The sequence below is a fragment of the Phyllostomus hastatus genome, unplaced genomic scaffold (genome assembly GCF_019186645.2).
Source record: "Phyllostomus hastatus isolate PE091 unplaced genomic scaffold, TTU_PhHast_1.1 phas_contig_150, whole genome shotgun sequence".
Classification (NCBI taxonomy): Eukaryota; Metazoa; Chordata; class Mammalia; order Chiroptera; family Phyllostomidae; genus Phyllostomus; species Phyllostomus hastatus.
The window spans coordinates 19,911,155-19,980,668 of NW_025333611.1; the positions used below are offsets into that span (position 1 = coordinate 19,911,155).

At 56.0% G+C, this 69,514-nt stretch overlaps 1 protein-coding gene across 6 annotated transcripts; it reads right to left on the reverse strand.

The window, feature by feature from the left end:
* Window positions 1–376: 376 nt before the first annotated feature.
* On the reverse strand, window positions 377–36,521 carry TCOF1 (treacle ribosome biogenesis factor 1). 6 transcript variants are annotated; one of them, XM_045825800.1, is made up of 28 exons: window positions 36,355–36,521; window positions 33,997–34,052; window positions 31,139–31,287; window positions 30,529–30,578; window positions 29,376–29,556; window positions 28,772–28,845; window positions 26,719–26,949; window positions 24,827–25,033; window positions 24,391–24,600; window positions 23,982–24,203; window positions 23,599–23,805; window positions 23,264–23,431; window positions 22,855–23,109; window positions 22,565–22,765; window positions 19,453–19,575; window positions 19,128–19,256; window positions 18,788–18,991; window positions 14,257–14,370; window positions 9,820–9,982; window positions 8,437–8,570; window positions 6,999–7,112; window positions 6,453–6,687; window positions 5,889–5,971; window positions 5,221–5,398; window positions 2,959–3,507; window positions 2,328–2,425; window positions 1,600–1,642; window positions 377–833 (listed from the first exon to the last, which is right to left on the reverse strand). In XM_045825800.1, the coding sequence occupies exons 1-27, from the start codon at window positions 36,460–36,462 to the stop codon at window positions 1,616–1,618; spliced, it is 4,470 nt and encodes a 1,489-aa protein (XP_045681756.1). In that variant the 5' UTR covers window positions 36,463–36,521; the 3' UTR covers window positions 377–833; window positions 1,600–1,615. The 6 variants fall into 6 exon arrangements, with proteins under 6 accessions (XP_045681756.1, XP_045681721.1, XP_045681765.1 ...); XM_045825765.1 differs by having other exon boundaries at window positions 5,889–5,974; XM_045825809.1 differs by lacking the exon at window positions 26,719–26,949.
* Window positions 36,522–69,514: the final 32,993 nt, after the last annotated feature.

The window sequence follows — 69,514 nt, forward strand, 5'->3', positions numbered from 1 at the left end:
GCCAAGCTCGGTCTCCAGGGCCTCCCCAGCTCCGAGCTCCCTGTCCCTGCACACAGCCTCTTGCTGTCTCGGGCAGAAGGCCGGAACACCTTCAAGTAAATGCTCCCCACTGCCCTGGGCCCTGGGAAGTGGGCCTTTGCCTCTGGATATTTGCCTGGCTCACCTCTGGATCCGGCAACCAACCATGACCCTGCTGGAGCGCCCCCTTAGCGATGGTGCCACCTCCTCCAGGAAGACTTCCCCACCCCAATCCAGCACCAGACACTTAACTGAGGCGAACTGTCCCACTCAGCACAGCACCGCAGAGCCTGATATGCAGTCGAGAGCAGACCCGGAGCGACGGCTTGCTCCCCTCCAAGAATAAGTGGACTGCAAAACGTTTGCCCCGGGTGCACTGGAACTTCCACCTTCCCTTTAAGTCTTTTATTTTGTGAGTTCTTACAAAAGCACAAAACAGGGGCAAAACTGACAAGAGGACAAGTCCTCAGCATCAGCCAGGACCAGGGACATGGAAGGAGGAGGACCAGGTTGGGCCTCACCGGGTCTGTAGGGGAAAGAGGTGGAAGGTCCCAAGGCCTCCGGGTGCGTTGGGTCAGAGGTGGGAGGGGCAGGTCACTTACAAAAATATATATATATATATATGTGTATGTATACTGTACACATCTGTACGAAGTGTCCTGTGCCAGGACAGAAGTCAGCGCAGGGTCAGTGAGTGGAGGTCACGGAACCCGGAGCACTCCCTCCTCTTCTTCCTCCTCCTCCTCTTCCTCCTCGGACCAGCCTCTGCAGGGCTCATGGGCTGGGCCAGCACGAACACTGCGGTGGGCGGTCTTCTGCGGAGGAAGGGGAAATTGAAAGTTCAAGTCCAACCTGTGGTGGGCAGAGGGCAGAGGCACTGGGCACCACTAGGTTAAGAAATCCCTGGGGAAAGGAAACACATCTGTCTAGAGGAGAGATTTACCAACTTTTGTCTGCATCAAGGAAAATCAAGTCAAATCAACCTTGGTGTGTGGATGCAGGAGATGGGCATTAGCTAACCACGGCGGACCCTGATGCACTGGCCAAGCCCCGGGAGGCGGGCCAAATGCTTGCCCAGCTTCCTCTGGTCCCGCCACCAGCCCAGGCAGGCGCTGCATGGCCCTACAGTGTGGGGTGCGCCACCCCTCCACCACCTCCTGGAAAGCACGGGTCCACAGAAATGGCTCGTCTTGGGCAAACCATCTGCTTTCCCAGGAGCAAAGGCCCCCAGGTGAACGAGCACAAGGTAAAGGACCTAGACAGCAGCGAGGGAGAGACGGAGCTCAGGCCTCACCCTCATGCACAAAGAGGCGCCGCCCCAGGGCCCCCGCTAAGGCATGCGCAGGGCTGCCCCCAGGGAGTGCCGGCCATCGCCACAGCTGTCCTGCAGCTCCGGCTCCTGGCACGGCCCCACTGACCCGGAGGACAGACCCTCTTTCTCCACCCGCCTTTCCCTTGGGGCCCACCTCCAGGTTCCGCCTGGCTCCCCGGGCCCACGGCAGTGCTGGAACCGCCCGCCCGCCCGCCCGCCCTCACCAGCGGTCGCACAGTTAGCGAGGGTCCCTGGGCCTGGAAGCCTACCTGCCCCTGGTGCCCCTCAGAGAGTCTGCTGTGCCGTCTTCCTCTGTGAGGAGAGAAGTGTGAGGGGCTCTAGTACCCAAAGCGTCTCCCACCCATGCTGCCCCACCAGGAGGACATGGGAGGTTCCCTCCTGAGGAGTCAGGGACCCCCAGAACAGACGCTGGGTGTACAGAGATCCCCGAGGGCAGGGACAGTGCCTCGAGTGCCCTCCAGGAAGGAGCCAGGGGCCACGCAGTGGGGATGTTCAGCTTTTCGGAGCACAGCCGAGGCCCTGTGGCCAGGGACAGCTTTGTCTCTGCAGGTGCTGAGTGCCCCACTCCCCGCTGCGCCCCTCTACAGGCGAGCAGCTGCGACCACCCGTGAGGCAGACAACCGCAAGCTTCCTGTAGCGGGGTCCCTGCTGGCGGGGCACACACGCCCCAGGGAGCGCTCGCTTCCTCTCACCTGGAAGCCGCCCCAGCCTCCCTGTGTCCCGGGGGTCTCCCCCTCCCCTGTCCCGGGCACATCCTTCCACCCCACAGACAAGGCAGGGCCACTGCCGAGACCTCTCCACGCGCAGACCTTGTCCCTCTGCGAGGGGGCTCGTCTCCAGCGTCCTGACTCACCGCCCTTGCCCCCAGCTCTGGCTCCCGTCCTCCTGACATGTGCAGGGCGGGGCTGGTCACAGTCCCCGTGGGACTGGGTGGGGCCCCTTTCCCGGCCGGAGACCCCTCAGGAACGCACTTTACCTTTTTCTTCTTTTTCTTTGGTGACTGTGAGTCAGGGTCTTTGGTTGAGGCCTTTTTGGCTTTCTTCTTCTTTTCCTTTTTCTCCTTGTCCTTCTTTTCTGAGGGAACAAAGTAAACTTCCTGAACAACAGGTGTTCAGCCTAAGCGCTGGGGTCAATGTCGGGAGACACGCAGGGCGGGTCTCCAGGGATCCTAGAAGTCACTCCCCCCAGTGCTGGGTCCCCAGGTCTCCCCACACCGCGGGGCGGGGGGGGAGGGGCATAAAAACAGGCCCACGGACCTGGGACCACCCGCCCTGGCCTCATAACTTCTGCCCCATCCATGGGCCACCTGGAGTACCACTATTTTTCTCACACGGGGTAAAGGAGGCCCCGCTGCTCGAGGTCTAGCACAGAGGCAAGTGAGGGGCAGCTTTCCGCGGGGCAGGGGGCAGGCCACGCCCTGTAGCCCTGGGGTCTCCCTGGCAGTGTGGGCCCAGGGGCTCGGGGTCCAGCTCCTGCTTTGCTAACAGCAGCCCGCCAGGACGCCCCTTCAGTGCCGAGCAAGGGCCCGCCCTGCCCCTGGGGTGACGGACAGCCCCCAGAGCAGGGCCGGGGAAGTGCGCTGGGCTGGGCTGCAGTTGGCCACTTACTCTTGTCAGACTTCTTTTTCTCCTTCTTGTTCTTTGGGTTGGCTTGGTCTCCACCCTCAACCTTCACCATCTCCGGCTCCCCTTCTGCCTTGTCCTTGGCCCTTGGGGAGCCAAGAGCCTCCTTTTCCTTCTGCTCCTTACTGTCACCATTTGCTGTGTGTCTCTTAGATTTCCCCTTGGTAGTCCTGGGGGCCTTTTCTGAGCAAACGGCGCCCTCCCTGCCCTCCCTGGCCACCAGCAGCTTCTTCTTCTTGCTCTTGGGGGCCCTGGCAGCTGCCTGGTCCCCCGACAGCTTCCGCTTGCGGCTCTTCTTGCCACTCTCCTTGGTGGCATCTGTTGCCTTCTTCCTCTCCTGCTCCAGCAGCTCTGCCAGGACCTTCGCCACCGAGGACTGGACCTGGGCCTCGCTCAGGGGCAGGGGCTCACTCAGGAGGCGCCGGGTGATGTCGTTTTGCAGGGCCAGCACTGAGGCTTGGAGGCTCCCGGCTCCCTTCCCGGGCTTCTGGGGCTTCCGGGGCTTTCGGGGCGTGGCGCCAGGCTCTCTTCTGCCTACGGAGAGAGGACTGTGATGTGGGTAGGGGAGCCGGGAGCCGGACCTCTCGTGGTACAAGAGCCAAGGGGACCCAGGGACAGGACTGGCCCCCTTGGATAACGGTCACTTTCCCCCCTAACCCCCGCCCCAGGTCACCTAGCCCATGCCTTTCCACCACCTTTCAACTTAAGTTCTCTGCTCTGTCTCCTCACACTAAAACCCCCAGTCCGGGCTGGGACGGAACATGCCTCTGGAGTGTTACGGGAAGGGCCTGGAATCCATCCGCACGACGGAAGGCCAGACAGGAAGCAGAGGGGTCGCCTGGTCAGGGGCCTAGCGCCAGGAAGCAGGAGGCCCAGGCTCTAGCTCTGCCCACCACCGACTTGCTCTGGGACCCTGCTCCTCCCACGGTCTGTTTCCCTGTGTGTAAAAATGAGGCGTCAGACGAACAGTGAGGCCTCTGTTCTACACTGCAGTCACAGAAACGTGACAGCCACGTGGCATTCAACTCCCGTCCATCCGCACGCAGCGGGCCCGGCCCTCGCGGCCAGGAGTCCGGCGGCTTGGGGCTGCTGGGTGCAGTGCGCACACGTGGCCGCTGACTAAGCAGGTTCGCCGCCTGCCAGAGTGGCTTCTGGCACAGCCCTTGTTTAGAACGCTCCACGCCTCTGCTCTCTTTTGATAACTGTGCTGACTACACGTGTGAAAACACCCTCCGCAGCCACCTCTGAAATGTCGGCTCGTCGTCGCCGCCTCTCACAGAGAGGACGCCGGGGACACGGGTGAGCGAAGACTCCTCTGCCGACCCGGCACCGGGCAAGCCGCAGCCAAGAGCTCAAGCACCGTGGGACCGCGGCACTGTCCCACACCCCCCGACTTCCCTGAGCCTGGCAGGCCCCGCTCCCTGCGGGCCCTGGGGCACAGCCCTCCCCCACGCTGGGCTGGCCCACAGGGCACCCTGAGTGGAGGGTGCCCGGACAGACAGAGCTCCACTGCACTCCTTCGGTGCTTCCCGGCAAGGGCCGGAGTCAGGCGGTGGGGAAACCGAGACAGGCACGTTGGCCCTGACGACCTCTTTCCCCACAGCCCGAGTCTCTGCTTCCTGTTTACAGACACCCACAACACCAAGGCTGGGGAGCCCCCAGATTGGTCCCGGGTACGCCCACCTAAGAGGCCCACCCCTGGACTCTGGCAGAGTCGAGGTGGCGGATGCCCCAGGCATTCCAGCCTGCCCCCAAGATAGCACGTGACTACTTCGTGTGTGTGCCACGCCCGGACACAGAGGGGACGCAGCACCCCTGCCCAGTGCGGTCATGACACAGAGGCTGCCAGTGGCCAGGGGCTTGTATGAGGCTTTACAGAAGGTCAGCCCATCGCCCGGGGCCTCCACCACGTGCTAGAGACTTCTCCGACGTGGCTCCTGCCCCTTGTCTGCGCTCCCTGACTCCCCAGGCCCCACGCCATGAGCCCACGTGTTAGGGAGAAAGGTCAACAGGGTCAGCCAGAGAGCCAAGGCCTGTACTCTGCAAATCACCGTGCACTTCCACTACGGCGGGGGTCTCCCTACCGGGTGCACCAGCAGCCCCCGGGCTCCTGGGCACCCCCAGACCAGAGGACCCAGGCCTCACTTGGAGAAGCCCTAGTGACAGACACAACCACGTTGGTGGGACTGTTTCTGAGGGAGGGAAATGAGGAGGCTGCTGCCTTGTCCCCCGTGTCCCCCAACTTACCTGTTTTAGGGGACACGACTGCTGCTTGCTGCGGCCCTACTTCCCGCTTGCCGTCCGGGGCATCACTGGAGGCCGGAGGAGAGGAAACTGAGGGATTGCGGTCTGGCTTGGGAGTGGCCTTCGCAGCCTGGGAATCGGCTGGGCTCGGCCCAGGGGTCGCATAGCCTGAGAGGAGAGACTGAAGAAGCCCACTGTGAAAGAGGCCGGGACCCCACCCCACCGGCCCAAGTGCAGCCCGCTGTGGAGCAACCGGCCCTGCGACCCCTGAGCGCGGGGCGGGCCCCCTCAGCCCGGGTCGTGGGGACACCGCTCTTGGTGTGCGCCTCCGGTGCTATTGTAACGAGCACAGACTTCAGACGGGCACATCTAACACGGAAATGTTCTTATTACTAATGCAAATGGAAAATCACTGGCGCCTGCCATGTGCAGAGGATAACCTTAAAAGAAATCCCATCTGTTGAGGGCTGTTTTTATCTGGGAATCACCTCCCGTCAGGGTGTAGACTCCTGGAGTCAGCCACTCATGGCTTTATGGTGCAACGGGGCCTCGAGGCGGGAGACAGCCCGGCTCCACACAGATCGGACCCTGCTCAGGGTCCCTGGGAGAAGGGCCCAGACCTCTCACCTGGGGCCCCCGAGGTTGCCAGCCACCCCCACCCCTGCAGTTACCTGGGAGGGTGCCACCACCTCCTCCTCGCTGGACTCTGCTGTGGTCTCCTCCACCAAGGTCTCGTTCCTGGGGGGTGCCGGACCTGCTGGGGGAGCACAGGTATCCTGTTGGGAGTCCCGGGTGCTCCCTGCCGGCTGGGTCAGGCAGAGCCCTCGGGGCGGCCGGGCCCTCTCCATGTGCCCCACCCTCCCGTCCACGGTCACAGCGATCCAGGCGAGAACCGGAACGCTGCGGTCCTCCATTCGGATCGCCGAAGCCCACTTCCCCTTCTCTGCTTTTCTGGGAGAGGGGTGGGCTGGCCCTGCACTTTGGCGGGGTCAGGCACAGAAGCCTGGCTGCGGAGTTGGGAGTGGTCGAACAGAAGCACCCGAGGGTCTCTGACCAAGCCTGGACCACCTTCCTCAAGAGGCTGTACAGGTGGGGAAACTGAGGCCCAGTGTGGGATGACTAGGCCAAGCGGGCAGAAATACTGGACACACAGAGCAGAGGCCCGAGCCCAGACCTCCACCAGGCTACCGCTCCCCTCTTAGGCCCACCCAGCCCTTTCCCCCTGAGACCCTCACCCGGCCTGTGGGTCAGCAGGGCTGCCCGGGGCCCCTCGGCATCCTCCTCGCTCCCTGAAGAGCTGCTGTCGCTGTCGCTGCCCCCCGAGGTCCCAGAGGCCTTGGCCTTGGGGTGCCCCAAGGGAGGGGCTGTGGCTGGCTGGACCTCGGGAGCCTTGGGTTTTCTTAGTTTGCTGGCCTTCGTGGGGGTGCTCTGGGGACTCGCCGCAGGGCCTGTTCCCAGGGCGCTGTCGACCTAACTCGGTGCAAGGAGACAGTGGGAGGGAAAGTCAGGGAAAACGAGACCCGATGCTCACTGAACACCTCGGTCACGGGCCGGACGCCGGGCGGGCTGCTGCATGCACAGGCCTCACCCCACCCTCCCACGGCTCTCGGGGGCAGCAGCCGCGGCCTGGGGATGCAAGCGCACGCACACGTGCTGAGGCCCAGGGGCAGGTCGGCGCTGATGCTGGAACGCGGGCCCTGCCTGGGCCTCCCTTCCACCCTCTGTGTCTCTGGTCCCTGTCCCCGCAGGGAAGGGCCTGGACCCTGGGCTCCCCAGCTCACCCCACTGGAAGACGCGGCTTTGGCGGCAGGAGGCTGGGCCTCACTGGCTTTCTGCGCAAGGACCTTCAGGGCGGCCTGGGTCAGCGGGAGGTTAGCCAGGTTCCTCTTTGTCACCTGTGGACAGCCAAAGGCGGCCCTGAGACCCCTGGGTTCTCAGGTGTCAGTTCTACCACCCCGGTCAGGTTTCGCCTTACTGGGGTGGGAGGGGACCTGTATCTGCAAGGAGCCGTGGGGCCGGAGTGGGGACTGAGGGGCGGGGGTCACAGGGGCCATGCCACCACCTGGGCAGGAAACGGTGCCAGGCTTTGGGTGACGAGCTCATCACACCATCCTCAGAGGCTCCAAACACACGCCCGGCGCCCATCACTCAGCCGGAGCCTCCGCTGGGGACGGTGGCTGCAGCAGCCCCTCAACAGTCTCCCCCGTGCCACTCCTGCTTCCCACGCCCCCCAGCAGTTAGGGAGAGAGGGCTGGGTGTGCCTCCTCGACGTATGGCCCCTGGCCCCCAACTGCCCGGAGCAGCCCCGCAGCCCTCACCCCACACTGCTTTCTGTAGCTCTCCGACCCCTGCACCCCTCTCCAGAGGGTCCCTGCACCTCGGGTTCCCCCGCCTGGAGTACTCCCCCGCCTGCTGGCTGGGCTGCTGCTCCTGCCTCCCCATCGCCTCCTCGGGGAGGCCTGCCCGGCCCGTCGTTCCGCAGTCGCCCGTCCCCATTGTTCGCCAGCTAACGCTGCTTCCTTCCAATCACCCGCCAGTTAGCGAGCACTCGGTTTTTGGCTCCCTTTGTTCGTGGCCACCGCTGAGCCTCACGTGGGAACTCCACGGGAGCGGCGACCTCCCTGTCTTGTCCCTGCCGTGTTCCCAGTGGCTGGCATGGACAGAGGCTCAGCACCATCTGCTGGTCGAGTGGATGCAGTGCCCACAGCCCCGATACCCACTCAGCTGTGAGGAGCCCTTGTGAACTGGGGGTGCCCCATTCCTGCTCGGCCTCCCCCACACTCCCTTGTCCTCTCTGAGAGATGGGTAAGCAAACTGGCGCGGCCCACAGAGCACGCGACTGGGAGCCATCAGCTCCCCTGGCCCATTTCTGGATGCAGGCAAGGACCAAAGAACCGCGCACTGCCAATGATGAAGGCTGGGAAGTTAAGTCACTACTACGGACAGTGAGTGGTAAGGGACCACTTTTATCCTCAGCATCTCAAGGCAGGGAGGAAGCAAACAGCCCCCACCAAACAAAAGCCCACCGTGTTGCAGTGGTGCTGCCTTGTGCCACGTTCCCAGACGGCCGTCCCGCCCACTCCAAGGTCACCCGGGACCTGGGTCAGTGCAGCCAGAGGGCAGCAGGGCTCCGGCTGCGAGGAACAGCTACCTCTCCAGCAGCACTGGGTGTGGGAACGTAGGGGGACGAGGGCAGGGTGCCCCTCACCTGCCACATACCTGAGTGGCAGGTGCCTTCTGCTTCTTGCCTTTGGTCACCCGACCGGACTCCTCACTGCTGCTGGCCCCCGCACCGGCTCCAAGAGTCATCCTTGGGTAGGCTGTGGGCACGGTCGCCGTGTTGGGTCTAACAGCTGAAATGGAGCGGGACAGGGTGCCCATCAGGACACAGAGCCCCATGGCCTCCCCAGCTGCAGCAACACCCCACCTACCAGCCCTCCTGGGGACCGGTGCGCTGCTCAGGGCTCATGCAGGAGAAGCCTGTGGTGTGTACTCCCCACGACTTCCACCCAGGAGCTGGCGTATCTCCAGATCAGAAGGCCCGGGGAGGTCACTGGCTGCTGGGGCAGCGACCCTGGCTTTGTCCTTATCCCCTCCCCACACTTCAGTTCTCCATGCTGCTCCCCCTTGGCTGGCCTGGCTGCTGAGACTGTCCGCGCAGTTCAAACGGTCTCTCGTGAGGATCGCCGTGGCCGCCTGTGCAGGCTCAAGTACACACTGCTCGCTGTCGCACTACATACAAAAGCCAAAGCACGGCCCGGACAGAACCCTTGGCTTCCTCCGACACGGCCCTGGCAGAAAGCACGGCACACCCACGCGAGGACCACTTTGCAGCCAGCCGGAATCACGAGGTACATGTGTGATGCCACAGCATCAGCAAGTGAAGAGTATGGAGCATGTGTACGGCATGGTCTCACTAAAGACACGTAGCTATAGCTTAGGTTTTTGTAAAGCGATCAGTTGTAAAATGTTAACAGTAATTATTCCAGTGGGATTATAGGCAATGTTTTTTCTTTTGCACTAGTCTGTATTTCTAAATTAGCCTACCAAAACTAGACATTAATATCCCCATTAAAGGATGCCATAAAAATAATAGTAATTCACCGTTTTCCTGCTATTACTGGTAGAATCACAGATTCGCAAATATCAAATCCCAGATGTGGTCCCGTCTCCTGCTGGTGGATGGAATCCTTCCCCGCAGCGTCCAGGGTTTAGGGATCACCTAATCCCCTTTACACGCCACCGGGAACGGGAGGTTTGCCACCACCCCACAGCCCTCTCCATGTTCAGGCAGGCAGGCATGACAAAGCTCATCCTTTGACCTGGTCCCTGCCACGTGGCACCTCTGGTCTGAGTCCTGCCCGTTGGAGCTGGTACAGAGAAGCCCTGGCAAATATTTCTCCTGAGCCAGCCCCTCACTGGATAAACCAGCGCAGTGCCCAGAGACCCCGTCCTAAGCCCCTCCTGACCAGCTTGCTCAGTGACCCTGCCAGCACCCTCGGCATCTGGGGTGCAGGCGGGTAGCCCCTCCCGGCTGAGTGAGCCAGGAGGCTGCAGCAGGGGACTCGGGCCGTGGCGGAGGGCCCACCCCCCCACGCTCACCGGGAGTCAAGCACTGCGTGGCGGGGATCACGTCCTCATCCTCGCTCTCGGAGGAGGAGCTCCTGGCCGTGCTCTCCGAGGCCCGGGCCTTCCTCGGGGCGCCTGCAGCCTGGCCAGCTGGACTACGATTAGGGTCGACAAAAATCAGAGGGGTTTTAATCACCTTGAAAAACAAAAACAAAAAACACCCCCCCAGTGATTAAAGGCTGGGCCAGGGGGAGGGGAAGTGGGGCAGGGAAGGGTTTTACAAGGCAAAGGGTCCCGAAAGCTCGGGGCGGCTGGACAAAGACCGCTCCCAGCTCGCTGCCCAGGGGCCCATCTGACCCTCACCACAAACCCCTGAGGTCTGCAGGCGGGACGGGAAAACCACAGATCCGCTGAGGGAAAGGGAGCTGCCCGAGGCCACACAGCTGACCTCAGAGATGGACGCCTGCTGCACGGTGACACACGTCCCTCCGGGGAGTTGTCGGGCCTCGCTGTCCCACCCCAGGTTCTCACGCAGCCTTTCGAGCTGTGGCCCAGGATGCAGCAACCTGGCCCCGCCCACCCTGTGGCTTCACCAGATCAACTGCCCAGGGAAAGCTGACCGGTTAGCGCCGAGAGGCCCCGGAGCAGTGTGCCCGGTATCTGAACACATGCAGAAAACACAAAGCATTCACGACGAGGGAAACTTGGACACGTCTGATGGGCGGGGGGGTCAACTTTCTAGGTGTGCTGCTGTTGTGCTTTAAAAAGGTGACTGACTGCAAGGAGAGTTCGGGGGAAGGGGCCAGTCCCAAGCCAAGGCTGGGGAGGGCACGTGGGGGTTCTCTGTCGGTCTGTTTGTGGGTGCGCTTTAAGTTTTCCGCTGAGACATTCAAAGGTGGGGAAGCAGCAGCTGCTCCCTGGCATTCTGCAGGCCAGCCTGGGAACCACAGCCTCGGGGAGTGTGACCACTACCCCGCTGCACACATGGCCCCAAGCCAGGGGTGGGCGCCTGCTGTCCGTTCTCTAAGGGTCAGGCCTGGGCCGAGTTCTGCTCCCTCCCCGGCCAGTGGGGAGACCAAGGCAGCAGGAGGGAGCTTTGGGTCACAGTCTGGGACCCAGGTCCCCTCCAGGACCCTAGCCTGCCCCCGTTCCAGAGCCTGACTCCGCACCTCGCCCCCAGGGTGCCGGGGAGAGGAGAAGTGAAAAGGAAAGCAGAGAGGCGCCGCCTGAGGGTGGAGGCTCTGCTGGGCTCAGGCCCTTCCTACCCCTGCCAAACAGCCTCCCCCGCGGCTGCTCGGATCTGCCGCTTCCAGAGCCTTCCTGCCCACGTGATGAAACAGAGAAGGATGGAAAGTGGGAGAAGGCTTACAGCCGAGGGAGGGGGAATCTATATATATTCAAGAAGACAGAGGAACAGATTGTCGGGGACGAGGAGAGGCAACGAACCCACCAAGGCAAACAATAGCGTCTGGGATGTTAAAAGCAGCTCAGCAGCAAAAACTGCCTCCTCTTCATTCCACCGGCCCACGCTGCCCGCCCGGCCTCTGGGCCCCACGGGGTGGGTGGGGGGTGTGCAGCGGCACAAGGGGACCACGGCCGAGACCTGCTTTCGGCCCCACCTCTGCCTGGCCTCACTGTGTGGTCAAGCCCTGGCGCTTTGTGCCTCAGCTTCCCACCCGTTAGTAGCATCGGCCTGCACTCACTCGCCAGAGGAGCTCGATGCTTTAGACACTGCAAAGCACAGTACTCCCCTGGGGGGTGGTGATGAGGGCCCTCCTGCTGGAGTGGTTGAGAGGCTCATGGGAGGGCGAGGCAGCCTGAGCACTGAGCTGTGCCTCTGTGTGGGCAGCCGGGTAGTAAGGAACCGGAGGGAGGCAGAGACTCCCTTCCTGCTGCAGCACCAAACCTGGGGCAGTGCTCACCTCCTCGGGTCGGGCTGAGCCCCTCACAGCTGTGCCCTCACTCCCGTCTGCGGCAGAGTGGGGGTAGGGAGCCGAGGAGCCCCAGCTGCTGACTCTGGGCGGGGGACACAGCCATGAAGGCACCCAGGGTGGCAGAGCTGTGGAGGGCAGCTCTTCTCCAAAAGCCTCTCTTGGAACCATCTGGGGGCTGGCTGATAGGCCTAGGCCAGCCCCACCCCAGGGCACTGAGAAAACCCACTCACTGGGACTCTCACCCCAGGAGGCAAGGGGACTGCGGCTCAGAGAGGGTGGGTGCCCCCCCCCCCCGCCCCCTCCCGCAAGGTGACCTGGGAACTGGTGCCAGAGCCAGGACTGGAAGTCGGCTCTGCAGGGACCAGACAGGAGCTCCTTCCAGGGCCAACCGTGCTGAGCCTCCGACTGAATACCCTAATTTGGTCTCTCAGGCCTTTCTTCTTTTTAAAAGACTTTTCATTTATTTATTTTTAGACAGAAGGGGAGGGAGGGAAAAACAGAGGGATGGGAGAGAGGAACATCTATCGGTTGCCTCTGGCACGCCCCCAGCTGGGGACCTGGCCTGCACCCGGGCACATGCCCTGAATGCTCAGCCCACTGAGCCACATGGGTCGGGCAGGGCCAATGTCTTGAGTTTGGTAGGTATGCCAAGGCCCAACACAGACCCTGGCCTGCGCCCAATGCCAGCACCATGGGCTGAGCCACAGGCCACCCCCCTGAAGTCTCTCTCAAGGCAAGAGGGTGGGTCCCACCCCCTACGGGTGGGGAGACTGAGGCACAGCGAGGAGGCTTGGCAATGAAGCCACAATCTCCTACCCGCCTCCCAGCCGGGGGCTCTGCCCACCACCCTAGCATCGATCGATCTCTTTCCCCCACTGATAGGCTAATAATAAAAACAGAGCAAAATCTGTCCATAGAAAAGTGCTTGATAAAAGCACAATAACGATAATAATCATAATTAGTGAGCTGGGCATTAAGGAGCTACAAACCCCCCAGTTCGGAGGAGGCAGCAAGTTCCCCGGGCTGGGCCTTTTCCCGGAATCCTCTGGGGGGAACGTGCAAACTGCGGGCTTTTTTCCTCCTTTTTAAATAGGGACTCCAGAATCTTCGGGACTAACGTACCAATTAAATGTTGCAGTTTAAGCATGATGTTCACTTTAATTGTGTTAGTCTGCCCCCGCAGAGGAGGGGAAGTGGCCCCCTCCCTCCCAGCTGTTTAGCTCCGGGAGGAGGCACCCTCCGCTGAGGGCCGCGCCCCCGCCCCCTCAGCTCCTTCCCTGCAGAGGTGAGTGCTGACACGGGGCCAGGGAGGGTCGGAGTGCGGTGGCCTGGGTCCCACCCCAGGTCTGTCCACTTGTTACCACCGTGTCACACTGGGGCAGCTCACTTGCCCTCCCTGAGCCTCATTCCTTCCTCATGAAAGTGGGAATGATGGAAGGAGCTATCCTCCTCAAAGGTCTGTTGTGGGGACTAAACAGTAATGCGAGTCTGGGGCTTAGCACCGAGCCTGGCACACAGGAAGTGGTTGGTAATGTGACTTGGTGTGGCTCGTGGTCATTTTTGCAACCTGTGCTGTCTAGGAGAGAAAGGCCGTGAGCAGCCCGCCACTGGGTGTGCAAGCAGCATCTGACCTCGCTGATGCAGAGGTCAGCATGTGGTGTGACCCGGGAGGAGATGGAGAGAGACCCGACTGGTCTGGCAGTTGCAGGACTCCAGCATCCCTGAGGGGCTTGGCAGAAGCTTCCAGGAGCTTGGGGTTAGAGGGCAAAGGGCAGAGCTCTCTGCCCCAAGGCCTGGGTTCCCATGGAAGCCTGGACAGCAGCCCAGCAGACGTGGGTCTGTGAGCTGGGCAGACAGGTGGGCTGGGTCCCTGCCCCGGGGCACACTCTGGGAGGATGACCGAGCAGCAGAGTGTGTGAGGACGGGCACAGGTGCCCGAGCGGCTCTCAGGCCGGGCCCACAGGACGACGACGAGCCCTGCAGAGAGGACTGTGGGTCCCAAACGGGAAGCAGGGACACATGGGGGTGGGGTGGGGGTGCTGAGGACCAGTGTTTGCCCCTTACCCAGCTTCTCACGGGACACTAGGGCTCTGGGAAATCCCTTTACTTCAGAGGGCCCTGATTCCTGATGGCAAACAGGCAACGCCATGCATCCCCCGTAGGCACAGGCTCCTGCTCTCCAGCGGTGCGCTGCGGGCCCGCCCCAGGGCACCGACTCGGGAGGAAGGGCGCCACCCAGCCAGTCAGCAGCTGAGCGTCCTGGGCCTCAGCACAGTTAGGTGTGCCCAGGGTCACGGGGCTGGTGGCAGGAGAGCCCACTCTGACCCTATGCTCACTGGCTCTGAAGCCTGGGTGTTCAGTGGCACTCTGCCGCCCACCCCAAGGGCTTATTGTGACGCCGGATGTGGCAGAACAGAGGGAAGAGCTCTGCTGACTGTGAAGTGCTGTTTAAACGGGAACACTCTGCCCTTGACCCCCACCAGCCGCCAGCCCAGCTCTGAGCCCGTGATGTTGTTAGAGAGAAGGTTTGGCCCACCTGGCTCGCTGGCAGTTCCTCCTCGTCACTGCTCTCTGAGGACCCCCCAGCGTTCTTCTCTGGGGGTGCTGGGGCCAGCGCCTTGCTTCTGGCAGTTCTGGAGTTACTCTCCTTCTGAGGAGACAAGTACAGGGAGGAGGGGGGGCAGTCAGCTGCGGCAGAGCACAACCGAGGGACCGGCAACCACGGCCCGCGAGCTGAGACCCAGGGAAGGCAGCACGGCCCCTCCCTACAGGCACGTGGCTAGCGGTGGGGGGAGGACACGGGAGCAATGAATGGACATGAGGACTGTTGGACCAGTGTGGCCCACAGCCACTGGACACACAGGCCTTCACTTGCTCATCCTCCTGCTAGCACTGACTCTGAACTTGAAAGGGATGTATGGGTAAGACAAAACCTGGGGACTAAGTGCTGTTGGCCGGGCATCTGCACGAGGTGACAGCCGGCTGGGGAGGGGCTGGGGAGAGGTTGCAGGGGCGAGCCAGTGGCCCCAGCACAGCTCTAACGCCCTCAGGTAAAAGCGGGAGCTGGAGCTAGAGCTGGCTAAGGCTGCAGCCCCTGCCTGCTGGGCTGGCGTAAGTGTGGAAGCTGTGGTCAGGGGCCAGAGGGGGAGGGAGAGGGCAGCTCCGCGCTTTCCAAATGCCACTAAGGCCCCAGCATTCAGTACTCAGCCCAGCCGGCAAAGTGAGGCCTAGGTGTCCAGTTCTCGAGAGAAGCTACAAGAGCCTGATTTGTACGTGTCACTTCCCCATTTTAAAATGGGTCAGCTAAAACGCAACCACCATGCTGGTCTTCCCTGCTAAGAGAACTGCAGCGCTGTCCCGGTGGTTCCCACCCCAGGCTTTGGGGAGGGCAGCCCCTTCTCCCAGCCTATCCCGGAAACTGCAGGCCCTTCATCAGTGATAGGTGAGTGTCTTTGGGAGGGAGGAGAGTGAAGGGAACTCGTGCCTTAGATCAAGAAGACAAGGAGAGGGGAGGTGGGCTGGGGGCTTTCCTAGCTCTTCAGGAGACACTGCAGCCCTGCTGTGACAACGAGGCAGGTGAAGCAGAGCGGGAGGAAATCTGGGTCACCAGGGATGCTGCGGTGAAGGAGCCACATGCACAGCAGCCTCACCTGGGACTTGGCACACCAGGAGATAACCGATCCCCTTGCCACCCGAGCTCTTATGAATTAGGTTCGCTTCCACAGATTAGGACACCCTGGCAGATACAGCAACTCATTTAAAACTTTGAAAAGAGGACTTCTGGCCAAGATGGAGGTGTAGGTAGACACACTCTGCCTCCTCACAGAACCAAAAGAAGGACAACAATTGAAAAACAAAAACCCAACCAGAACTGACAGAAAATTGAACTGTATGGAAGCCCGACAACCAAGGAGTTAAAGAAAAAATATCCATCTAGACCGGTAGCAGGGGTGGAGATGGGCAGCAGAGTGGAGAAGACTTTTGGCAAAGGCAGCAGCTGGTGGACCTGGCAGTCCCACATTCGCATGCAGATGAACCGGGAGGAACGACTGGGGAGAGAAACAGACCGAGCAACACAGGGTCCCAGCTCCGGGAAATAAAACCACCGACTGAAAACTCCTGTGGGGGTTGAGGCAGCAGCGGGAGAAACTCCCAGCTTCACAGGCAAGTTCCATGGAGAGACCCACAGGATCCTAGAATGTACACAAACCCACTCACCTGGGAATCAGAACCAGAAGGGCCCACTTTGCTTGTGGGAAGCAGTGGACATGACTGAAATCCAGCAGAGAGTAGAGCAAGTGCCACTGTTCCCTCTCGGACCCTGTCCCCACACACAGCATCACAGCCCAGTGACTGGGTTGCCCCGCCATGGTGAACGAACACCTAAGGCTCTGCCCCTCACTATGCAACAGGTGCACCAAGACCGCCCCCCACTAAAAAAAAATAAATAATGGCCCAAATGAAAGAACAGATCAAAGCTCCAGAAAAAATACAAGTAAGCAACGAAGAGATAACCAACCTATAAGATGCACAGTTCAAAACACTGGTTATCAAGATGCTCCAAGAACTCACTGGGCACTTCAATAGCATAAAATAAACCCAGGCAGCAATGAAGGTCGCATTTTGTGAAATAAAGAAAAATCTACAGGGAATCTACAGTGATGGGAAAGAAACCAGGACTCAAATCAATGGTGTGGACAAGAAGGAAGAAACATCCAACCAGAAAAGAATGAAAAAACAAGAATCCAAAAAAAAAATGAGGAGAGACTTAGGAACCTCTGGGACATCTTTAAATGTTCCAATATCCGAATCATAGGGTACCAGAAGGAGAAGAGGAAGAGCAACAAATTGAAAACTTATTTGAACAAATAATGAAGGAGAACTTCCCCAGTCTAGTCAAGGAAATAGATTTCCAGGAAGTCCAGGAAGCTCTGAGAGTCCCAAAGAAGTTGGACCCAAGGAGGAACACACCAAGGCACATCATAATTACATTAGCTAAGATTAAAAATAAGTAGAGAATCTTAGAAGCAGCAAGAGAAAACGAGATAGTTACCTACAAAGGAGTACCCATAAGACTGCCAGCTGATTTCTCAAAAGAGACCTTACAGGCAAGAAGGGGCTGGAAAGAAGTATTCCAAGTCATGAAAGGCAAGGACGTACATCCAAGATTGCTCTATCCAGCAAAGCTTTCATTTAGAATGGAAGGACAGATAAAGTACTTCTCAGATAAGGTCAAGTTAAAGGAGATCATCATCACCAAGCCCTTATTATATGAAATGTTAAAGGGACTCATCTAAGAAAAAGGAGATAAAAAATATGAACAGTAAAATGACAGCAAACTCACAGTTATTAACAACCACACCTAAAGCAAAAACAAAAGCAAAATAAGCAAACAACTAGAACAGGAACAGAACCACAGAAATGGAGATCACATGGAGGGTTATCAACAGGGGAATGGGAGGAGGAGAGGGGGGAAAAGGTATGAAGAATAGGTAGTATAGATGGTAGATAGAAAATAGACAGGGGGAGGGCAAGAATAGTATGGGAAATGTAGAAGCTCAAGAACTTATGGCCCATGGACATGAACTAAAGGGGGGAATGTGGGTAGGGGGAGTATGCAGGGTGGAGGAGAATAAAGGGGGGAAAATGGGACAACTGTAATAGCATAATCAATAAAATATATTTAAAAAAATAAAATAAAATGTTACAAAAAAAGGAAGCTGCACAAGCCAACCATGGCCGGGGCAACGAGGCCTCCAGAGTGGCACTAGGAATAAGCCCCTGGTAGTACCTGCTGCCCAACAGCTGGCCTTTGCTGACCCCTACTGGCTCCACGCCCCCACGCCCCCACCCCCGCCCCCAGCGCACACTTGAACCCCCCCACCCCGCCCGGCACCTGGAGTGCTGCCTTCACTCTTGGGTCTGGTCGGCTCCAGGTCTCCCTTCCAGCCCTGCGCTATCATCTCCTCTTCCGGCCTCTCAGAGACCTGTTCTCCCAGCCCCATTAGACAGACCCTACCAGAACATTCTCCGAAAATCCAGTCACCTTGTCTCGCCCTACAGACTGTAAGCCCCTTGGGGTCAGGGCCACCATCTTTGGTCCTTTTATCTCTATCAGCAAGACAGGGGGCCCAACAGTTGGCCGACGCACGGGCGCGGAGAGTAGTGCTAGGAGCACTTCACAGCTCTTCGGGGCTTGTTTTGCTCAGAGAGAACTGATCTAACAGGGGGTGGAGCTTGGCCTGGCACAGGGACTTCCAGCTTTCCTTCAGAGATGGAAGATCCAGCTGCACGGAGGGTGCATTTCTATAAGGTCCCAAGTGGCTGGAGTGGACAGAGACTGCCTCTTGGATGGGGAAGGGCTCTCCAGTTTGCCCCGGCTGCCACCACTCCCTTCTGTCTCTCCTGACGCCATGGCTCAAGGCCTGCTGCCACCTGTCCCCTCTACCAGGCCGGTGTCAACCACTCCCATTACACACCCGAGCCCGGTGAGTGCTGGAGTTTGTTACTGTGAACTCCAGCAGGACACGGGCCCCTGCTGCCTTCTGTGGGCAGGCAGGCGGGGGGATCACCCCGGTAAAAGCCAGGCCTTCACTCCCTCTCCCCAAACCCCAGGCTTCACAGGAAGCTGGACGAGCTCTCCTTGGGGAGATGCACAGGCTGACCTGAGGGCCCAGGCCCAGGAAAGGGATGTGACTCTCTCCAGCTCCTCAGGGTCTTGTGGTGCCCGCACCACCATCCAAGCCTCCCCACGACTCTCTGACTGACGTCTTTGCATTCTTGGCCTCATGTGCCTTGGCGGGAGTTCCTGGCCTAGCCTTCCTTGGGGCTGGTGTCCACTCAAACGGTGGAGGCCTTGGTGGATACGGGACGGGAGCACTCAGGACACTTTTCATCGGGGAGGCCTTGGTTTGGGGAAGTTTGACAGCAGGTTTCACCGAGGGGACAGGGGAGCCTTCCTGGAGTCGGAGCCTTACTCTGGTCTCCTCACCCACCGGCCCTGAGCCCAAGTTCTGACCGAGGTGGCAGTGGCTCGGCTCTGCAGCTGCTCCCTCACCAAGTCTCACCTGAGCTGGTGTCCCAGCTGCTGGCGCCTCCCCGTCGCTGTCCGACTCCTCGCTGGTGCTCTCTGAGTCCTCCTCCTTCTTCCCAGCCTGGGCGGCTGTGGGTCCTGTCTTCCCAGGGGGTATCGGGTCAGCCCCTTTCCTGGGGGACCCCTTGGTGGGGGCCGAGGTGGTCCTGACCTGGGTGGTCTTCCCTGGGGGCTTTGCCTGGAGTGACAGAAACAGAATCAGGAAAGGGACCGCAGAGGGACACAGATGGGTGGGGCATGCACGGTTGTGCTGTGGGGGGCTCCAGGCACAGAGGGGAGGTACAGGGCTGCTCTCCGCCCTCCCCAAGCCTCACCTGAGTGGGTGCCACCCCCTCGCTGTCTGTCTCTTCCTCGCTGCTCTCTGAGTCATCTTCCACCGGCCCTGGGGCCTGGCCCCTCCCTGAGACGGCGCTGCTCTGGGGCGTTCTCGCAGGCAGCTTTATCTGGATTTCAAGGAGGAACAGTATTGGGGAAAGAAGTGGACAGCAGAGTTGTTTTCAGGGTAAGCCCCACCCAGTGTGACGGTGGTGAGGCTGCGTCTGCCTGTGCGGGGGGGCCCTTGTCCAGGCTGGGGCCACGGCTCGGCTCTTCCCTCCACCCCAACCCCCGGCACCTCCTGTGGCTTCTGGTCCCACTTGCCTTGGCCGGGGACCCCTGTTTGGCTTGAGCAGCCGCAGTGACCACCTTCCCGGGAGCCGATGCTGCCACTCTGGCGGAAGCTGGGCTGGCTTTGGTCTGAGGGGCCTTCACTGAGGCCTCTGCCTGGAAGGAAAGGGAATTATGGAAGGCGGAAGGTGAGATGCAGTGGGACAGTCAGCCCCAGACCCTGATTCTGGAGCCACACGCCCCAGTCTGGGTTCCAGTGCTGCCACATGACCGCTGTGTGAGCCTGGGCAGACCATTTGATGTCACAGGTCTCAGTTCCTCCTCTGTAAAACAGGGATGATAATAAGGCCCACCTGCAGGATTGCTGTGAGGGTTAAGTGAGAGTTTCGCAGGATTTCACAGTTCCGGGTATATGATAAGCACTGAAACTCATCACTGTGAGCACTTTTCTTAGTGTTAATCACAAGACTACCCAGAGCAAAGGTTTGCTAGGCTCCCTTTTGGCTAGGTGACCACGTGATTAAGTTCTAGCTAACAGAATGTAAGTTGAGCACAGATTCGACTTTCTTACACATGTAGAAAACATGTGTCTTTTTCCTTCTGGCTGGCGGGGATGCTGAGGTAGTGGCTGGAGCGTAAGCAGCCAAAGTAGTCTGTGAGGTGGGAGCCAGGGTCTGGGGATGCCAAACCACTGTCGTGTGAGTTTTTCTTCAGCTTAACCTGATGCTCACTGAGCCTAGGGAATCCCCCAAACGCCTGCGGGGTCCCCAGCAAGCACAGACCCTCAAATGAGAGCAATAAAGAGCAAACTCCTCGACAGGCACGGGAAAGCAAGCCCTGCAGAGGTGAGGCAGAAGGAGAAATCTCGCAGCACCACAAGGCCCTGCCTCCGCCAGAGATGTCATTTGATGGGGGACAGAAATCCTCCACACCCCAGACGCCCTCACCCACCTGGGAACGAATGAAGCGCTGAGTCAGGACTTGAAGAAAGACAAGCCCCTAGAGCACAGACTGTGGATGACTCGAGGCCAAGGTGCCCATCAGCACAGCTCTCAAGCCACCCACAGGGGAGCAGTGTCCTTTACAGACAGACGAAGACTAACCTGACCTCACAGACCTTAATGAACTTACGGAGACTGAAATCACACGAGACGTGCTCCAGCTACCACAAGATTAAACTGGAAATCAGCGACATAAAGAAATCGGCATAATCCCAGATATTTGTAAATTACCCTATTTCGAAACCCACAGCTCAAAGAATAAAAATAAAAACAAAATCATTTTAAAATCCATGGGATGAAGCTAACATAGTCCTTAGAGGGAAATTTGTAGCTTTATGTACTTATAGCAGAAAGGGCTAAAACCAAAAATTTAAATGCCACCTTAAGAACCTAGAAAAAGAACAAATCAAAACCCAAGTAACCCTGGCCAGTGTGGCTCAGTGGACTGGAGTGTCGTCCTGTAAACAGAAAGATCACGAGTTCAATTCCCCATCAGGGCACATGCCTAGATTGCAGGTTTGATCCTTGGTTGAGGCACGTATGAGAAGCAACCAATTGATGTTTATCTCTCACAACCATTTCTGTGGCTGGAAAGGTTTTAGCTAAGATGTGGTAGAAGAGCCCTGGCTGGTGTGGCTCAGTGGACTAAGTGCCCGCCTGTGATCCAAAGGGCCACTGGTTCGATTCCCAGTCAGGGCACATGCCTGGGTTGTGGGCCAGGTCCCTAGTAGAGGGTGCATGAGAGGTAACCACACATTGATGTTTCTCTCCCTCTCTTTTTCCCCTCCCTTCTCCTCGCTCTAAAAATAAATAATAAATAAAATCTTAAAAAAAAAAAAGATGTGGCTGAAGGAAGTGAGAAAGGCAAAAGGCTCTGCGACAGGCACTGTGGGGCCGAGGCCCAGCTCGGACCCTCACTGGGCGGCTCAGCTGGAGCACGCTGGCAAACACCCCCTTCAAACTCCAATCTCTGTCTCCGGAAACCAACGCAAATGCACACCTATCTCACGGCAGAGGCGGGAGGCTCCGATGGCAGGAGACTGGCACACCGAACCTTGCTCTGGACCGTGTCTGCAGCTTGGAGAAAGGGGATAGGAAGGAGCCTGTCGGGCTGAGACTCTGGAAGGGCACACGCACAGTTTAAAACCTCAGTAGAGAGATCACAGGAACTTGGGTCCCACGAGGTAATAGTAAAGGGGAACCAAAAAAGTCCACTCTGAAACATTTGCTCTGGCACAGGGGAAAAAGAAATGACTCATTTCTCAGTGGTTATTGGTGGGGGGGAAAACGCAACAATTAAAAATAATGAACGGTGGGTGGGTGAGCGCAGGGAGGGAGCGATCTGCACCTCGCCCAGTTCTCCCAGGCTGGGAGTTGCCCGGATCCTGGGGCGAGGGCCACCCTCCCTGGGACGAGAGCAGCTGTGTGCAGGGCCTTGCTGGGTGTGACCGGTGAGACTGCATTAAATTCTCAACCCTGCGAGGGTTCAACTCACAGAAGAGAAAACAGAGGCCCTGATGGATTACATCGCTTTTCAGGGCCTTGAACCCAGGTGCCAAGCCCAGCTGTTCGCCGCTGCCACACTGCACGGTGGTCCCACCAGAACGCTCTGCCTGGGGCAACCCACCCAGACCCGGCGCTCTCCCACCCTGGGCCCGTCACAGGCTGGGGTTGCTCTGAGCACTCCATGTCATGGGGCCAACTCAGCCCAGTTCAGATGCCACTTCCTCCAAGTGGCTTCACCCCCTAAAAGTCCCTAGATGCGGTCCCTGGGTTCTGTGAGCCCAGGCAGGTGCTCTCTCTCTCTCTCACCCCGTCACACCATGCTGGGATAATCTGTGTGCACGCCCACGCCGCCCTTCCAGCCTGGGAACTCAGGGCTGGGGCCACAGGTGCCCCGGGCAGGAGCGCACCTGGCAGATGGGGTTCCCAACAGAGCCTGTGGGAAGCACAAGGAAGCCCCTCAGTGGGGGCTCAAAGGCCACACAGGAGACAGAGTGAACGACAGGGAATGAATGAGGCCGAGCTGAGGCTGCAGGAGACTTCTGCACACCGGGGACAAGAGCAGAGCCCAGACCAGCCCTTCCTCCCGCTGTCCCAGGTGCTGACGTGGGTGGGACGGGCTGGCTTCTCCGAGGTCTCACCTGTGCCGGGGCCGAGGCAGCCTCCTCGCTGCTGTCTGATTCTTCCTCGCTGCTCTCCGAGTCCTCGTGCGTCTGGGCATTGACCTGGGCTGCCGCAGACCCTGCCTTCGCAGGGAGCACCTGGGCGGTCCCTTTCCCTGGGGGCCCTTTGGTGGATGCGGAGGCAGCTTTTGCTGGGAGGCTTTTCCCCACAGGCTGGGCCTAGAACAGCGAGGGAGAGCGCCATGACTCGGGACCCAGAGGACCATGAGTGGGCCGGCCCCGAGTCAGCCAAGCACACTTGGCCTCACCTGTCCCCCAGCTGTGACAGGAGCTGTCTCTTCCTCACTCTCTGATTCCTCGCTGCTTGAAGAGTCCTCCTCTGGCCTCTGGGTGCCTTTGGCCACAGCTGCGGATGGCGTGCCGGCCGGTGAAGTCGTTGTTCCTGCTTTCCAGGGGGCTGGTGTGCCCATTTGCCCTGGGGGGGTGCTGGCAGCCGCAGGGGTAACAGGCGCTCCCTTCCTTGGGGAGGCCTTGGTGTGAGGAGTTTTCACAGCCAGTTTTGCCTGAGGGGGAAGCAGAAGTTAGAAGCCAGAGAAGGATCCTGGACTCTGAGCCTCCACCTGTCCAAAGGTGAAGCTCACTGCCATCCTTCCCCACAGCTCCCTGTGGAGCCGGCCAGTGGGGGCCACTCTCGGTCCAGCTAGGCTGCGGCCTCACCTGGGCTGGAGTCATGGCTGCAGACACCTCCTCCTCACTGTCTGATTCTTCCTTGATGCTCTTCGAGTCTTTCTTGACCTGGGTGGCTTCAGGCCCTGCTTTCTGAGGAGGCCCCTTGGTGGGACCTGAGGCAGATCTGACCTGGAGAACTTTCCCAGATGACTTTGCCTGGAACGAGACACGGGATCAGGGGAGGGAGCCCGAAGCATGCAGACCCTGCCTACGTGCAGACACAAGAGACTGAGAGGGCAAACCGTAACAGTGTGTCCAGGGCAGGGTGGGGGTGGCTCCGGCACTGGGGGCACAGTGAGGAGCCTTACAGGAAGGGGCCTCACCTGGGCTGAGGCCACAGCTGCTGGGGCCTCCCCGTCACTGTCCGACTCCTCCTCACTGCTGCTCTCCGAGTCTTGCTCTTGCTTCCAGGCCTGGGCCGAGGCGGCTGCAGGTCCTGCCTTCCCAGGGGGCGCTGGGGCAGCACCTTTCCCAGGGGGTCCTGTGGCTGAGCTGGCTTTGCCTTGTGCGTTTTTCCCTGAGTGCTTTGCCTGGGAGCAACAGAGGACAGGATTATGGCAGGAGGCCCGCAGAGGGAATGTGTGTTAGTAAGACAGAAGGTGAGGAGGGCAAATTAGGGACCAGGGCTCCAGGTGCTGGGGGGAGGAGAAGCCCATGGGTGGCTCTGCAGGCAGGGTACTGGCCACGCAGTGTCCTCCAGCCTCACCTGAGCCAGGTTTGAGGTCACAGGCACTGCTGCTGGTGCCTGCCCGTCACTGTCCGACTCCTCACTGCTGCTCTCCGAGTCCTCCTCTGGCCTCCCTGCCTTGGCCTGTGCAGCTGCAGGCCCTGCCTTCCCAGGGGACACGGGGACAGCTGCCTTCCTGGGGGACTCCTTGGCGGGGGCTGAGGCAGCTCTGACCTGGGGCGTTTTTCCAGAGGGCTTCGCCTGGAGCCAGAGAAGCAGGATCAGGGGAGGCAGTGCAGAGGGTGGAGGTGAGGAGAGACAGGAGACCACACAGGCCAGGGATCCCCCACCGAGTCCCACTGTGAGACAGGCAGGCTGGGAGACCAAGTCCTCAGAAGGCCTCCTGGGGGCGGGCACAGGCTGCGGGCTCCCCTTCCCCGGGCCTCACCTGAAGGAGAGCCTTGGCAGCTGGCGCCTCCTCCTCACTGTCCGACTCCTTGCTGCTGCTCTCCGAGTCCTCCTCTGGCCTCCCTGCCTTTGCCTGCGCAGCTACAGGCCCTGCCTTCCCAGGGGGCACGGGGATAGCTGCCTTCCTGGGGGACTCCTTGGCGGGGGCTGAGGCAGCTCTGACCTGGGGCGTTTTTCCAGAGGGCTTTGCCTGGAGCCAGAGAAGCAGGATCAGGGGAGGCAGTGCAGAGGGTGGAGGTGAGGAGAGACAGGGGACCACACAGGCCAGGGATCCCCCACCGAGTCCCACTGTGGGTCAGGCAGGCTGGGGCAGGGCTCAGAGCAGGCCTGGGGCTTCTTCGGGGTGGGAGACCTAGTCCTCAGAAGGCCTCCTGGGGGCGGGCACAGGCTGCGGGCTCCCCTTCCCCGGGCCTCACCTGAAGGGGAGCCTTGGCAGCTGGAGCCTCCTCCTCACTGTCTGACTCCTCGCTGCTGCTCTCTGAGTCCGCCTCTGGCCTCCCTGCCTTGGCCTGTGCAGCTGCAGGCCCTGCCTTCCCAGGGGTTGCCGGGGTGGCCCCTTTCCCAAGGGTCCCCTTGGCAGGACCTAAGGCAGCTCTGCCCTGGATTTTTTCCGAGGCCTTTACCTAGTAAAAGAGAAAAGACAATTTGTTTCTTTCCCTTGAAACCCCCCTGGAAACACCTTCAGGATAAAGCTGAGGCATTCGTGGGGCTCTTGGGACCCCCTGCTTCCCTCCTCGCTTTCCACCTTGGTTGATGCTCTGACCTGGGCTATCAGCTCCACACTCTTTAATCCCTGAGGCCTATTTCACCTGGTCACCTCGCCCCATCCTCTGGGGCCAGACAGACACCAGTTCCTTATGGTGCTTGACCCTGATGCTCCTGCACCGCCCCCCGGTTGTCCTGCACGCAGGGTGTCGAGCCTGTCCTGGCTGGGCGGCCCCGTCAGCGGGAAGGCTCTGTGGGCACAGGCACTGTGCCTGGCCGACCGAGTGAGGCCCTCCCTGAGCTTTCTGCGCATGGATGGCAGGCGGACCCTGGGCAAGGTCCCCAGGGTCCGGGCCTCCTCCCCACTGACCCACTGACCGACTCCTTGCTGGTCTGAGGCTCTGCTCGAGGCATCGGGGTTTTGGCAGGACGGCTGCAAGCCCTGTCTGTCTTAGGAAGGCCATAGCTGCTCAGCCCTGAGCCGATCACCCCCTTCTGAAAACCTTCCTGAGCAGAGGGTGCAGCTACTCCAGACAGGGTGTGCTCAGCTTGCACCTTGTCTGTCACACATCGGAAGCAATAGGGAGAAAGTAGATTGTACATAAATGTTCACATTTGGGTGCCGGGCAACATGGGGTGGCCACAGGCACAGCAAAACTGGCCTGGGCTAAGGAGCAGCGGCCCCTGTAGACAGGGTCTGCACACGCTAACCTGTCGGTCCTCTCTCCTGCTCCCACTTCAGGGCCTTGCACCTGCTCTGCTCCCCACCGGGAATGACACCCCCCCACAGCACGTGGTCCCTCCCTTTCTTTCTCCAGGTCTTCAAGCCTTTACCCAGGGCTCCCCTGGGCAGCCTGCCCTGAGCGTTTCAGTGTAAATGGCCACTCTAACCCCCTCCCTGCCTCACTTCCCTCCCAACATTCACGAAAGTCTAGCACAGGCAATCTTATTTATCACACTCTTCCACTTACCACCCTGTCAGAGGCGGGGATGGGGGGTGGGACCTCCGCCCCGGGGCCCCAGGTAGGGGCGCTCAGGGCTGCCGGGCCTTTCCCCATGCTGTCTGGCCCTCCTCCTGCACTCCTCTCAGGTCCCAACAGATCCCCAGCCCCTATGGGCTTCCCTTGGGACGTGCCCAGAGCCTCAGGGGCTGTACCCTCAATCACCCACCGGGGAGAGGGGGTCCCAGCTGGTGGAAGGCAACCAAATTCCTCTTAGCTATCAAGCCGTGATTTGGCCGGAGAAGCCAGAGGGCTGAGCAGTGAAAACTCCCCAAGTCCCTTCACAGCAGACGAGCTGGAGTGAGGACAGCAGCCCATCTAGTAGGCAGGGAAACTGAGGTACCGCAGAGCTACTGACAGAGTGGGGTCCAGCACCACCGTCTGGGAGGCAGCCATTCTAGGCTGCCTCGCAGGCGAAAAGGGCAATTTCCACAGGCAGCTGCAGCAAACCCAGTTGCCGGTGCCCCATGTTTCACACCTCCGCCTCCCCCTCCCCAGACTCCAAGGGGAGTCTTCTCTGGCGGAGGAGGTGCTCAGCACACAGCTGGGGCCATGGGAGAGCCCCAGGCCACCCCAAGGGGCGGCCCTCTCCCGGGCCTCACCTGGCTGGGTGTCCCCACGGGGGCCTCCTCCTCACTCTCGGAGTCCTCCTCCCCGCTCTCTGAGTCCTCCTTGGGCTTCTCAGCCTTGCTGGCTGGGGCCGGGGCACCTCCGCTGACTTGGGGTGTCGCGTTCCCTGCCTTCCCAGGGGTGGTGGCTGCCTTATTCCCGGGAGATGCCTTGGCAGGGGCTGGCGAGGCTTTGGCCTGTGGTGGGTTTACTGGGGGTTTCACCTGGAACAAGAAGATGGCGTTGGGGAAGGAGTGACGGTCCCTGCGCCAGGAGGACATCCGATGCTTCACGGCTCATAGAGCCCTCCCAAACGACCCCCCGAGACTGACACTACCGTTATACCCATTTTCCAGAAAAGGACAAGTGGCTCTGAGAGGTCGACTCACTCAAGGCCAACACGAAGGGGCAGGCCTTGCGAGCACTGTGCTGCTCTGCCACCTGGCGCACAGGGTCCAGCATGGGGGGCCGCCTCTCTCCATCAGGAAAGCCTACCCTCGCCTGCCTCTTCAGCTACAGTATCGAATCACCACAGCCATTGAGAAAGCCGGGGGCCAGCATCTGAATACCAAGCTTGCCACAGGCTTGCTGAGGTACCCTGGGCATATCCCTTCCCTCTCTGGGCTTTTTTAGACCCCTAAAAGGCTGGCAGTTGCAAGGGAGGCAGGGCCCGATCGCCATCTCTGCCAGCAGTGAGCCCTCACTTGACCCTGGGTTTCGGGGCAGCCGTCTCCTCCATCCTGAATGCTTCCTTACTGCTGCTGCGGCCCCGCACCGGCCTCTGGCTCACAGAGGCCACGTGGCTAACTGCTGGTTTCCCAGGGCATCCTAGGACTGGCTGTATCTGGGGCCCGAGGGTGGGGATGGCAAGTGGGTAGCACCTGCAGCCAGGGCTGCAGTAGACGGGGGCGAGGTCTCCAGGTTGACAGGTGAGGGTGAGGCTGGAGGAGAGGTGGGAAGTACTCCGGGCGGCAGCCCCATCCACCCCTCAACCCCCGCCCGCTGGGCCCCCCAGTGCCCGCTGCCAGCGTCTCTCCAACAGCCCCTGCGCGGGCGCACTCCTTCTGTTCTGTCCTCCAGCCCAGGCCACCACCAGCGAGCTCCTTGAAACACAAACCAGGTCACCTTACCTCTGAGCCTGAAACCCTGCAATGGCTTCTCACGGCCCGAGAGTAACCCACCTCCTCCCAGTGGTCCTCATGGTCAGGAGGTGACTGGCCCGACCCCCACGCTCTCTCACAGCACTTCCCCTCCCACTCACAACAGTGCACATCGGCGTTCTCGAAGAGCACGGAGCTCTGTCTTCGTCGCTGCCCACGCTGCCCCTGTGTCCACACCACGTTCCTATCACCGCCCCTCCTGGCTCTCTACCTTTTCCCTTCACAGTAGCCACCACCACTGCAGTGAAATTTCTGAGGGACCCCACCTCCCCAGGCAGCAGGAACTCCACCCATCCTGCCCACCACAGCACCCTGGGCCTGGCACTTGGCAGGTGCACAGTGGGAAGCTGAGATCCCATCACAGTTCAGAGAAGAGACAAGTCTCAAACTAAGACCTGCCCACCTCTGGCCAGGTGCCTAGGCCTGGCATTCGCCAGCGGGTTTAGAACCCCCTCGGCAACCTCGCCCCACTCACCCCAACTGCACCACAGGACGACCACCGCCACCCCCCACCCCCATCCCTGGGGCCTTTGCTCATGCAGCTCTTCCTGCTCGAACACCCCTTCCCCTACATTCCTCTCCTGGCCTCCCCTGTGCGCCAAGGCCCTGCTGCAACGCCACCTCTCCCAGGAAGCCTCCCTTTGTCTCACAGGCAAGACAGTGTCCCTCTCCCGCCACCCTAGACCCTCCTCAGGCCCAGAGAGCAATGGGCAGCACCTCCTCTCCCACCCCCCGCCCCTCAGGCCTCAGCCTTTTCAGCTCCCGGTCACCCTGAAACACTTGCTGAACTGAACTGATCTGGCCCCAGTGGTCTGTGAAACCTGGCTCCTGGGAGGGAAGGTTGGGCGTCTGTGCCGGGCAGCTCCCGAGGACGGGCTGCAATTACCTCCAAGTCCGTCTCATCGCTGGAGCTGGAGGTGTCCTCACTGGAGCTGGTGGCCTGGCCCGATGATGCCGTTCCTGAGGGATGAACGGGGAGGGCACTGAGGGCCACGCTCCCCAGACCCGCCTGCACTCCGCCACACCAGCTAACCAGAGCCAGGTAGCGAGAGAGCGTTCAAGCTTCGCTTTAGCTCCACTGTCTCTGGAAGCCCCGGAGCTTAGGAGCATTCCACTCGTGTCCCTATGTTTCTGCACACCTCTGAGGCCCTGGTCACGGTGAAGTGGGTTTTAATGTGTGCGCCAGCTTAGAAAACTCTCCCTCCACTATCACACCGAGGCAGGCAGGGCCAAGTCCTTTTACACGACAGACAGAAGCAAACCCGGGCCTCTGAGTTTAGTCCCTAAACCCCACCCAGACCGCTCATCTCCCTCAGCAAATCCTGACACATCCCTGGGGTTGGCTCTCCCTCATCAAGGGAATGGGAAAATCGTCTGGTGCGGTGAGGGGTCCTCGTTGTCATGGAGACAAGCCTCTGAATGTCCCAGAGCTTGACAAAGGAGTACCCAAGCCCGCCTGCCCCCCAGCCCACACTCCGGGTGCTTCTCACCAGGCTTGGCGGTGGTTCTGAGGGCTGAGACACTGCCCGACGACTTGACTTCTGAGACCAGGACGGTATTCGCCAAGGGCCCTGCTGACTTTTTGGGCGACTTTCCGGACAGGAGGTGGGCCCGTCCGGGGGCAGGGTGTGGTGTGGAATTCACCGTCTTGTTGGCTGTCTCAGTCATTGCCTACAGAGAACGAGCGACAGACACACTTGGGGATGGCCCGGTGACCTAAAAACATGGACCACACCTGAACCCAGCTCTACCACTTCCCGGCTGTCTGAGTTTGGACAAGTCACCCCTCTAGGTCTCGGTTTCTTCACCTTTAAAGGGCTTTTAAAAAGCCCTGGTTGGTGTGGCTCAGTGGGTTGGGCATTGCCCCATAAACCAAAAGGTTGCTGGCTCGATTCCGGGTCAGGGCACATGCTGGGTTACGGGCCATGTCCCACGTTGGGAGCGTGTGAGAAGCAACCCATCGATGTTTCTCTCCCTCTCCTTCTCCTTCCCTTCCCCGCTCTAAAAATAAATAAAAGCTTTACTTGTTAAAAAAATCCTCACCCAAGGACAATTTTGTTTTCATTGCTGTTAGAGAGGAAGGGAGACAGTGAAACGATGTGAGAGAGAAGCATCGACTGGTGGCCTCTTGTACACGCCCAGACCAGGGATCGTACACATCTGGGTGGGGAGGGGGGCGGCTGCACACGCCTGCGCCTGGACTGGGAACTGAACCCGCAACCTTTCAGTTACGGGACGACGCTCCAACCCACTGAGCCACACTGAACAGGGCAATAAATAAAATCTTTATAAATAAATAAATAAATAAATAAATAAATTAAATGGGGTTAAAAGTGGTGCCTCCCCTCAGAGAAGTGCAGAGGGAACTAGGTTACCATTCTAGGAACACAGCTGTTAACTTGCAAAGTGGTAAGTTGCAGTTTGTAGTGGTTATTATCATTACTCCCTAATTATTTTTATAGAAAAGGAAACTGAGGCCCAGAGAGGTGAAGGGACTCACAAAGGTCACACAGCTGGTGCCTTAGGCTGAGATGTGAACGCAGGCTGGGCAATTACCCACAACCCTCCTCTGACACAGGGGACTGTCCCCTACAGGGCATTTTAACTCTTACAGGTAACAGCTGGGAACATGGCCCCACTCACTTTGGCCTTTTCCTTCACGCGTGATGGCAACACCGCTCCCAGGACTGGGGCTGCAAGACACAAACACCTGCTGGATGAGCCAGGGGGGCTTTTGCGCATCTAAAAACAGCAGACAGGTTTCAGTCCCCCTAAGAACTGCTGTGGCTGCCTGGTGCTGGGCACGGTCCTGAGGCTGGGCCCAGACTCGTGGGAAAGGGCTGTGTGTACGTTAGCCCCATCCACCAGGGGCGAGAGGGAGAGAGGGGCAAAGTGAAAGCTACAAGTCTGCATCCTCGATGGAGTCCCGGCTCCCCGGTGATGAGCCACTGGGGCCCCCAGAGGAAAAGGGCTGGCTCGTGGTCCTGCCGAGCAAGAAGGCGCCGGGGACACAACGTCTGGCACAGAGGGAGGGTTCAAATCAATCCTGAAACAGACAGGCAGGCCCTTCCGACCTTCCCCTGGAAAGGCCCTGGTTCTCCTAGGGCTCACTGAAGAAGCTGGAGGTGGGCCCCTGCTGGAACAATCCAATACGCAACAGCCTGTTCCCAAAAGGTGCCGGGCCCGGGGCTAAGCCCCCACAAATGCCAGTGCTCACCCCTACCCTGACGCACCTGGCATGCAGGGCCCTTACCCGCTTTGGCAGTTTTAGCTTCTGCCTCCGCCTCCTCTTCTGAGCTCTCTGAGCTCTCGGAACTGCTAATGGGGTCTGACACCCGGGCCTTCTTGGCCTGCAACGCCGCATCTTCCTCTGCCTTCCGCTTCCGGCCAACCTCCGAGGTTCTGCAGGACAAGGGTGACTGGCTATACCAACCGGTGACAAGGACGACTCCAGGAGATATGAAAAGGTAAAGACCTTCCCGCATCCTCCCACCACGCCAAAAGAAACACATAGAGTTTGAACAGCAATGAAGACCGTGTAGGTAAAATTCTGCATCTTCACTCATTTCATAAAGTGTTTTTACGATCGTCTAGTCTTCAAGATCATCAGCAATGGTCAATCACAGTAGCTAACAGGGGCTGAGTGACAGGCCGGCACCAGCAGGCACTTCACAGAGCCATCCAGGCTCCTTCCTCCTCCAGAACCTCTGGCAATCGCAGCGCCCTCTTCCTGGAAGGCTCCGCCCAGTCCTCCCCGGCCTGTGGGCTCCAGCACAGTCTTCTCAGCGAGGCCCTCGCTAATCACCCCTAGGTATTCTCTGTCCCAGCATCCTGTTTCATTTTCTTCAGAGCACTTTTCTCCCTCCTGTTATAGTGCTCACTTCCTGCCTGATGCCCCCAGCACACAGTGAGGACCAGGAAGGGGGTGGGGGGCTGTCAGGAACTTTTCCAGCTCACTGAAGTATCCCTCGTGCCCAGCACACATCTCAAAACAAACGAGTGACGTGCCCAGGGCATTGGTAGGATAGGCACTCAGATGGCTGAGTCCCTGGAACTTTCAAGTATCATCTCTTTGACCCCATGCTGCCACCCCAAGGAGTCACTGTCTGCGCCCACGTTCTCCAGCTACGATTGCTGCCACCGTTTGGGACGTGCTCTCGGGACCCTGGTTCCCAGGAAGGTCACTTGCTAAGAATCTCCTGTTAAAAAGGGTTTCGTTTATGGCAAGTGTCACCGAAGGAGCTGCTCTCTGGTCTGTTCCCAGTTACATAAAGAACAGTCCTGCTCACAGCAGGTGCTGCATAAACTGGGGTGGCGGGGAGGGAATGCCTCCAACAGCCAGGTTTAGCACTTTATTTACTACCTGTCACTTTACAGACGGAGGTACAGACTCAGGGGAACCGTTTGCCCACGGTCCTATAGATCGTTGCTGGGTTTGAATTTGTCAGGAAGCACTAGGCCAGGCTTCCTCCAGTGGGTAGAAGGTTCCTGCTTCACGCAGGACCCCTTATCCACAGCGGCCAGGGGCAGGGAAGGGCTTGTGGTGCAGCTCGCTGAAGCGGCTCTCCGGGGAAGGAAGTGCTGTGAATAACACCCGCAACACCTGGGCGAGTCGGGGACAGCGAGGGAGAGGAAGTGCGGGGTGTGTCCTGTGCTTGCTTTAGCAGCAGAGAAGAGCCAGGAACCGAGGGCTGAGCGGGCTTTTAAGGGCCTTAGCTCTTGACTGGAAGCTGGGATCCCTTCCACACCATTCCTGCCTTTGCTTACATCCCTCTGATAACAGGGAGCTCACCATTCCCACTGTAGCCTCCCTGATTTTGGGGTGGCTCTGATGAGCAAGCACTGGTGTTCAGAAACTGAGATCTCTTCCTAAAGCAGGCACGTACAGACCCCATTCCAGTCTCCCAGGGCCCCGGAGAACACGCCGCTCCCTTCATTCTCAGGGATGTGCAGAGTGGTCCCTCACCTGCCCCTCTGCCATCTCTCTTCCATCCTGGACAATTTGATATCCTCTGTGGGACACGACTACAGGGCCTTCCTTCACTCACCTGGTTGGCTGCAGTCAGGCCAGGGCATGGGGAGAGAGCAACTATCCCCTCCTTCCCTCTCAAACCATTCCTCTGTTGATACACCCTTGGATTACTTCTCCATCCTTGACAAGTACTTAAGTTTTACACATTGCACACTCAATATGTCCTTGAAATCTCCCCTCCAAATCAGGCTCCCTTCCAGCTCCATGCCCAAGTCAGATACCTGGGATTCGACTGGATTGCCTTTCCAGCCCACCCACAGGTCCTGGTTCCATCCCCGGACATTCCTGAGATCCACTTCCTGCCTCCTATCATTCCAGTCTCAAGCCCCACCCAGCTCTTGCCTGGATGATGATGCCTACCAGTCTCTCGAGGCCACAGAGTGACCTCACCGTTCTGAGTCACCGTTCCATGGCTCCCCGGCTCTCGGGGTAAAGACAACTCCTGAGCCCTGCTGACTGCCTAGCCTCATCTGCACTGGGCCCGAGGCTACACGCCTCAGCATTAGCAGTTCCCTCTGTCAGGTACCCCCTACCTGCTTCTCCATACTTATTGCCTGGTTCACTCCCCGATTCTGTCAGGAAAGCTCTCAAATCAAGGGTCACCACAGGGAAGCTTCCCCTAGAAACCCAAATGAGGTTTATGCAGTTTTGGCATTAGTTACCTCTTTTGCGTAATCCTTACTGCCACTGTAACTTAACATTCGCTTGTTTTGTTCATTGATGCACACCTACCTCCCTGGCTCCAGTGTCAACTCTGGGAAGGAAGGAGGCATGTCTGACATCTCCACACTTAGAACAGGGCTTGGCATTCAGTAAGTGCTCAATAAATGTTTGTTGACTGAATGAATAACAAATTGCTGAGAAGCTTCTGTCCTTACTGTTATTCAATACTGATCACAGCTCTCCAAGTCCCCTCCCCCTACCTGACACCCACACCTGTGACCTGGCTTCCTGGGGGCGATAATGGTGTCTACAGTGGGCCACGAAGACAGATCTGAGACCAGATTAGTACCCTAGCTTATTCCAAGTTGATGGCTTGGGGTGTCCCTACTTCACACCTTCAGAGCCATCAGACTTACTGTTGCCAGTGTGTATAGATGTCCAGGAGGGTTACAGGCTCAGTTGGGAAACTTTTCTGCAGAGAAGGAAAGAGAGCAGCAATTAACGCCCCAGCACAGTAAGGGTCCTCCTTGGGCCCAACTCTCTACAAGCTTACAACTTGCACAGACAGGTGGTTGAGAAGGGTGGTCTTTTTATTTTGGGAAGTATGTCTGCTTGGCCCTGTCAAAGCCATCCAAACCTTCCGGGGACAAGCAAGGCAGCTATTTCCAGTTAAAACCTTCTAAGACAACATGTTGGCGAGAGGTGTCTTTGAGAGACTGGAGTTGAAATGTTTCAGGCTAGAGCATCTATCCAGGCCCCAGCCTCCTGGGCACTTTCTATGCTTAGGGGCCCCGAGACAGGGCTTTTCCCACGAGTGACCTTTTAAAAGGCTCTTACAGGTTAGGCTGATCAATCTCCCCAGGGCAGGGTGAACCACAGCCCGGACACCTGAGGCATCCAGGTGGCATACTCGCAGTCCACTTATCCACTGAGAGAGTAATGGAACCAAACAGTGCCAGCCCCTTGGTGGAAGCAGAGGGAACCAGGTGAAATCCAGGCCTTTGATACCAAGGCCAGAGGGCCCACTGCCTCTGCAAATACCAGGAACCTGAGATGTCAAGTGCCTCAAGGAGGCTCAGTGAGTGACATGCGGTGAAGGCAGAGGGACCAAGAGGGTGCACCCGGAGTCATGCACAACTCCCCTGTAAAATAGCGGGGCTAATCTCGCCACCTCTTCCAACTTCAGGTTCCTCCTTTGTGACATGGGGAAAACAGCAGCACCCACCTAGCAGGCTGCTATTAGGCCTGAATGAGATCATCTGGGCAGGCCCCTGCACAGTGAACCAGGAACACTGAGACTTCAAGTGTCAGTTTCACTCCGCTCCACTGTCCCCTGAATGTGTCATGCTGCCCTGCCCCCACCAAGACTCGCTCTTCTTTCTTGTCTGAAATGCTCTCCACACCTAAGTTCACACTTCACCCACTCCGTTCCTTCTCTGCCCAAATGTCACTTTCTCAGGGGAGATTCCTGATCACCCTATTTACAACTGGAGAGTCCCATCCTCCTTGCTTGTCTAATTTTTATAGCCAGCACCGGCCATCACCCAGCACACTATATCACTAACTTTTTAAATATTTGTCACCCGTCTGCTCCTGCTAGAGTGTATGCTCCACAAACAGGGCACTTTTACTTAGGCAAATGCCCCTATTAAGACCGGTACTGTCTTTTGCCCTCCTTAGCTGTTAAGTGCTACAAGCAGAGTAAAAAGGGCAGCTGAGGTCTAGAGACAGTTGGAAAAAGCATAGATGATGTCTTAGGGCCCAACACCCTTTAGTCCTGAGAGCAACAAGCATCAGGACCCGAGCTCCCACTGTAGCCAAAGGGATATTAACTAATCATTTTACCAGCTTAAATCCCTCCAGGGGCTTAGCACTGCTCCTCAGAATAAGATCGAACTGCCTGCTATAGGGCTCCAACCAGCATCTTCCCCCCAAGGGACCTCTATTACCCAGTACTCCACATTTCAGCCACAGTGGACTTTCCCAAGGCCAACAGTCAGCAACGAGTTCCCTCCCAATGCAGGGCATTTGCATCTCTGTCTGTAATATCCACTTCCCTTCTGTTAAATCTGAAATCAACTCCCACTTTCTCCGGAAAACAGTCCTGGATACCCTTGACCAGGGCAATCTGCCCTCCCTGTCTCAGTACTCTAGGCCTCTCATTCTTGGCACTTAAGGTAGTGCTCATCATTTTATCACTGGCACCCGGGGCGCCAGATTAACAACAGTTGTGAGAATGAATGAAGAAATGAATATACCTGAAGCTCGAATTCCAAAGCTGTTTGACTCCATACAGAAGGGCTACTAAGGGCCTAAGGGCCTGAGCCCTAGCTCAGTTATGGGGGCCATAGGCTCCTTCTCTTCGCGCCCTCCTTTACACAGTCCCCACCCACGGGGCTGATGGCAATCTCCTCCTGAAACTTGCAGCTACTTTCTGGCTCTAGGGGGCCGCGCCGAACCACGTGGCTCGGCACCCAGGAAACTTTAAATCGCTGCTACTAGGAAGAGGGTGGAGGCACGGGACGCGGGACTTATACAGAGCCCTGCGCGTAGATCACATGTCCTGGCAAGCCCACTGCATACGATGGAAAAACTGAGGCCCAGAGAGTCTAGGGGCCGCAGCTGAGGACAGAGGCTGCGGCTCCCTCTGCACGCCCGGTCGCGTGCCCGAGCACTAAGGGACCCGGCTCTGGGCACCTACCAGGGGAAGGGGCGCGGGGTGCCGCTCTCCAGATCTTGCACGCGGCCCTCACACATGGCCCGCGCACGCTTACCTGGCCACTCTGCTCCTTCACTTCCCGCGCCGCGCGCACGTAGCCTGCCTTCAAAAGATGCTGGTAAATCAGGGGAAGCAACTCCCGCCGCTTCCTGGCCTCAGCCATGCCTGCGACCTGCGGCTGGCCCGCACACCCGCACGCCCCCCGTCAGTCCCCGCCCGCCACTTCCCTCTTGCCCTACGACCTCGCACATCCCACTTCCGGCTTATTAGCTCTGCCACGCGGCATGCCGGGAAACGTAGTCTTTTTATCCTGGAGTGACCGGCCTGGCCCCAGCTGGTGAAAGGGGTGAGGGTTCGAAGGGCAACGGGACTTCCCATTGGCGGGGTGGGGGCTTGGACCTGAACCCCTACCCTGGGCAGGCCAAACGGTAAATATGACTCCCTCATAAATCCTTCAGCCATGCCCCTTGAAGGAAGGAGTTTGCCTTCCGTTTTAGCCCTCCGCCGGTCATCCGGTGTTATTTATCTCTGAACACCCTAATCTGCATCTCTTTCTAGACCCGAACTCCCAGTTACCGACTCTGTTCATTCTACACTCTGTAGGACTCGTGAACTAGACGCTTGTGCATGAAAAAGGGGCCAGTACGGAACCTGACAAACTTACGGGAGGTCTGCATGGTGGCTTTACCACCTCGGAGACCTACAGTAACCACATAGTTGGGTCTGAAATGAACACTTAACTAACAGTGGATCATAGAGGGGAGTCATGTCTTAGGCCAGTATCTTCCCTGACAAGGGTCAATTTTTACCTTCATGGATCCTGTCTATCGTCGTTTTGCACCTGAGATAACATACCCTTGGAATGGCAGGGTCAACTCCTTTTCTCCAGACCTGTCAGCGCACAGTCACTGCACCAGAGCAGGAGACCACAGAACCCCTCATTTGTATTATCATGTTAGTTGTTAACTATTAGCTAGCCTATACCCACCCATGTAAAAGAAGCATATGTCTATTCGTTTTACTCTTTATCCAATCGCCGAGCCCCCCCCCCACCGCATTCTACTTCCTCCCACCTCCCTAATTGATCACCAGTGGATTTCATGTAACCCCTGTATACCTCCTCTTTGAATTGTGATGTATAACATAAGGTGCAAAACTGCCATTCTATGGAACATTTTCTCAGTGCATTGAGATTCTGCTTCCTGGCAATTGTCAGTCTGGTTCAAATACACTCATAAAATTTCTTACAGGTTTGGACGTTTCTTATGTTGACACACTATTTGTCATCACCATTCATTCATTGAACAAATCCTTATTGAGCACTGTACTTGGAGCTACCATGGGCTAGTAGGATGGGGGGATAAAAAGATAAATAAGAAGACGTGGTGGCTGCCCTCAAAACTCACAGGGAGGGAGACACAGAAACTAAGCAACTATGATTCAACCCTGTGTGCATTGTTGGGACAGGCAGAGCCAGGGAGAGCAGGGGGTGGGGTTAACCCAAAGAGACATCTAAGCTGAAGCTTGATGATAGAGGAGGAATTCCTAGGTGCAGAGGAAAGGACTGGCACCCCAGGCAGAGGGCACTGCCTGAGTACTGACAGGAGAAACTACGGGCGGGTACGGGTTGGTAAATCCAAACACAGAACCCAGCCTATGCTGCTGGGCTGTAGACTTGGGGGTGGGGGGCGGTTGGAAGAGGGAGCATGTGAGGGCACATGAGGATGAGGAAGTAGACAGCACCTACAGCACCCCCGTACCCACCAGCAGAGTTTGCACTCTGCTTTAAAAGTGAGAGGTAGTTTCTGACTGGTGTTCTACAGGAGGATGCTCTGCGTTTGCATTTTTAAAAGATTGCTATGACCCAAGTGTGGGGGATAGATTTGCAGAGGAAAAAACTGAGGCTGTTGTAGTTGTTGAGAGGAGGTTGGCAGGGACAGGATGAGCTAGGCGGGGGACTATTTGAGTGAGCTTCATGGACCTGTTGAGACTCTGAAGACAGCATGAATCACCTAGCCTTTGCTCTAGAAAACTCTGAGTGTGTAGAGACACTGAACACTTTCTATCAAATATCAAAACATAGATAAGCACATACCTGAACCTCCCAGAGCTAGCAATGCTTCTGGAAGAAACAGGGACAGGACCATGTGGCTGATGGAGTGCAGTGAATGAGGAGGGAGGAGACTAATCTACATTCAGCTGTTTAATCTACATTCAGAGCACCCACTGTTGGGGATGAAACAGTCTCTACCCCAATAGAGTTCACAGTCTAATGAGGGAGACACATATTAACAAATAGTCATACCAATACATTGTTATAGTAAGTGCAGAAAAGAAAAGGCTAGTGTCTCCTATCCTGGGGTCACACTGGCCAGGTTCAAATTCTGGCTTTGTCTCTTATTAACAATGTGACCCTGAGTCAGTTCCATAACTTCTCTGTGCCTCAGTTTCTTCATCTGTAAAATAGAGATCATTATAATTTCTACCTCACAAGGTTGTCACGAGGAGTAAATGAGTTCTAAGAGAAAATGCTAGGAGGAGCTGCTAACAATAACATTGTGTGTATATGTGGTAGCCATTATTGTGAAAACATTGAACAGGAAGGAGGGATCTATCTTTTCTTGGGTATTAGGGAAGGATTCTCTGAGGAAGTGGTGTTTGTGGGGGTGGGGTCAGGGGGTGGGGGGTTGGGTGGGGGGAAGAATCCCGGGCGGAGGGAGGGGCCTATGCAAAGGGGCTGAGACAGAAGATGCAGCTGAGAGAAGAGGCAGGTAAAGTCGTTTATCAGCAGGGCCCAGAGAGAGAGGAGAGATACTGGAAACTCTAGAAGGTGGGTGGAGGGTGGATTCCATATTAAGGATATTTCTCTTCATCCTAAGAGTGATAGGAGGCCATTGACATTATAGCCTGAGAAGGACAGGATGACATTTGAATTGTAATGTGACCTGTGTGAGTACCCAGTGGAGTAGTGTGTACCTGAGTAGATGCAGGAAGACAAGTTAGAGTGAGAAGAATAGGCAGGCATCTAGGGAGAATATGGGGGTGGGGTGGGGTGCTGCTGGCAAGAGTGGTGTTGGAGAGCTGTGGAAGCTTCCAGAGTTATCGGGAAGTAAAATCATCATAGAGGTGTATTGAAATGGAGAGTGAGGGGCAGGGAGTATTAGAATGGACTCAGAGGACTCTGTATAAACAGGCAGGCAGGGACTTGTGCAGAGACAGGGAAAACTGGACAGGACTGGGACAAGGGCGTGAGCGAGGAGGAAGGGCGGAGAGGAGGACGTGAAAAGGGCGAGTTCTCCTGCAGACGTGTGGAGATTGAAATGCCTTTGGGACCCCGAGTGCGGATGTCGAGGAGGCACTTGGAAGCCTCCCTGGGTTTGGACTCACACGGAGATGGGCAGCTGTCCGTGGAGAGATGCTGAGTGAGACGGTGCGGGGGCAGGAGGGCCCAGGATGGGGCCCCAGGACACACCCACTGATTAGGGCTACACAGAGAGGATTATGTCGGCAAAGGCTGAGAAGGAGTGGACGGGGAGGGAGGAGAAGCCCTGGGGAGTGGCCGCAGGGAGGGAAGGCAAGGGAGGGGTTTCTGGAAACTGGGAGGAGTCCATGGGAAATGCACTGAGAGGTGGGGCAGGATGAGAATGAAAGCACTGGCTTTGGTTTCACGGCAGGCGTGGGGATTGTTGGTGGCTTTAGGGAGCGCTACTTCTGTGGAATGAAGGGAGAGGTCAGATAACAGTGGTCATTGAGGGAAGGGGAGGAGATAGCTTCTGGGACCGGGTCCGGGTGTGCTGGGGGAGGTGTGTCAGGAGGTGAGAGAGACCTGAGTTTGCTTAAAGGCTGATGGGAGATCCGAAGGGGAGAGATGAATGGGGGACCGAGGGAAACAGGAGAGGCAGTAGGGGAGCGCTGTGCAGGAGCACGTGCAAGGGGCTGGGATCGGGCATGTAGGTGGAGGGGCTGGTCTGGGGGAGGAGGAGGGATGACTTCTCCAGAACCAAAAGAAGGAACAAAGGCAGGATGGGTGCAGATGTCGATGTAGGTTTGCAGTGGGATGTTAAGGGAGATTTCATCCTGAGCTTCTATTTTTTCTGCCAAGTGGGAGGCAAGGTCTTCTGCTGAGAGCGAGAAGAGGTGGGGAGGAGTTTAAAGGAAGGAGGACAAGGAGCATTCAGAGAGTGGAAGAGCAAATTTGTCCACAGAATCCCCAATTGCCCGATAGCGTTGTCAACCTAGCTGAGGGTGGTAGCCATGAATTTATGTGTGTCCTGCCCTGTTCTGCTGAGTGATTCCCCTTTTGTAGCTCACCTACCCGGACACAGGCAGGGGGAAAGTACTTAATGGGATTTATCCAGGTGTAGGGCATTGCCTGATGGGCAGGGGGAAGGAGCACAGGGGTCTAAGTATTGGCAGAAGAGATGCCCAACCTCTGGGCTCTGGGCTCTGGGCAGGGAGGGAAAGGGAAGACAGAGAGGGTCAGTTTCCAGGGGGAGAGAAGAAGCCTTTGCAGACTGGGCCCCCGCAAGGCTGGTAATAAGGAGCCTGAGTTCCGAGAACGCTGGCAACTTGGATTGATGATGATGCCCAGTGTACTCATGGGGTGGTGAGATGGGCAGCTACAGGGTGTTTAGATTGGGACAGCAAACAGGGTGATGAGTACAGAAAACATGGGAAGACCAAAGATTTTTCTCTTTCCCCTTCCAGGGACCAGTTTTCACCCCCTCGGAGCATCATCGCCCCGGCAGAATGCGTGACTTAGGAGAATGTGAATTCTCTCGAAGCAGTCTTGGGCTTGTCTTGCTGGCTGCACCCCAGGCAGTGAATATTGGCAAATGCAGGTGTGGTCGCAGCCTGTCTCTGGAGAAAGAGAGGTGGGCAAGAAGGCTGGTGCACACTGTGAGTGTAGACCTGGACGCAGAAATGTGCAAGGCTTCTAGAAGGCAATGGAGAAGGAACCAGGGGCTGAGTCCTTGGCTGACCTTGGAAGACATGGAGAACCGGTATTAAATTAAAAAACCAAAACCAAACCAAACCAGGATGGTCTAATACCTTCTGTCTGGCAACGGTTTGTTTTTGTTTTGTTCTTAATAAAATTTATTAAGCGCACGTAGGCTTTGTCCTCGGCTCCTGGGAAGCTGCCTCTTTTGTGGACCATTTCTTTATTTCCTTGATTTTCCAAATCATACCCTTCACTGAATTGCCTCGGGGCCCAAGCACAAAATTAAAACATTAAACTGATAAAATATAACATGGCAACAATTAAGACAGAGGCAAACAAAACAGTGCATTAAAAAAAAAAATCAGCCTCAGAGCATTTTTCTACCCATTAGGAGAAGATGTCTTTGTTAGCAGTAGAAACCAGAAGCTTCCAAACCACTCAACTGTGAGCGCCTCTCGGGAAGCAACCTGCCTTAGTCATCCCGGATTCCGGAGCAGGGCACGGTGAGGGCACTGAGAAAAGGAGCAAAGGAAGGACTGTCAGCAGAGGAGAAGGAAGCTAAGCAGGTGTGGCGTTACACCCTCTTTTTCCTAGTGGGAGTGGCTCCCACACCGGGAGGGAGGGCTTACACATGACACAGAGGGAGGCTGCTGGGCTAGGAGTGAGGAAATGACTCTTTTGGCCTGGCTCTGCTGTGTGACCTTGGCTGCTCTCTTTCCCTCTCTGATCCTCAACATTTTTTTTTTTTTTGGTTGGAGATGTTGGAAAAGGGCCCTTCCCATACTGGAACTCTCAAGAGAGGGGCTCATGTGGGAAGGCTGCCCTTGACCGCAGCACCCAGAGATAGTCCCTTTTTCCTCTGTAACAGTGGGTTTTCCCTGAACCAAGTCACTGGGGCCAGTAGATTGCCCGCAGCCTCCTTTCCTCACACAGGATGATAATTTCTCTTTCTTTTTTCTTTAATCTCCTTGGAGATGTTGAAGATTTATAAAATGCTGAAAAGTTACTACTGAAGTAACAAATCAAACACTTTGTAGATGAACGGAGATGAAGTTAATCTTCCTTCCCTCTCATCCACTTCCACCCCAGGGCCCACATGCCAGGCCCTCCCCTCCGCAGCCAGTCTTGGGGTGCAGGGAGCTGGTGTCGGATTCCTTCTCATCCTTGTCCCACAAGGACAGACAGGGACCTCCTTTTTAACCCTCCTTTTCTTGTTCATTTCTCTTTTTTACAAAAGGGGTCACACAATACACACACCTCTGCGACTGGCTCTTTTCACTTAACAACGTATCAGAGCCGTTCCTCCAGACATTTGGATCTTCCGTAGCCATCTGGGGGAGAGTGACGGCTCCCATCTGCGGAGCGGGCACCTTGAGCTGGTGCCGTGCTGTGAGGTGTGTGAGTGCTGGCCAGTTTAAGCCCCAGACCACCCCGTGGGGCATGTAACTGGGTCCCAGCCCTGTTTACAGATGAGGAAACTGAGGCTCGGAGAGATCAAGGCTTGGGCCAGACAGCCAGGAGAGACGTGCTCCAGCTGCCTGGGCGCTCAGTCCCTGGGCGAGATGAGTGACAGGCAGAGGTGGAGGCGGCGTGACGTAGACTATGCACCTCTAGTTTTGTGGTTCATACAGTGGTACTGCTCTAAACACCCCAGTAAGGACATCTTTGCAGCCCCAAGCTTTCATGATGGTAGGATGGAATCAACAGCGGGCCAGAGGGGCCTCATGGGCTCATTTTAATAGCCAAAAGCCAGATTAACTACCAAAAGGGTTGTAGTGATTCACAGTCCCTTCTGCATAATTTCTTATTTATGTGGTTTTATTTCTCAGAGCTGGCAGGGTCCTTGGAGAGCATCAAGCCCAGCTGTCTCCTCTTACTGATAAGGAAGCAGGCCCAGAGGCAGGAATCGACCGGGCAGGGGAAGGGGCCCCGGCCCTCTCTACCTGGACCACTGCCACATCGTCCTGCTTCGTGTCGCCCCTGCCTCCGCTCTCTGCTCCCCTTTGTTCTCCGCACTGTGCTCGGCATTGCATCGCTCCCCGGGAGAACCACTGAGCACGGGATCAAGTCACAGCTGCTTCTTCCTTTTTTCTTTTAACATTAAAAAAAAAATCCTCACCAAAGGATCTTTTTTTCATTGCTGTTAGAGAGAGGGGTAGGGGAGAGGAAAGGAAAGAGAAACATCAGTGAGGGAAAGAAGCATCCACTGGTTGCCTCCCATATGTGCCCAGATTGGAGATCCTGTGCGTCTACACTGGGGATTGGACCCACAGCCTAGGTATGTGCCTGGACCGGGAATCCAACCCACGGTGTTCTGGTTATGAGACAATGCTCCAGCCACAGAGTCACAGAGGCCAGGGCAAGTCACAGCTTCTTAACAGGCATTCAAGACCTTTCAAGTCTGTTCATTCTTCAAAACCAAGTGCAAATGTCATTTCTTCAAGGATGCCTTCCCCAAGTGCCTCAGCCTCTCACCTCAGACAGGATCATCGCTTCCACAACGAGGTCCCTCTCCCGGTCGCTCTTTCTAGGAAGAGGAACACTGCAGAAGGACCTGCCAGGAGGGGGCAGTGTACAACCAAAGAAAGGTCTCCCAAAGGTCAAGGTCACCAGGGTGCCTGAAACCTTTTACAGACCCTTAGGTGTGTGCACCTGAGTCTGCAGCGTGTTCCACTGGAGTCGCATGACATTTGGCAAGCCCCGCCTCCCCGTGCCTCCTTCCCATCACTGTAAACCCGGAGGGTTGGCCCGTTCCGTGCTCTGGAAGCGCGGTGACGCACAAAGCAACATCAGGAGATAAATAGATGGACCCTTAAAAATGGAAGTCATTATGTGTTTATTTCAATGTGTATTAACAGAAAAATAACTAGCACATAAAACCTGCTATTTCACCAATATTATTGCTTAGAATGGGGCTGAAGTAGGCATTCAAGTAACAAGACAGCGAGTCAATATAAAAGAAAGTGCCAATTAAATAATAGTACAAGTGGTGAGATGGTGATGAATGACTGCAATTGAGGAAACATCGGTCTGCCTTTGATGTTGTAGAATTCTGGGATTTGCTAGGGGTGGAGGCAAGGAGGAAGGGCCGCTGGGCCTTGGGGCAGAAGCGTGGGAATTCAACAGAGGGTCCTGTCCCTACCACCTGACCCTCCTCCACCTGTGGAAGGGTGAGAGCGTGCCCCTCCTCCCTTCTCAGTTTGTCTGCAGTTACTAAGGAGTGGGCGGCTGAAAGGGGCCGCTTTCTGGAAGCTCATCTGCTCCCTCATTGTCACCCAGCACCCTGCTTGGCATAAACTACTCAGGGTGATGATTAACAAGGATGCGTAGAGGCACTGGGGGTGGGGAGAGGGAAAATCAGGCAGCGTGGACCAAATTTTCTCACATACATGAACGCCCAACCTGGAATGACCGTCCTGTGTTTCCCAAACCTGGCCACACATGGGAATCACCTAGCGATCATTCCATAGAAATTCAACTCCAGGGCCCACCTGAGGCAATTCTGATTAAGGGGCCTCCACATTTATGTTTTTAAAAGCTCCCCCATTGATTCTGATGCTTCTAGGTGTGCAACTACCACCTTAGACTGTATATCCTCTCAGAGTGCCTGTGGGGGACACCGGGGCTCAGAGAGGTTGTGTCGCTTCCTCAGAGTCAGCCAGCAAATCAACCGATGTCTTGACTCCCAAGCTCACTTCTCCCTGCTGCATCCCTTGCTGAACTTCGTTTGTGGTTAGCAGAGAAGCCCTCTGACAAATGGGTGGGGTTTCTCGAAGCCGCCTTTGTCTCTGGGCTTGTCAAGGATTTCCTCTGCAACAGCACCTGCCGTGGGAGTGGCCAGCCATCTGCTGGGAAGGCTGAAGAGGGATGAGGGGGTGGCGGAGGGGTGGCTGGGAGATGCAGCCCCCGCCCTGCAGTGGCCGGCCTGCATATCAGCCTGCTGAGGGCAGGAGCCTATTTTGATGTAGGCCACCGGTAGCTGGGGTTTCAAGCAGGGTCCTTAAGGAACAGAATTAGGGGCAAGGACCGGGAGGAAAACTCCAGCTGGCAATTTCTAACAGTGATCAGTGACCTGGGAGACAAACGGGCATTGGGGCAGTTGTTCAGCTTCCTGTTTTTTTTTTTAAATCATGAAACATTTAACACGTGAAAAATATGGGGACGAGTACACACAGCCACCATGTTCGCAGCACCTGGATTGTGTAATAAGTCATCACAAACACACAGATGCTTCTCGACCACTCCTCTCCCTCCTGCCCAAGGGGGTCGACCAGCCCATTCCCTGAGGCTGGCATGATCCACTCCTATACAGGTTTTCATATTTATGCTCCATATGCATACATTCATAAAACATACAAAAAATTCCTTTGCAGATTTTGAAAGTTTTTGTAAATGATATAATACTGTAATAGCCTCCTACACAGCAACTTGCTGGATGTCCCACCATTTATCAATCCATTTTTCTGTGGATGGGCATCTGACTCATTTCCAGCTTTCCACCATACGAATGCCACTGCCGTGAGCGCCCTTGCGTGTGGATGCCCGGGGAGGGGTTGCTGGGGCACCCGCCATTGCCCAGCTGCATCTGGAGGGCTGGCCGGTTTCTGTAGTTGCACATTCAGACTCTCGCTGGCAATTGGCAGAGTTTGGAACGGATGCTGCTCTGATGGGGGCCGCCGAATGTCTCTTTTTTCATGTTTTTAATTCATGTGTCTCTGAGCAGTGAAGCTGAAATTGCCTTTGTATCGCCAGCCGCATTTCCTTGAGGTTCTTATTGCGTGGTTCTTATTGATTTGTGGGAGCTCTAATCCTAGGTCTGTGGCTACTCTCCTGCCAGTCGGAGGCCTGTGTTTTCACCTTGTTCATGGAGCCTCTTCAGGCACAAGGAATTCACATTTGGTGTACCCAGCGGAGTCAATCTCTTCCTCTGTGGTCAGGTGCGCAGCACGGCGAGGTCATTCAGTGGGTGTGGGACCCTTCTTGGGAGGCCTTGTGGCAGACTGAGAGGAGGGGCTCTCGACCCCAGCCAACTGGAGCTCTGGCTGAGGGACTGACAGGCTGGGTGAACTTGACAGTCGGTTGCTTCACTCTGGGCTCGGGCTTCATCACGTATAAAACAGAGGTGAGGACAGTTTCTAGCTCTCAGGGGTGCTGGGAGGAGGAAGGCAGCGGCAGAAGTACTGAGACCCCACGGGGAGGGGGAACTCATTGAGAAAAGCTCCGGAGAAGCTGTCACCTGAATGTCTCAATCTTGCCTGGCCCAAAGGGACCAACACAGGCTCCGCAGATCTAACGACATCGCAGAATGGGGCTGGGTCTCTGGAGGAACTGGGACAAGCGGAACCCCAGCCTATGACCCCCACCCTTCCACCATGGCCCTGGGTCCTGAGCCCGTGTCCGGGGACTCCAGAGGCAGGGACGCGTGTGGAGTGGCACTCCTGATGTGGCCGGGGGTTTTGGGGGAGATGTGCACCACAGCCACAGGAAGCTGCCCAGTCACCGGTGGCAGCAGCCTTGGGAGAGCTCCTGAGGGCTCCAAGGGTAATATTTGCCTGGGGAGAGAAAAGGGCACATGCGCCCGGTCCCTTTTACTCCTATGTGACATGTGACCACCTGCCAGCCCACACAAACAGGTCTCTTGAGGCCACAGCAGTGGGGGATTTTACCCCTATCATCCTCAAGTAATTCTTCCTGGGCCCAGCACCCTGTTGGGTCTGGATCAAGCTGGGGTCCAACCCTCTGGGGTCAGCAGCCTTTTGGACAAGGCCACAGAGCTCCTGGTCGGCAGGGCCAAAAGATGCCTCCGTACTCACCCCATTTACTGAGCCCAAATCCCTGCAGCAGCACTACCACAGAGGGGTCTGGCTGCTCGAGTGGCCAGAGCCCTGGATGCCGGTCAGGAGCACTGTTTGCAGTGAAAACTCATTTCTGAAATAGTGATATACATTCATGATGCAAATCATAATGGTGCAAATAGGATGCAGACAAAAGTGAGTCCTCCGCCTTCCTGGGAGGAAGCGATGTTATTGGACAGTAAATTCATGCACGTATTTATATAACAGTAATAGTAGCACACTTGGCCAACACAGAGTTGTTTTTTTCCACTCTATTTTAAGACCCACCCCTGTCCTCGGGATGGTCCCTCTTGTTTGAGCACGTCTCTGCAGGTGGGTACACTCAGGCCTTCCTGACCCTGGCCCCGAGCCATATCAGGGAACTAAACGAACCAGGCAGCTGAACAGCTTAATTGTCATTTCCACCAGCAGATGGTTACCAGGGAAACTCAAAGAATGTTAGAACTGGGAGGGGTTTTTGGGCAATGTGGAGGCAGCCTGACAGAATCTCAGATGGGGACAGGGGTTTGTTCCACAAGTTCTCTAAGGCTTTGATTCTGTTGTGTTCCTCTCAACGATCCCAACAATGTCAGACGATGTTTTTGGAGCATCTGGATGTCCGCCTGATAACCCTGAGTGGTGATGTGACCGTACCCAGGTGGGTGTGTGCGTTTCTGGTCACAGCGGCATTGGGATGGTCAATGACTCCACAGCCCCCTGAATTCGCCAACAATTCCACATAGGTCAAACTGGGCAGCTTCCTATAGTTTGTGTCTGCAGGCCCCTCAGATCCCTGGATGTATTCTCAAGGTCAGTGAGAATTTTCTAGAGGCCTCTGTGTGTGACTCAAGTATGAGCAATCCCCGAGAGGACACGGGGCACCAGGTCAGGGTTGGGAACCCGGATCCAGGCCTCGTCTCCACCTCTGACTGGCTCGGTCACCCGAACTCTTCAGTCTCTTCAGCTGTAGCTTCCCCATCAATGAAATAAAGAGCGAAGTGCCACCCCGCAGGATTTTATGAAGGCGACATGAGACAGTGAACGTGAAAGTGCTGTCTTTGCAAGTGTGTTCCACCCTCTCATTTTGTCAGGCAGGGAAACGAAGCCTTGAAGAGGCGACACGACTTCTCCCCGTCAGCTGTTGGCAGAGCCGGGCTGCTAGTCAAGCTCCTGACCCCACCTGGCACTTCCTCTGCTGTCCGGGTCACCTCGGCCGTTAGCAGGAGTGGTGTGATTCTAATTCTGGAAAGTGTAATAATAACATCTCAGGTGGGGCCCGTCACTGTTTGGGCAAACATATTGTACCATTTTTATTTTTATTTGTTAAAGAGATTAAATTAAGGAAACCAAACAAATAATGAACACATTGAGCTCTCCACAGTTATACCCCTCTTCCTGGAGCAAAAAATAAATTCTTCCTCAGGCAGAAGGCTGGACAGGAGGCACATGGGGACAGGACACCCAACCGAGGACTGCGGGGCTGGACACTTTGATTTACCGCTGTGCCAGGTGAAGGGCCATCGAGCCCGGTGTGTGGAATTCATGTCAGCACCTGCTGCTCTGGAGGACATGGTTTCAGGCTCCGGGTCACAGGGCAGCTGTGAGCTCTAGAGAGCAGGGACTGTATCTGGTCACTGCTATTCGTTCCACGCTCAGCTCAGGGTCTTGCATGTAGGAGATGCTTGATCAACATTTAGGGAACGCGGTAGTGAGTGACTAGAGTCACGTTCTTCATGCTTAAAGATTTGGAGGGGCATCCCAGAGAAGTTTCACAAGTCCCGGTTCAAAAGCAGGAGGCCAGGGAGCAGGGGACTCAGGGCAGAAGTGGCCTCCTGGGCTGCATTTCAGGGACCAGTCAGGAGACAAGCAGGGAGGGGGCCTGGTCAGAGGCTGCAGTCAGGCACGCCAGCTTGATCGATTCCTTGTGTCAAGTCTGGGCCCAAGCATCTTTCTTACGTCAGGCTCTGGGCTAGATGCCGGGATCCCGAGAGGAGGAAGTCCTGTGCCCAGGCCCCTCCAGTCTGTGGTGATGAGCTCACAGTGGTGAAGAAGAGTTTGGGCTTTGGAATCAGACAGACGTGAGCTCAAACCCCAGCTCCACAATACATGACCTTGGGCAAGCTACTCGCCATCTCTACCTTTCTGTTTCCTTTCCTGGAAAATGGGATGAAGAATAATGACTGCCTCTTTGGCTGGCAAATGAGATACGACTCTAAGACATCGAGCACCTGGCCCAGAGTGAGTGCTCAGTACCCGCCAGCCAGCACAACCATCTGACTGGGCCTGGGCCCTGCTAGATAACAGGCCTATCTCCCCATCTTCCCTGAGCCCTGAGAGCTTCTCTGACCCAACGGGATGGGCAGCTCCCATCCACACACATCGAGTTATTTATAGTTTATTTGTTATTGTGGTTGTTGGGTGGTTGTTGTCTCTACTGAGGACATTAGCACTGTGAGCACACTTGCGCATGCCCCCTGGTGCATGTGAGCAAGGGTTTCTCTAGTGTGAACATAATGACAATGAAGAGCTGGAAAGGGAAGGGTGCTGAGCGGTCAGAGTGAATGCTGCAGAGCTGGAGCCTGGTGGGTCATGGGCAATGTAGGGAGGGTCCCCAGGGGAGACCAGAGCACAGGGGTCACATGGCAAAAGGGTAGTGGGGAGAGACCCAGAGTACTAGCTATTTACCAACTGTCATGGAATGATTTCAAAATTTTAAGACCCAGTGTGGTCAAAACGGCAAGTGCCGGTGTGTGTGCGCCCAAGGTGGAATTGCTAGGTTGCGGGGAAAGCGAATGACCAACTTTACGAAACGACGCCAGCTTGTCTCCCATGGACATTCCCTCTAGCAGTGAGCGTCCAGCTGGTCCACATCCTTGTCAACACTTGGTATTGCCAGGTTCCTTTTTTTCCCAGTCCAGCAGGTGTAAAACAATATCCCATAATGGTCTTATTTGTATTGTTCTGAATCCTAATGAGGCTGAACTTCTTTTCATATGTTTATGGCAGAGACCTGTTTGCTTCAGGGGTGTGGTCTGACACCACAGAGAACATTCCCCTGCCTGCCTCCAACAACAGCCAGGACGAGTGGTAAGGGAGCTGGGAGACCTGGGTTCCAGCTTGACGGGTTAAAGGAATATTAAGAATCCTCCCTGTTTGTGTCCGAGCTGTGACCTTTATTATAAGAATGAAATATAGGCGTGCTGTCTGCCGGGGAGAACTAGCCCTTCTCCATGGACAATTAAGCACCATTAATTTTTAGCTCAGTACCTGTAAACACTGATTTCTCCCTTGGGGAAGAAAGGGCTATTCTCCAGGAGGGAATGGTTGGTCAGTCGAGTCACAAAAGGCCCTTGGTGCATAGCCAATTTGGTCTCAAATGTATTTAACCAGATCCCCCGAAGTGAAACTTTGGAATCTCACCCAAGGGAAGGATGCTTTGCTTGGGACTTTTCCCAGGGGGACCTCAAATGCTGTTTCTGGGGTTCCCCAGCATGTGGGTTCGGGTGTTGGTGATTTCCTGTCTGGCGATGTAGGCTCTTGGTTCTTGCTCTCTCTTTGTTCTTGCTTAATAAAGTGCTTACCTATTCACCTTTGACTTGGGGTTTTTATTGTCTGTGAATCCGAACCTCCAAATTGAGCAGCCATGATCTCAGATGTGCCCTTAATGACATACAGCATCAGCATGGTTGCCTGCCACAATCCCTGTGGCCTCAGGCCGGCATTCACCTTTTCTGAGCTTCAGTTTGACAAGCAGTCAAGGTGAAGAGAGCCTTACTCTGTTTACAGAAGGGAAGCTAAGAGATCCAGTGAGATCGTGAAAGCATATGTGCTTTGGGGACTGAGAAGTCCTGTGCTAGGCAGGAGTTAGTAGTCCCTCCCTGAAGACAATTTAAGAAGCCTCCAGAGCTGGGGGAGCAGGAGCAGCCAGACACCCTCCTAGACGCAGAGCACACCAGCTCTAAGATTTGCCTGGAAGTCTCCTTCCTTCTTCCTACCCTCACCTTCCTACCTTCATCAGGCAGAGAAGGGACCAACTCTATGAACTCCTGGCCTTAGGTGTGCTGAGGGGCTTTGGGAACAAAAACCCAGGCCCAGGTTGCTCTGATGTGAAGCTGGCTGGCTGCTGAGGTCCCAGTCCTTTCCCAGGAGACCTTCCTTTTTGGGCTGCTGGGCCAGCAGATGGCTGTGGACTTATCTGCCCAGGCTAAGACACGGAAATTTGGCCACACGACAGTGCCTAACCTTTAGACTCCTGGGTCTTTCTTCTGTTCCTTCTGGGTTCACATTCCTCATCTGTTCACTAGCAGGAGGGTTAGCTCAGAGGCGCCTTTCTCTGAGCGAGTGCTGTGGAGCACTAACCATCATGGTGGCGGTTATTGAGGGGAAGAGAGCTGCTGTGGCGAGTGAAACTTTGAGTTCAATTATTTGGCGGCTAACATTGGCTCCATGTGCCAGGCACTGGGCCAGGTATTTGACAAGCATTATCTTGCTGGCTTCTTACAACAACCTTCCGAGGCAAGTACTATGCCTGGCTCCATTTTACAGGCGAGGAAACTAAGGCTTCGTAAGGGTAAGTGACCAGTAAGTGGCAGAGCCATGATTCAAACCCAGGCAGCCTTCTCCAGATCTCCTGTTCTTAACCAGGTTGAATTAATGGGACCTGGTGATTGATCAGATTGTGGGGGGAGTGGGGGAAAGAAGAATTTGTATGCTCTTTCTTTGATTTGGCTCAATGTCAGAGAGTGCTCTGGTGGCTGGTGGAGAAATACAATGGAAAGAAAAAAATGCATCCAGTTTTTTTCATCTGGGATGAAAAAACCTCATCCTAGAACTTCAGGCAAGGAGGCAAATTCAGCAGAGTGTGAAAGCACACTGAGGTGGGCATGGGGAGACAAGGCCCTCTTTTAAACCAAGACATAAAGGCCCATTAAACCTGGGAAGAGGGCAGGGAAAGGGAGTCCCAGGCAGAGGGGATAGCATGTGCAAAGGCCAGGAGCTGAGGGAGGGCATTCAGAGTCACACACACAGCGGACAGAAGGGGCAGGGGCCCTGGGAGATAAGGCTGGCACCGCAGCAAGGGGCAGTCACCCGAGGGCTTGACTTCGAGGCTTCTAGATTGGAGCTGGTACAAAGTGGGGTGGTGAGAGTGCTGAGGAAGTACCGGGGGAGGAGTGGGCTGTCGGCTAAACTGGGAATGTGGCAGGAGGAGTGAGGGACAGGACAGAGGGGGTGGTGATAACGTAGTTGGCTTTGGCTTCTCCGATGTTGAGGGGGTGTCACTGCTAAGGTTCCTTCCGGTGCTGACCTTCTCAACTTCCCTGGAAGGAAGGAACATCTCCCTGCGGCCCCTCCACTCCCAAATATTCCGGGCAGTAAGGAGCAGGATCTGTTTTGTCAACGCAGCTTGCAATAAAGAGTCTTATTCAGGGAGGCAAACAGCTGCTTGACTATTAATAGGCAGGGGCCTCAGCCACAGCCTGCTGGGAGGGCCTCGGCATGCAGTTCTGGAAAGGTGAATCGGTTCCTTCGGCCTGTCTGGATTTTGCACTCTGTGGTAGGACAATTGGCAGGGTGCTTATTTCTCAGAAGGTCAGTCACCCTGAGCCTTTGTGGGGGCAGCTTGGGAGGTGTGTGGCATGGCCCTGTCGGCTGGCCCTCCCATTTCACTGGGACGCACCCAGAGGGAGAGGGAGACCAGAGGACCCAGTGTTGGCCAGAGAAGCAGACATCCATGTGAATGGAGATATCTGGTTGGGATCTCCACAGCTATTGCCATGGAAGATAGGCACCCGCCCTTCAAGGGGTCCGAGAGAGATCAGAGTGGGTGAGGGGGTGGGGGTTAGTCTAGAAACAGGACTGATAAAAAAATACTGAGGGACAGAGGGCAGAGGTTGAGCGTGGGGTCGTGGAGACCCCATGCATGGGACATTCCTGCTTATGAGCTAGACCAGGGCTGAGGGGAGCCTGGAAGTCCGGACCCGAGAGGGCGAGGCCCAGGGAAGGTCCCAGGCTCCTCCTGGCCGCCACCATCGTGACGTATGACCTCATCTGCGGCCAGCCAGTCGTGCGTCTGAACGCGCCTGTGGAGAGGGCGGCTGGGAACGAGCTAATGGAAACCCGACGGGCGCCCTGGGCACGCCGAGGCCAAGTCGTGGTGTGCTGGGAGCCCCGTGGCGCCTGCCCACGTGGGCGCGGGGCTCACAGGCCGGCTTTGTTCACTGCCCTCTCAGGTGGCTGCTTCAGGTGGTGGCCACTTCAAAGAAGCCCCATTTAAAGCAGGGCTTCGCCTCAAGTTTCCTAAGGGCCCTGTCCGGGCTAATGAGATCATTAAGAGCCTCCTTGTTAAATGGGTTTAAATGGAGTTTGCCTGCACAGCCTCTGGCTGAGCCCTGCGCCCTGGTGCAGTTTCTTTTTTTTTTTTTTAAATGTCTAACGTATGTGTGTTCGTACCTGTGTACATACGTGCCTGAGAGTGGAGGCTCTGGCCTCAAATGGCTAGGACCGAACCCTGGCCCCGTCCCCCAGTGTCTGGCGGTGTGACCTCAGAACAGTTACTCGCCCCTCCTCAGGGCCTCAGCTTCCCTACTATAAAAGGGGGCGACCCACTGTACTGGTGAATTGTACTGTAGAGCCCTCCCCGGTGAGTGTCCAGGTTCCTTAGCATGGTCGGCCTTCCGGGGTCTGCCCCAGCCTCCTTCCTTACCTGGCCCATTTCTCATACGTGTCACTTGGACCACATGAACGAGCCATGTCCATTCATCCTTTACCTGTGCTGTGTGTGTATCTCGGAATGCTTTCTCCCTGCCTGGCCTTCCCTTCTTGGGGTCTCCCCTGAAGTGCTGCTTCCTGGGAGGCTCTGCCCGTCGCTCCGGCCAGCTCCATGCGTCCCCTGTGATGGCGCCCACCCCGTTGTACGGGAATGCCTTGCCAACGTGTTGGCTTTCTGTGCTAGACTGGGAGACCCATGAGGGCAGGGGCTTGCCCTGCTCCTCGCAGCGTCCCCGGGCCCAGCACCGCACAGGATAGTTGGTTAATAAGCCTCTGTCATTTACCGGCATTTGCAGGTTAAGGCTGCCTGAGGGACTCCAGGCATCGGCTGTTCCTTGAAGTTGCCCCTGCTTCTTCTCACTGGCCTTGACTCAGAACCCTGCTGCAATGAGGTCTGGACCAGGAAGGAAGCACAGAGAGGCCCAGCCCCAGGCGCCCGAGCTAAGCCCACCTGGAAGCAAGCTGTCACTCCATCCAGGAGCTCTAACCTCTTGACTAGGCCTATCTTGGCTCTGCTGGGCCTGTGCCTGAGGGCAGCACGTAGATGTGCAGAGCATCTGAAGTCTTTGTGACTCCCCAGAGCCCCACACCATTGATGTCTACTCGGTATCTAGACTGGCGCATCGGGAGGGTCCTGGCGGGCCAGGAGGCAGGGAGCTTCAAGAGGTGGCACCCAGCTCCGAGTGCAGGTTTCCAAGCCCTGTGGCTGGCAGGAGTGGGGTCAGGGTCCTTGGAGAGGGGTAAAGCATCCTTCAAGGCAAAGTGGTGAGGAAAGGGCGGACCAACAGGAGGTGGAGTAAGAGAACTAGAGCTGGGGGTGCGACAATGAGGAGAGAAGCCAGGTCAGCTTCGAGGAGCGAGGGGAGGCTGGTTGTCAGGACCAGGTATGTGAACAGGGCAAACCCGAGTCTGACTCGTGCTGTTGGGGGCAGCTGGGTGGCACCAAGGGGCCACTTAGGCTAAACACGCATCCCCCCATGGAACCAGGAGCTCCTGGAGGAGAGGGATCATGTAGTTTTCATATCTGGGTCCCCTGGATTACAGCATGAATCCCAAATCCTTTCATGCAGCCAGCATTTAACCAAAGAGTTGTGTCCCCTGGGCCCTGGAAATTGATGATATTCTTCCTTCTTATAAAAATAGATATCATTTGTTGAGCTTTTACCATGTACCAGGCACTGTGCTGAATGCTTCCCATCCATCATCCCAAAGATGTCAGGTCCATGAGAGCAGGAACAGGGCCTATTTGGACTCACCATTGCATCCCTAGGGCCCAGCAACAGCCTGACACAGAGATGATGCTAAATACATATTTGTTGAATGAATAAATACTCTTGCTGAGCTAAGAAGCTGAGCCTCCAACAAGCTAAGTAACTAAGGTTACTTAACTAGTGGGATGGGGAAGGCAGGATCCGAATGCAGGTCTGTCTGACTCCCAAGTTCACAGGTTTAGCCATGCTCTGCTGTCACGGCCATCATCTCCCAGCTTGCTCTCAGCGTGTGGCCTGAGAACCAGTGTTATCAGCATCACCTGGGAGCTTGTTGGAACTACAGAATCTCAGCTGCATCCCAGACCTACTGAATCAGAATCTGCGTTGTAATAAGATGTCCGTGTTAATTCAGATACAGTGCATTAAGATGCGAGAAGCCGGTTTTTGGTGGCATGCACTTCCTCCCCCACAACCACTCAGGGGTCTATGCCCTTGGCCGACAAGCAGCCTCAATCAAAATGCACTTGGCTTTTGGGTCCTTTGTCTTTTGCCACGAGACTGCTGGGTGTAATTATAGTGCTGGCGGCTGTGGCTGTGACTTAAAATTATTACCACCCTAGGATCAGAAGCATATTTTTACCTTTTAAATCTTGCATGTCCATCATGTTTCTAGTATCTCAAGGAACGTGTTCATGAGGATGGAGACAGTTTTCCAGCTGGTGGTCTTGCCTTGGAACAAGATCATCTTGGATGGAGGTGGGGGCAGGGGGTCTCATCCCAGCAGGGGCCCTTCTGGGTCTCTGCTCTTCTGCATCCAATCACGGAGGTTGTGGACTCTCAGCCCAGTCTGTTTATTATGCACAGACAATTTAATCCAATAATTATGTTCATAAACAATTCTCCAATGATTTAGGAGGCTCTGCTTGTTTATGTTTTGAAGCTTATGAGTTTGGTCTCTCGAAACAGCTTAAAGAACTGCCTTATGTAGCAGAAGGAACACAGAAGATGGCTCGTGGTTTGTTTTACCCAAGTTCCCCCCTTCTCTCTCTGGCAGAGGCCCCCAGGTGCCTAGGCCACTGACCGCATGTGTCCCAGCCTCTCCTAATAACTCATGTGGCGCTCTGGTTCAAGAATTCAAGTGATGAATTTGCTCCAGAGTCACCTGACTTCTGTTTATGGGTTTATTTAATCAAGAGTTCCTAACCTGAGGTCTGGGAGATGGAGTAGGAGGCCTGTCGATCACGAAGAAACTGTATATGCAGTCTGTGTGCGTGTGCATTTCTGCGGGGGAGAGTCATTCGTTTTCTCGGGTCCCTGACCCTCTCCGAGAATCTATAGCTCACAGGTTGGGCCTTTGATCAAAGATAATAAGAAATGAAAAGCCTTTAGATATTATCAAGTCCAGCACTGCCAACTCACAGATGGAGGCGCTACAGCCGCTAAGAAGGGGAGTGGCTTGCCTGAGGTCATACAAAGAGTATCTGTCAGAGCTGGGGCTAGGAACCAAGTGTACTGACGGCCCACATTCCATGGCTTTCACCCACACCCTCTCTGTAGTTTTAGCCATGCAGATGTTTTCAAGAAATGTTTGTGAAATAAATGAATGAATATTGGGCAGAGTAAAGATGCGTGCAGATTTGAAGTTTTCTCTAGCCAGCTAAAATAACTGAATAGAGTCTTGTTTCTCTCTCTCTCTCTCTTTCTCTCTGTTTCTCTCTCTGTCACACACACACACACACACACACACACACACACACACACACACACCTAGACTGAATTGATGTAGCAGTTTGAGCCTGGGGGAAAAGATAAAGGAGGATGAGAGGGCTCTTTTTTTCCCCTCTGGAACTTGAGGTTAAGGAGCCCTAACCTGCCTTTGTTTAACTCCAACCTCATGTTCTAATAATGATCACACCACTGTGCCAGCTTACATGCATTAGTTTGATCATTGTTTATTGAGCAACTTCTGTGTGTCGGGCAGTGCGCTGGGCTGAGGATGCGTGGGTCAGTGAACACGGGCATGGCCCTGTCTTCTCGTCCCCCATAGTCTGCGAGGTGGCGGGTATAAAACCACAGAGGCCATGAAGCCCATCGCCCCGATCTCCTGACTGCAGATCCAGCAGGTCTTCATCGAGCCAAAGGAATCCCAGGAGCCAGGCTCACTTCCATATTGTGGTTGGCACCACTGCGCCTGCCATTCCCAGTGCTAGGGCGACAGGGAACTTGGAGGTCATGCAGTTCAAGGCTTTGTTTCAAATCGGGAAACTGAGGCTCAGAGCAGCCACATGGGGACTTACCTGAAGCCATCAGAGGATCAGGGCCCCAGCGAGGCCCGTCACTTCGATCTCAGGTTGATCCCAGGGATGGATCGAACAAGCACAGGAGGAGGGCACGTGGGGGGAGGGCAGCAGGGAGAAAGGCTGCCCTGGCTTCCCACAGACTGCTCCAGAGGCAAAGAGGAGCTGCCGTGGATGTGAGGTCCAGGTCACTATCACAGAAAAGCTGCCTCACGGCCAGCTCGAGAAGCTGGGCCCTGGCCAGGGGTCGACTCTGCCCTCAGGCACCGGGGATCTATCTGGCAGGGGAAAAAAAGAATTGTTATCAGATTTACGAAGCCCTTCTGTGTCTCAAAACATTTATATGCATTGACCCTCTCAATGAGAAAATTGCTGCTAATGCCAGTCTTTCTCAAAGAATCATGAGGACCAAAAGATAATAATTATTGTGATAGCAGTAACAGAGGCAGCCATTTATTTGCGTGTGCATGTGTGCTGAAGACAGAGTTGAGAGCCAGTCTACCCATCCTGATTTCAGTGAGGAAGTGGCTTCACAGACAAGGGACGTGCCCAAGGCCCCACGGTGGGCTGACAGTGGGTGGCATTGGGACTTGGGTCCTCCTGCACACAGTTCAGGGCCTTTCCTGATGCTGCCTTAGCATTGTAGCCAGACAGAAAGAACCCCCAGGGGTGTGAGGGGCTCTTCCACAGCCCCTCACCCTCCTGGACCCTAGAGGTGCAGCAACCCCAGGGCTGTGAATGGCCCTCCCCACCTTCCAGGCCAAGGCACCATCCCCGGGCCCAACTGTCACCAGACCTGCCGGAAAGCAGGTGTGTTTCTGCCTGGCCGAGTCCCGTTGGGACCACTGCTGTCTCCGACGCTCCTGTGATGGACGTGGGTGACGCCCAGGGAGGGCTCTGGATACAGGATCACCTAACAAGAAAGAGAGGGAAAGCTCCGTTACATTTTCAGTCCTTCTTACATCATTTGAATTTGATGCTCGTATGTCTTTAAAGCCTTGCTTGCTTGCTTGTATGTGTGTATTAAAAAAAGATGTTTTATTTTATTTTTTTTTAAAGCAGGCCTTGGGCTCAGAGCCTTTGGCAGGCAACAGTATCTAGTTAGAATTTAATAACATTGTTTTTATTGTATTTATTTTTACTTTTAGCTCCTATTTATGGCAGGTGAGACCGGTTTTCCATTTGCAGTAGTGATATAAAGTTTCCATTTTAAAGACATTTATTTAAGTTAAAAAGAGTCTATTTAAAGAAAAATACTAAATGAATAATACTACAGGTGGCATGCAGACAGAGCTGAGGTGGTAAAGGTGGCTCAGCTACCCCCAAAACTTGGAAACCCCTGGCACAGGCAGCCGTGGAACAAAAAAGTCATGTATTCTCAGTCAGCCACCATTGGATTTTAGAAGCTCAGGATTCCAGGATCCCAGTACACAGAATCTGAGCACCATAAGTCCTAAAACGAATCATATAATATAATGAGATGCTGTAAAACATTGTCTCTCAGAAAATATGAGCATGTGGGGGCGGAAACCTTGAAGCTGTCTGTTCACTCCCTGCATTTTGATGTGGGGAAACTGAGGCCCCGAGAGACTCAGGGCAGAATGGAATAACACGTGAAAGAGCCTTGTAAAATGTAATATGTTCTTCAAGGAGTAGGGGTATTTGTAAAAGGGCCCCCCAAGTCACTGGGTTTTCCAGCAGAGAACTGGGACCAGCATCAGCTTTCGTGACTCCTGTCTCCACAGCTGTTGCTTTCCTGCCCGCCCCCCACCCACCCCCCACTATGAGGAGGTCCCCGAGGCTCCTCTGGCCCAGGCCCAGGCTCTGCTGGGAGCCAAGGAGACATCTGCAGAAGGACGGCCCAGGGGCCCCTCTGGGATGGGAGCAGAGGAAGGGGAGGCGGGAGGGTTCCCACCTGCAAAACCAGCATGTTGCCAGAAGGCCTCCAAGGGAACGTCTATTTTACTATGCTAACTCGGTTTTTCTCTGGGGCCTCAGTTTCTTGTTCCCTCCAACAGTTAGGAACCCAACCCAAACTTCCGTAACCCCAGGGCTGTAAGCGTAATTCCCGGGCCTTACCTGGGAAAAGAGCGGGGCTCCATCCCATGGGCATCCTGGGGAGTCTCGGTGGGGACCAGACATTAGGCAAGGCAGGGTCTTGAGAGCTGTGGATGTGACGAAGGGCAAAGAGACCCATCGCCCTGTTGGGAACGATCCCAGGCCCCCAGCTCCATTTCTCCGTGTTCCTGGGATGGATGGGATCTCCCTGGCCCGAGGCCAGCTGCCCTGGAACCTGGGGCCACCAGGCCTGGCGACAGACTGGACCATTTGGAAAGGTCAGCTATGCCGCTGAGACTGGGTGCCTCTGGGTAACCAGCTTTCAGAGTTGCCCACCTAGCTACAGGCGCACGGTGTGGCCCCATCCAGGTCCCAGTCTTTCTACACACAGTAGGGAGAAGGGGCCTCTGGCAGGGGCGAGGCGGGCAGCCCTTTCCTGCAGCCACACAGCCCACGGGCCCTTTCTCCCGGTGAACAGGTGGAGGGGACTCCTTGGATGGCCGGAGGATCCAAGGCCACCGCGTTCATTGCCCTCTTCTCATGGAAAGTACCTCATCCACCAGGCACAAAGTTTCGCACCCACTTCTGAAGTGTGTTCTCTCTCCTTTGGCCCCCAAAACCGTTTCATGTGGCTCCTGGGAGGGGAAATTCCATGGGCAAGCTGCTCCTGGGTAGCCGCCTGGCCAGGACCGAGCAGCCCCCTCCTCCCCGGGGCTGCCCGCGGCGCACCTCCCGGGTGCCAGGGGCCCTGGGTGTTCAGTGATGTGGATTTCGGTGTGAGTTCCAGGCGGCCCGGCAGCAGCCCCCACCAGCACGGCTGACCCTTCCCGGCCCACTGTACTCCAGACAGGCGCCTGAGGAGGAGGAAAAAAAGGACCACTTCTGCTCGCAGCCGGCCCTCAAAAGTGGCTAAGCCATTCTCTCCACATTAATCACGGAAAAGACAGCCTGCCCCGGCCGGGGAGGGAGAAAGCGCCTTTCTCATCTGTCTGGCTGCGCAGGGCTCAACATGAAGGTTCAGCCCCGGCTCCATTCATGCTCAGGACAGCGGTCCCACCAGCTCCCACCCCTTGCAGCCTCTTCAGCCCACACCTGTGAAGGATAACAGGACTATGTCCACTTCACTTTTTTTCTGAGACAACGCTCCAAAGCCTGTCTTGTCCGCTGTGCCGTGAAGGCCGGCTCACGGCCCTTGGCACCCATGCGCGGGGCTCCCGTCCTCCCTGGCCATTACCCCGGGCCGGGACTGTTAAGTATTTCCTCATTAAAGCCCTGGCAGCGCGGCTCAGGTCTGCGCGCCAACACCAATAGTTACAACTGCCCTGGAATGTTTGGACAGATTTCTGCAGTTACGAGTTTATGATTTTGAAAGGTTTTATAGACGGGGGCCGTGTGGCGTTGAGGGAGTCCATGTCTCTGGGGGGCCCCAGCCTGCTGTCTTAAGATCCTCGCGGCAAGAAGAGGAGGGGAGGGGGCCGGAGGAAGCAGGGAGGCCAACCCAGGAGCAAGAAGAAAGAGCCGGGCCACTGAGGGGTCTGCTGAGCTAGGGACAGAAGTAACAGGGGCACCCAGGGTCGCTTCTGCCTCCAAAGAAGGAAATAGAAACTCCACAGAAGGGGAGTGTCGAACTCTGAGCACCCCCGGAGGCCCAAGGGACCACCATCTGATCTTCACTGTGCTCTGCCCCCAACCCTGGGAACCCCAGAGAGGAGTGTAGAGTGGGCTTCGAAAGGGCAGGGCCCTCCTCTCCAAGCCAGACGCAACATGCCGCGTGTCTGTGCTTTCTCGGGGAGAGGGCCCCTATGCTACATCATATTTGAAAAGGCGTCTGTGACCAGAGCTATACCTGCCCTCTCGCTGTGTGGAGAGGCAAATGCAGGCTCTTTCTAGTCACTCATTCACTCACGCATCAAGTGTTTTCGACGGTGTTAAGTGCGGAGGCCGCCATCGGGAACTGGGGAGAAGACCCCGCTGGCATGATGCTGCCTGTCTCAGGGAGGGAAAGGACCAGAAAGCTGTGAGCACTCGGACAGACTGTGTTCAGATGGTGATGAAGGCCGTGAAGACACCATGTGGGGTGGGGGCTGGCTGGTGGGGAAAACTCTGAGGACTGACGTTTCGGCAGGGGCTCCTCTGAGGAGTTTTCCCACCTGCCCAGCCCCCACCCCACGTCATGGAGGCAGCCACGTGACAGTCCGGGGAAGAGAGCTGCAGGCAGAGGGAACAGCCAGGGCGCAGGCCCTATGGGCACGTGAGCTGTGCGGGGAAGGCCGGGGCTGGTGCGGCAGGGGAGGCGTGAGCAGGAGGCAGCGATGGGGCCAGACAAGGCCAGTCTGACTGGCCCTGTGGGGTGATGGTGAGGAGGCTGGGTTTGTTCCTGGTGCAGCTGGAAGCCATGGAGAGACTGGAGGAGGGAGGACAGCGGTCCCAAGCGGGGACAGGCAGGGACTGCCCACCGACAGGACCTCAAGCTTAGACTTCCTGACGGCTGGCCCAGTGCGCTCCTCACTATCCCACACTGCCTCTCCCGAGCTGTCCTCTGGCACCCCACTCCGCTTTAAAAGAGTTTTTAAAAAAATTGATTTTAAGGGGAAAGGTGGGGGGGTGGGGAGAGAGAGAGAGAGAAAGAGAGATTTGTTGATCCACTCAGTTCCACTTTCATTGGTTGCTTCTTGTATGTGCCCTGACTGGGGATCAAACCCCCAACCTTGCTGTAGCAGGATGACGCTCCAACCAGTTGAGCTATCCAGCCAGGGCATTCTCTGCTTTTTGTGGAAAGGGAGGAAATGGAAGAAAGTTTTTGGTGGTGGTGGGGGGGGTTGTCACCTTGACCATTGCAACAATTGAGCTGTAGGCCATTCTATATGGAAGGACCTTACTGTAACATCAGGCACAGAGAGGGAAAGGAGTGTGCCCAAGGCCACACAGCATATTCACAGCAGACAAGGAGGAAGACCCAGTTTCCCTCCCAGGCCTGTGGTCTCTCCACTGGTCCACATGCTGTGCTTTACCATGTACACCCTGGCCCTGACAGTTGGCTGTAGGCCAGGGCCAAGCAGGGGCCCCAAAGTGGGTGGGTAGGGTCCAGAGTCAGAGGGAATGACAGACAAAGGGGAACCAAGTGGCCCTAGAAGAGGAGCTCAGAGAATGGCCAGGAAACTGCACGATTTTCCTGTCATATAGGTAAAACCGCTAAAACACAACAAAGCAAATCATCTGCTTTTTTCTATTTCAAAGAAATTGACACATTAAAATTAGTTATACATAAGCCCAGGCCAGGTAGCTTGGTTGGTTAGAGCGTTGTCCCAATAAGCCAAGATTTTGTGTTCAATCCCCTGTCAGGGCACATACAAGAGTTAACCAAGGAATGCATCAGTAAGTGGAACAACAAATTGATGTCTCTCTTTCTCTCTCTCTCCCTCTCAATCTCTATCTCCCTTCCCCTCTCTCTCTCAAAATCAACTTTAAAAAATTAATTACACATAAAAGTAGAAAAATTCACCTATGGCCTCACCCCCAAACAGCCATTGATGAATAACATGGTGGATTGCAGATTTGGGCTGTGCGTCCTCTGTGTACCCTAACTGCCCCACCCAATGGGGAGCAGCCTCGTGGCAGGGGGGTGCCACGGATGTGTAACCGGCAGCCACACAGGTCCCCGAGTGTGGAAGAGCCCGAGCTTGGTTGAATGCTCTGTGGCCACCGTTTTGAAATTCTTACTGCTGTTGGAAGCAGGGGTCCTGACACTGCCGCTGTGCCCTGGGCCCAAGGGTCACACACCTGGTCACGCCAGGTGGTCTGGGCAAGAACCTAACCCTGCCTTAACTCTGCATGACCTCAGACGTGACTTTAACCTTGCCGTGCCTCTGTTTCCTAGGGTGCCAGGTGGGGATAATCGCAGTACCTTCCTTGCAGGGCTGTCATGAGAAGCAACTGAAGCCGGCTTCTGGGGGAGCCCCTAGGCGACAGGGTGTCCCCTCAGGGCTCTGCAGCTGTGCTCGTTCCCTGCCCTCTCCTTGGAGCAGACCCTCCCCCCGGGGTGTGCGGGGGTCCCTGCCCTTCCCAGCCTAGGCTGGCGCCCCTTCCTCCGAGAAGGCTTCCCTGGATCTGCACCTGGAGAGACCCCCCTGAACCTCCAGGGCTCTCGGGCGGTGTCTGATGAGGCCCCCCGTTTCCACTGCGGGCTGTGATAACTGCGCCCAGCTCTTTCCTCCTCCTCCTCCTCTGTACTCTCAGACCTGGGGTGTCATAGACTAGACATCCCAAATGAATGTAAAAAATTAAAAGCTGGAAAAGACTGAGATAAGATCGCCAACTATTTTCTTTTGCCAAAGAGATGTTTAAAAGATGATTTTTTAATACAGCTACCGTCTCCTTAAAGAAAGGACTTCTGACATCAAGGGACCCAGGGCGTGATCACTGAGTGAGAGAAAACCTTTTAAACAGGATAAATGGCCCTTAGGACAGACTACCTTGCTCTCCCCCTCACTTCGCTGTTGGCCTGTGCAGCCTTCCCCTCGGACTGGCACTTGGGCCTGCTCCTCATCACAGTCTGCCTGGCTCTGCCAAGGAGGCCCCTGGCACTGCTCCCTGCCCTCGCCGTGCTGTTCAAGGGGTTATTTTTTCACCTTGAAAGAGCAGCAGGGTCCGTGGATTCCAAAAACTGCTATTAATCCTCAAAAAAAAAATCCACGTTCCAACCCAAATGTGGACATGCTTTCAAATGTTTGTAGTGCCTCCCTCTCCCTCTCAGCGTTCAAGAAGCGAGGACTTCAAAGGCCCTTTCCTTGCCGAAATAAACATTGGGCTGGAGGTAGGAGAGAGAAACATGGGCTCGGGGGAGTGGAAAAGAAAATCGTATTTTTCTTCTAAAAGGCGTCCGGACCCATCACCATGCACACGGCCGAGGTCTGGAGGACGGACGTTCAGGAGGGCCGAGGACAAGGGCTGGGGGGTTGTGCCATTTGTTCCTTCCACGCCGAGGGGACAGTTCTGTGTACGAGGCTGTCGGTGACTGAGACACGCTGCATCAGCCAAGCTGAGGAGCACGGCTCCAGAGCCCACTGGCTGCAATCGCAGCGCCCTCACTTGGCAGCTGAGCAAACGCAGCTGTTCCTTGCCTCGGTTTCCTCAGTGGTTAAGTGAGGACGATAGTTTTGGGGAGGGGCCAGCCAGTGGATGCTTGTGTAATTGTTTAGAATGGTGCCTGGCACACATGCGCACAGGGGTGCACGGGACTTTTATTATCTATGAAAACATCCAGAGGGCAGGGTGGCTGTGTGATTCCCTTCTCCAAGGCTTTGCCCAAACTCCAAGCGTTCTCCGATTCTGATCGTCCGTCTCCCGACCCTGTCCCACTCCCTCGAGACATGAAAGGGCTGGACTCCTGGAACAGCAGCAGCCCCGTGGCTCTAGTGGTGGCCCCGGCAAGAGAGGGCCCTGCTCTTCTGAGGGGCATGGAGAGGAGGACACAGAGGGCGTTGCCCCTGGCTTGGAGCCCCTGCTCTACCACCTGCCAAGGCCTTCACCTATAAAATGGGGCTAGCAAGAGACTCCCCGTTGAGGATGCAACAGGATGATACGTGTAAGGGTGTGGTGCAGGAAGCACTTTCCCCCTCCTCCCCTCATTATATTATTATTCCGATTATTATTCTTAAGTGGAGCCTGCCTGAAAATGGCCTCCTTGGACTTTCTCACACAGCACCTGAGATCAGCAAGGTGCTGACTCTGGGAAGAAACATGGGCTGCGCCCAGGCCACAGGGGAAGGCAGAAGATGAGAAGGCGTGGGAGGAGTCAGACAGGTGAGGCTCCAGAGGTAAAGCAGAGGTCAGGCAGATAACAGGCAGAGGCCAGGGAGGGGGCCCAGAGCCTGACCTCGGAGCGTGTGTCAAAGGGGAGGGGAGGGAGTGCTCCGTGGGGGTCAGGCAGCTGGGAGTCCATAGCAAGACAGGGACAGCTCAGAGAGAACAGAGTGGGCCACCTCCGTGTGCAAAGAGGAAAGAAAGGACCCTGGAATGGCAGGAGGAGGGTGGAGGGGGGTCCAGCTGGGCAGGTGGGGAGAAAGGGTTCTCAAGGAAATAGGCAGAGGAGGCCCAGGTGGGACAGCTGAGCCCTGTCCCCGGGCTGCCATGGTCCCCACCGGGGAGCCAGTCCAGTTCCACCCAGGCTCCCTCCCCAGCCTGACTGACCACTCAGGCGCCCGCTCACCCTCTGGGAAGACTTCCTCTGACTCCCCCCTTTCCTGCCTGTCCTCTCCCACTGTCTCATGGTGCCCTGTTCCTCTTCGTGGTGGGGGCAGCAGGCCTGGTTGATTGTTGAGTTAAGTGTTAGCTTGTCTGTTCTTCAGGGGATGTAAGATCCAGGAGGAGAAGTCATCGGATTCACCTCCATTTCCCCTGGGCTCAGCTCCATGCCTGGGCAGAGCCAGCTGCAATCAGTGTTGGTTAAACAGACCAATACAAGCTAAAAAGACATAGCCTAGCAACGGTGAGAAAAAAGGATTTTAGGTGATCTTAGGCTAAATCCACGGATGTAGGTAACATTTCCCCCTCTCTTCCTTCCCTCCTTCCTTCCTCCCTTGACCCTCTCCCTTTCTTCCTTCCTTCCCGCACTTCCTTCCACACTACATCAAGTACCTACTACGTGCCCAGTCCTATGTTAGGCACTGGGGTACCATGCTGAACAAGACAGAAAAGGCCCCTGACATTACAGGCCTTATATCCTAGGGAGAGCCTGAGGGAAGTGAGCTACAACGAATAACGTGTGGTCTGACATCAGGCAAGGGTGAGTGTTTCCGGGACACAGTGTCGGGCTGTGTGCATGCGCGTGGTTTTTGTAGGTGGGCGCAGAGGGAAGGCTTGGCTGAATGCTGAAGACCTGAGTGAGGAGCTTTGATTTCAGGCGGCCTCTTCTGTGATGAAGGGGGAAGAGTCACAAAGAGGGGCAGGAACTGCCCAAGCATGCTGGTGGCTGAGCAGGAAGTAGAACCCTGCCAGTAGGAGTCCTGGCCTTTGTCTGAGCTCCTGCTCACTGTACCTGCCTTTTCCCCCTCCTGGTCTGGGGCCAGAGTGCCCACTGCAGGCTGGAGTCATGCAACGGGAAAGCCGGTGGTCCTCTCACAGATTGCCCAGCCCAATGCCCCATTGTGCAGATGAGAAGTCTAAGGGCCAGAGACCGAGGGCCATTCCCCAAGCCACACAGCAACCCGAAGCAGCAGGACTTTTAAGGAAACCAGGTCCTTCCTCTTTGAAACCTGGCAAGACACTGCGTAGGGAGCTGAATCAAAGGCTGCTGGGTGAGTGCGTGAATGAAGGCCCGCTGGCTAAAGGGGGAGGCAGCGGCCATGATGCGCTGCCTGTCTATATGTTGTGCATGCTGTTTCCCTCTGGTGATGATTCAATCAATATTAATGAATATCTATTCATGTTGATCTTGTGTCCGGCACTGTGCTCACTTAACTGCCTTGCCATAACCATACACAATGGCCATCACTCTTCCCACTTTACAGAGAAGAAAACTGATGCTTGGAGAGCCAACTAACTGAACCAAGGACTGCCAGGAGGAAGGATGAATTCACAGAGAGAGCCCTGGGGATGGAGAGGGTCCAGCACCGAGGGCCCAGCCTTGGGTGTGCCTGATTAGGAGCCTTGGGAGAAAACCTACCGTTGTAGTAACTGCCCAGCTCCTGCGAGAGGCGCTCGAGAGAAGCCAAGGCCTGAGAGCACATCTTCTCGTCTCTGCTGGGTTTTCAGGCTGCAGAGTTCCTCCCCATCCCTTGCCTCCTTCGGGTCTCAGAAGCACCTGGTTGGGGGTGGGCTGCTTTACCCCATCTTACCACGAAGAAGAACAAGGCATAGAAAAATGGGAGTGCCCAAGGTCATGCTGGGAGCTGAAGGCGGAGTCCGGGTGTCCTCGTGCCCAGGCCAGACTTTCCTGATTCCCCTCTCCTTCCCAGTAAACATGGCCCGTGTGGGGAAAGCCAGAGGTCGAGGGGCCATGTCTCCTGACTTCTGGTGTTCCCCAGAGAGATTTGATGACATTTTAAGCCTCGTACCTGTGAATGTGACCTTATTTGGAAATAAAGCCTTACAGAGGGAGTCAAGTTAAAATGAGGTCAAATTGAATTGGGAGGGGGCTGCTAATCCAATATGACTGCTAGCCTTATAGGAAGACAAGACACACACAGAAGGCCACGTGAAGACACACAGGGAGAACACCAGGTGACACAGTGAAGACGTACTGGAGTGATGCGGCTGCAGGCCAAGGGATGCCCGGGATCCACAGCCACCACCAGAGGCCAGGGGGAGCCAAGGAAGGGTTCCGCCCAGAGTCTCAGAGTGAGCATTGACCTACAGACACCGTGACTTTGAATGTCTAGTCTCCAGAACTATGTGGGAATGAATTTCTGTTGTTTTAATCCACCCAGTTTGCCGCACTTTGTTATGGCTGACTTGGCAAACTAATATACTTGGTATCCAGTCTTTCCACCTTTACTGAAAGTGACCCTCAGGAATAAGGGGGAGGGTCCCAAGCCTTCCAGGCACAGGCCAGAGGCACGGCTGAGGCAGAATTCCAAGGAGCAAAGAATGCTGATAGTTCAATGCTTATAAACATCCTACACTGTTCTATGTGCTTTCCAGATATTAACACTTACAGATGTTACAGACAATTACATTGAATCCTCACAACAGCTCTGTGAGTAGTAGAGTCTGACCGTTATGTCCATTTTAGGACTCCATTGAATAGCAATCCTTCCTCTGTCTCCATTTATGGATGAGGAGATGATTCTCGGAGGGGTGAAGCGACTAGCCTAGAATTCCATGGCTTGTAGAGAGCACAGCCCCCATCCAAACACAGCAGCAGCCCCTTCACCTCGGCACTGGTCAGAGCTGCCCCGACCTGTGCCGAGGTGGAGGTGTGAGTCATTCCTGCCAAGGAGAAGTGCATAAGCAAAGCCCCAGGAGGGGGCACCTCAGGGAAACAGTTTGTTTTCTAAGGTAGTGAACCCACAGAAGGCGACACGGTGAGGGTAAGAGCATTCTTCAGGAACACGAAGGCTGGGGCTTGGCCCACGTCGGTGTGGCCCAGTGATTAGGGCTATGGGCTCTGAAAGGGGGCGGGGTCTTCAGTACGATTCTCCCGACACGCTGTGTTAGTCAGAACAGTTGGGGGATGATGCCACGGTAAATAAACAACTCAAAAGTCTTAGAGGCTTTCCCATCAAGGCTCATTTCTTGCTCCTGTTACCTATTCACTGTGGCTCTGCTGGGGCCTCCCTCCCTCTCTCCTGCAGGACCCTCCCTCTGGGACCCGGGCTGTGAGAAAGCCAGTCTCTGCACAAGAGAGTGAACGGCGGCGGGGGCGAGGGGGGGGTCCTCACACCAGCCACTCAGTGCTCCAGCCCATGACAATGTACAATTCAGAACCAGAACTGACCGTGGGGCCCCACCCAACCACACAGGGGCCGGTGGTGTCATCCTTCCTCGCGCCGGGGGAGGCAGAAAACCACGAACGCTTGGCAGATGGCCCCAGTGAGGATCCCAGCGCCGAGCTGCTTTAAATGGCAGGGGAGCGCACAGGGCAACACTGAGCTCCCTTTCAGTCCCATTTTAGCCTTCGCAGTCTTTCAGGGAGAACGCTCCCCTTCAGGGTCATCGACAACCTTCCAACACACGCTAATCTGTCTTCTCGATCAGCTGAGAACACCTCTCAGGCTCAGAGGTCTTTGAACAGCAGCAGTGTTTTTAGTTAGACTTTAGCTTGAATTTACTAACGTTATCTGTTTTTTGTTTCGATTATTTTTTACCTTTCTCAATATGGGCTTTTTATTAACAGCAGTAATAAGAAGTTATCTTTCAGACAAGAATTCAAGTAAAGAATACACAATTACAAAACCTGAGTGAGCTTTAGAATCCAAAGGCCTGGGTTCACATCCAAATCCCTCCATTTAGCAGTTAGTTCCTTGACCTTGGGCAGGTAACTGAACATCTCTACGCATCAGTTTCCCTGGCTGTAGCATGGTGGTCACGTGAGTGACCACATCACTGGGCTGTTGGGAAATGCTGGTCAAGCTCTTCCCACACTGCCGAATCCATGCTGCATTCT

What these genes read in the sequence shown, in the direction of transcription:
- TCOF1 (XM_045825765.1), bottom strand. Translation starts at nt 36,462, where the DNA reads ATGGCTGAGGCCAGGAAGCGGCGGGAGTTGCTTCCCCTGATTTACCAG. An exon ending in CTGCCTCGGCCCCGGCACAG is followed by an intron (nt 19,576 to 22,564) that starts GTGAGACCTCGG and finishes CTTTCCTTCCAG; the next exon opens with GCAGAGGCCTCAGTGAAGGC. An exon ending in AGGGGGTGGCACCCACTCAG is followed by an intron (nt 18,992 to 19,127) that starts GTGAGGCTTGGG and finishes CTGTCACTCCAG; the next exon opens with GCAAAGCCCCCAGGGAAGAC.